Source organism: Merops nubicus, unplaced genomic scaffold (assembly GCF_000691845.1).
Source record: "Merops nubicus isolate BGI_N331 unplaced genomic scaffold, ASM69184v1 scaffold12423, whole genome shotgun sequence".
NCBI lineage: Eukaryota > Metazoa > Chordata > Aves > Coraciiformes > Meropidae > Merops > Merops nubicus.
The window spans coordinates 13,067-84,768 of NW_008597019.1; the positions used below are offsets into that span (position 1 = coordinate 13,067).

At 42.8% G+C, this 71,702-nt stretch overlaps 2 protein-coding genes across 2 annotated transcripts in view; one reads left to right on the forward strand and one right to left on the reverse strand.

Annotated features, from left to right (window-relative positions):
• Positions 1 to 14,590: 14,590 nt before the first annotated feature.
• Positions 14,591 to 60,701, forward strand: LOC103769378 (ninjurin-2-like). The gene is given in 4 exon segments (XM_008936568.1): positions 14,591 to 14,631; positions 14,633 to 14,741; positions 59,457 to 59,688; positions 60,516 to 60,701. Coding segments are annotated over 4 exon segments (546 nt in total). The 3' UTR covers positions 60,680 to 60,701.
• Positions 60,702 to 68,198: 7,497 nt separating this feature from the next.
• The window catches only part of B4GALNT3 (beta-1,4-N-acetyl-galactosaminyl transferase 3), a gene marked incomplete at its 5' end in the record, with an annotated part of 22,362 nt that continues 18,858 nt past the window's right edge, over positions 68,199 to 71,702 (reverse strand). Inside the window, 6 exons of the mRNA XM_008936569.1 lie at positions 68,199 to 68,382; positions 68,748 to 68,874; positions 69,620 to 69,773; positions 70,205 to 70,277; positions 71,019 to 71,172; positions 71,564 to 71,699. Coding sequence (XP_008934817.1) covers positions 68,274 to 68,382; positions 68,748 to 68,874; positions 69,620 to 69,773; positions 70,205 to 70,277; positions 71,019 to 71,172; positions 71,564 to 71,699 — 753 coding nt within the window. The remainder of the gene's footprint in view (positions 68,383 to 68,747; positions 68,875 to 69,619; positions 69,774 to 70,204; positions 70,278 to 71,018; positions 71,173 to 71,563; positions 71,700 to 71,702) is intronic.

Below are 71,702 nucleotides of genomic sequence, written 5' to 3' on the forward strand. Positions count from 1 at the left end.
CAATCAGCAGATGGATTTGCTGTCAGGTGTATCTGTAGGTTATACCAGTTAAGAAATCCATCCCTTCCAGAATTTTCTTTTCTCTTTTATTAAATTCCTTGGTAAATAGGTTTGTAAAGAGCAAAAAAATTGCCTTACTAAATGCAAAAACTTTGCAGAAAGAATACCCCATTATACCCACCCAGCTGCAAATTGCTGTTATCTGTTCAGAACAATTAGCCTATTATACATCCTCTTAAAACCTGACATGAGCCCATCATCTTGGAACCTGAACTATAAAGCCATCCATTACCTTCCTTATACTTTAGATCAGCCCACAAAAATAGTGTTCCAGCATCCTTCCCAACAGGGTTGCTCATTACCAGCTATCAGCTTTTGTGCTAACAGTTCCACACTGAGTACAAAAAAGAAGCCAAAGGGTTTGCCTGCCGTTTTCTATTATTTTAAGAGCTCTGGACTGAACTTACATTAATATTGTTATTGGTGTACTTAAAATAATAGTCAAAAGAATAGATGACTGGAAAAAGGTGAGGTGGTTTGGGGAGGAGGAGGAAATGCCAATGAGGCTGGAAAATAATTTTTTTTTAAGAAAAAACCCAGTGTCTCAGTGAGGCAGGTTTTACAACAAGCACCACTGCTTCTATGGAGTTGCTCCTAAATTGTACTAAAAGAACGGCAGAGAGAGCAGAAATATTATAGAGGTAGAAAACAGTTCAAGTATATAAAAAAAATTCAAAGAAAATGGATCTTTGAAACAATCAGAAGTTTTCAGAACTCTGGTACAGACAGTTCAAAGCTCAAGAGGCTTTCAGGCTTGTGTAACCTCTGAAGTAAATCCACACAGCTCACTGGCCAGAGGACATCACAAAAGCCATTTTCAGAACCAAAGGTCTGACTGCTGTATAGTTTCTTAGAAAATTAGGTTGTCTCTGTGTTGTTGGCCAGTCTCTATTCACCTTTAAAGTACAACATGACAGATACTTGTGGGTCATACCTTTTTTCTCTTTTTGCCTATTCCTTGAAATTATTTCTCCTTAGCTTTTAGTCTGAGAGGGAATTTGTAAGTGAAAATTGTTATTTGTTTTTTTAGTTGTGCTCTATTTTGTTTTCTTACGTTCCTTTCTCTGTGGTTCAGTTTTCTAATTGTTTTTGTTATCGATTGGATCTCTGTTCTGCTGGCATACAGGAACACCTCACATAGACAGATTTAGGCAGGGACAAAAAACACTGAGAATAAAATCTGGTGATGTGAACAGAATTTCTTTTTCTCCCCATTGCTTCCAAAGAAAAGCTGATTGTTGTCACACCCTGCTCCACACGTGAGACAGCACACAGCAGGCTGCCCGTAACCAAGGAAGATGCCACTCCCTCTCCAAGTGCTGCTGGTAGCACCATCCCTCTCTGCATACAAAGTCCCCCTTCATGTCTACTTTAGGGCTACAGAAAGGTAAATTGCAACTTTCTGGTTTTTTAGGTAGGGGCTGGCAGAAGGACACACTGTCCTTCTCCCCCTTCTGCTGCTCATAGTAGGGCATGCTGGCACTCTAAGAAGCTGGCAGAGGCAGCTGGTCCAGCTCTGCCATGAAAAATGCACAGGTGCTGGAAATCTGCCCCAGGGCCTGAGTCCCAGAGGAAAGATGCGAACAGGGAGGAGCAGATGCAATGCTTCAGTTGGGAATGGACATAGAGACCTGGCCAAGAGTCCAACATGAAGGCAGCCCTTCTGCTAGGGTATCTGACAGGCACTTCTGCCTGGGCAGAAGAAGGACAGGGGGGGTTTCTTATTTGATGGTTTGAATTGTTCCCTTCCTTTGATTTAATATGGGGGATAGAAGCTTAAATTACGACGCTTTCAGGCAAGTGCTTGTGGAGTTCATTATTACAAGGTGACAGGAGGCAAGACTGTCCTGTGATGGTGAAGAGCAGGAACTTTCCCCTATCAACATCATTTCTGACAAACTGCTTGTAAAGCTATTCTGCTTTCTTTCCTCCTTTTTCTCCTTCCTGACGGAGGGATGCACGCTGCCAGCAGCCCTCAGTGATGAGGGAAAACATCTGGTTGTGATGTTTCAGATCAGGGAGCAGGTAGTGAAGGCTCAGAGCCTCTGTCTGCAGGTGTCTAGGATAAAATACCCATTTCTAAGGGTGCTGTTTTCATTCAGATGGCTGGTGCTGTCTGACAAGAGAAGGTTCTAAAGCAGTTTTCAAGGAAGAACCGATCCTGAGACAGTAATTCTGCTATGAAGGGAGGGGTGAGGGTGGGGGGTGGGGAAAATCAGGATGAATTTGTTAGCTCTAAATAGTGTTTTTTTCAAAATCCTGTTTCAGGCATCTATAAGCAAGATGGTTATCTTATCACCCTACATCATAATACCCAATCCCCTTTATGTTTGCTATGGATTATATACCGGGAAAGACTATGATTCTCCTTTGCCTGTTTAGGTCATGGTGACCTTGTAACACCTACATGATAGACACTCACAGATGCCTGATATAATCAGGCATCATGGTCAGCATTTGCACAAGACTAGTGATGTTTTTGAGAAACACTTGTTATCCTGTTCCTTGGCTTCCACAGTCCAGGCTTTTCTGTAAAAAATATGACAAAACAAAACAAACCACATTTCAGATAAGTTAGTGGGCATATAAAAAAAAGTAAAATTATTTTCCTTTGGGAGCAATTTTTTCTTTTAGCATAATGATAGATTTCACTAGGAAAAAATATGTTTATTCCAAAATAAACTGTTATCATTCTAAGCCATTTCTGTGGGTTTGTATCTATTATAATCTAATCAGAACTATTTTTAGAACACCAGGGAATAATAATATTAGACAGCACTGATCTCTGAGACAACTTGAGACTTCCAGTTGAGTTTCTGCTAGAGAAGCGTAGCATAAAAAGCCCCATCACAAATTTGCCCCTTTGTGATGGAGGCTGCCAGACAGATCAAGGACTTAGAGGGCCTGCCATTTGAAGTCTCTTCAGTTTGAAGATGTACTGTCAGGGATCAGTATAGAGAAGGCTTTCGTTCTGCTGCTGGAATAAGTGCTTGTAGATGAAAGGAGAACGCCTGGGCTTGTGCCATCAACCTGACACGTTTCAAGGCATGAAATTCTCTTAGAACAAATCATGGGATGGTGGACTCAGAAATAACATATTTATTTTTCCTGTGCTTATTATCTTCAGGAGCATCCCAATCACTTTGTAAAGGAATACCACTACATAATTAAGCTACTGGAATGGAGGATTTATAGCAAAAAGAGCAAATATTTGAAATTGCACAAGCATGGTAGCTGAGCGAAAAGTTTTCTGAGGCTACATTACAGTCAGTGGGGATGTTTCCATTTCCTTCAGTGTGTTTCAGCCAAAGCCTTAAAACTTCTGGAGCATGGGTATTTGATCACCTGTCACTAAGATCCATGTCACAGAACTATCACCCTAGTAGACTTTTTAAAACGTGAACATAGGTATAATGTTCCCTCTTATTACTTGAGCAGCCCCTTCAGATCCCAGATGAAATACGGTGGGTAAGACAGCAGAAAGAGGAAATATTTTCAAAGTCACAGAGATTTTTTTTTATTTTAATGTCTTTGATGCCTTTTACTTATGCAATATAAAATCCTTTTCAAATGCACTTTCTTTTATAACACTGACAAACAGAGTATGAGAAGAGAGAAAGGGTGGCTCACTGTAAGCCTTTAACTTATATTGCTAGATTCTCAATACTCCTGGCTACCTCACTTTAGCTATCATCCAAAGCCTACATATACTCCTGCCAAGGAGTGACTGACTTTATGCTGTATCTCCTGTCCAAAGATCTCCAAGCACCTAATAAAATCCACTACCTGATATTCACCTACTGTATACACAAAGAACATTTTGCTCACCATTGCAATTCAGCCACTTCTGGAATGAAAGACAAAGTTTTAGGCAGAAATCAGGTATTACCTGATGGATCTAAGCATGAACTACTGCATATCATGTTCTTAATAAAACTAAGAGGGAATTTTAGGCAGAAATTAATTAATTAATTTAATTAATTAATTAATTTCCAGTTCTGGGCCCCTCAGTTCAAGGACAGGGAACTGCTGGAGAGAGTCCAGCGTAGGGTTACAAAGATGATTAGGGGAGTGGAGCATCTCCCTTATGAGGAAAGGCTGAGGGAGCTGGGTCTCTTTAGTTTGGAGAAAAGGAGACTGAGGGGTGACCTCATCAATGTTTACAAATATGTAAGGGGTGAGTGTCAGGAAGATGGAATTAAGCTTTTTTCAGTGATAACCTGTGATAGGACAAGGGGTAATGGGTGCAAATTGGAGCATAGGAGGTTCAAGGTGAATATCAGGAAAATTTTTTTACTGTGAGGGTGACGGAGCACTGGAACAGGCTGCCCAGAGAGGTTGTGGAGTCTCCTTCACTGGAGACATTCAAAACCCGCCTGGACACCTTCCTGTGTGATGTACTCTAGGTGGCCCTGCTCTGGCAGGGGGGTTGGACTGGATGATCTTTCGAGGTCCCTTCCAAACCCTATGATTCTATGATAATTACCCATCAAGGATGCTATCTGGATAAGAGAGATTTACAAAGGAAGCGATACACGATTTTAACTGTTAAGTCCCTGTTTTTACTTCTGAGCTGAAAGCTACAACCATATAAAACATTCTGCCTGCTAAATAACATGTCAGAGATTGGCTCAGAGGAAAGTACTGCCAACATTGTTTTCTAATCTTTTTTAGGAGAAGAGGGACTAACCCCTGTCTGGATTTTGAAAACCCCATAAGAAGAATTTGTGCCTGACGAAACGGACATAATAAATGACCATACTGATGTAATCCCACTGGTAGGTGTCTGCCACAAGATCTCAGTTTTGTGCCAGAGCATCTGAGTCAGTTATGGATCCCTGGGAAGCAAGGCTGTTATCAAGGGTAGCACCTTTTCCCCCTCTCTTCTGTCTTGGCAGACCCCTGCTTCATGGCTCAGCTGGTATGGACACACTGACACTTGGAAGTACCAACACTTTTACTCATGCACATGTAGGGAAGGGTTGGATCTTGCTCCTGTTGCTTGATTTCAATGTGATCTAATGGGTGCTGAAGAAAGTGGATACTCTCTGGGGTAGATTCTGGCATCATTTGTACCAGTATTAATTTGGGGTAGATTTCTGACATCAAGCGATCAACTCTATACTGCAGTATAAATGAGAACAAAACATGAACATGAACAAAACAAAAAATTACTAAATTTACTGTTGCTGCGTGCAAGACTGTAAATGCTTTAAGAAGTGTTTCAAGACATTTATAATTCCAGAAGACTGATTTAGGAACAGCTCACCCTTACAAACTGAAGTTAGTTTCTCATGAAATACACATTAGAATGCTGTTGATCCTCTCTGGGAGTTTGGTTTGGTTTGGTTAGTTTTTTCTCCCATTTATTCCTTCTCCTTACCTGCAGCCTGGTCTTCAGTGGCAATAGTGAATGAATGGCTTCAAGATGAGAGAAAACAACTCCCCTTAACTTTCATAATCATTGAAGATGCCTCAGACCTTTGAAACAGATGACTTTGTGACTAGCTCGCTACCTGGCTATAGTAGCCGGGTCTCAGGTTTAAGCACAAAATAATGCAGGTGATCACACACAAAGCTTGGCTTTGCTGTTCAGGCAGGGCTTGGCTGTGCAGGTTGGAGAGCAGCTGCATCGTTTGGTCACATTACTCATTCAAACAAAGCTCAGCACTTTGCTTTGCTGTTTAAGATTGGAGTGGCCAGCATTCTGCAGATTTGAACCTGTTCTTCCTACCACATCAAAGGAATCTGGATACTGAGGCAGATTTAGATCTCCCACCAGTTTTAACTGGTATAAACTATGTGATAACTGGTATGGACTATGTGTAATAACTATGTTACTTAAGATCTCCATGCACCTAATATGAGCACTAAGTGAGTTAGCCTGTAGTGAAAGAGCAACAAAGCCCATAATACTTTGAAAACAGTAAGCAATATAATGACTGATGACTAACATATTATAAAAGTGATTTGAAACCCTGAAGTTGTAGAAAACCTGTGGGTAATGTTGTATATTAAGCATCAGTTGTTATACAAACTAATACTGAGCGTAACGCAATGATCCTGTTAAGGAATTACTGTAAAAAAAAGTACTTATACTAGGAAGGATTTATAACTTCATTTCCCAATAGTAATCAGAAACAGTCTTGTAGAAATAAATGCCATTATACTGGTGTAAAAGTCCAGAATTCATACTACAAGGCAAAAGAAGATCATGTGTTATTTAGTGAATCCCTGCAAACTATTATTTTTGTCATATTCCCTCATCTCACGAGCACATCTGGTGTTTTAGGAACATTGTATTCAACAGTGGTAAAAGGACACTAGGGCCAAGAATAACAAATGAAAAATGAAAACACTGGGGCCTAATGCTGATCTCATATGGGTGTAAATCAGAGGGATTCCAGCAAAGCCTTTGGAACCACACCAGTGAAATACTTGTGTCTGATTCAGAATCAAAACTGTAGAGACCAGCGATTTTCATCAAGTAAGACTCACTGTCAGGCCTGAGATTCTCCCATTCCACTGGGAAATTTTACTGCAAAAAAATGCTTAAAGTAGCTTCTCACAAATATCACAAATGCTCAGAAAGTGACCAAGCTAGAGCAAAAATGCTTTAGTGGCACTTGGGTCTGCTCTACATAATGTAAAATACTTGTCAAACCAGATTAAGCACAAGGGATTTTATTTGCCATTTGCAGCACAAAAAGGGAGTTTGACAGCAAATAAATATATATTTTGCACATTCTTACTGGATTAGTAACTTGGTTACATGGTTGCTCTTAAGGCCTTTAAAGACAGAGAAAATCTTTCCACTGACTACAGGGTGGGCTGTCATCAGTAAGAGGACCTTCTGAAAAATGTACTTTATTGCACTTCATATTTCTGATCTTGACCTAAGGCATCGCCATAGCCACAGTACTTGTAACACTTGGCAAATTAACTAAACAGGCTGTCTTCAAAATGTAAATAGATCTCAGCTGCTTGTTTACAAAATTGTTTTAAGGCAGCAGACACTAAAACCTTTTATTCCCTGTTTGTTGTAGGGAGATCCTAGCAGTGAGGAACACTGTATCATCTATAAATGTCTGTACAGAAACCATTTTTGAGTTTGAAAATTGTCTTTGCCCTTGGAAATCTACAGCAAGAAAGCAAAAGTACTTTCAAGAGAGAGATCCAGTAACTGCATAAAATTTCCTCATGCTACCTCCTGCCATAAAAATCAATTAGCCAGCCTCGTTTCTGTACAATTCTCAGAGCTAAATCACATCAAATTAGAAACATCTTAAAACCACGAATCTTCCTTTTCACAGAGACATGATGCCAAAACATCAGTACTTTTTGTGTGATTGTCAGGTGCTGAATTTTAAATTTTATCCCATTGTACTCGTATTTTTATCTCCTTGTATAACTTTCCTTCTCCCTCCTGTTCCAAATATTGGTGGAATTTCCCTCTCTCCCGCTGTCTCCTTTCAGGGCTGCTGTAAAGCTAACTGTAAATGTGAGGACTTTCTGTGGATTTAAAGGGGCTTTGTAGGAGGTACAGACTTTAGCCATCCTCCACATGCTTTACTTTCAAAACATTTATTTGCAAATTGTATCTTTCACTGTCCTGCAGTCATTGCTGCTTGATTTGTCTGCAGTTCATCGATGCTCAGGGACAAAGCAGCCTACTGAGAGTGATGCTCTGGGTCCTGCTATGCAAAATCTCTCCCTGTTTTTCTCCACTGTCCTTTAGATGAGGATGCCCTTTTAATGTCCACTTTGCCAGATCAGTATGCTGCTTGCTTTGTAAACAGAGGAGTAACCTACTCAGGCTTGCCCCTTGTTTGACTTTGTATTCAATGAACATCAAGCCAAACAGCATCTAAAATGCCTGACCTTAAAAGACTGAAGTTCAGAAAGAAACACTAAGATCTTGAGGCAAAGGGTTTCATATTACTGCCTCCTGTGTCTTTCATTGATTAGAGGTTTTACAACTGATAGTGGGTTTCAGGGTTTATTTGGAAAGTTTGTCAGAAGGGCAGAGATGGGGGAAGGGGAAGGGAGAGAGCAAGCAAAGATGAGGGTTTCTTTTCTATTTAGTGTGTGCCATTAAGGTGGGAATAAACAAAGGTGGCAGAAGGGAATGCCATTAACATACCATTTCCAGATCTGCCCCTCAGCTTATCATTGGGTCGGTTCTCTGCAGTAGTAGGTGGGAAGATGGGGGTGGACACTGGAAGAAAGGTAGGTGCAAGAGAGCAAATCTGAGGGTTGTTCTTTGTAGAGATTTGTTTGCTTTCAGCAAAATGCATTCAGCTCCAGGTGAAGCAACTGGGAGTAATCCAAATATTATTAATTAGTCTGTATGAGTAATCCATGATTGTGTTCAAGCTTCGAGTTCTAGGTCCTTGGGAAAACGTCACGCAGATGAAATGCCACATAGGGAACTTTGCAGCCTTTACTCACAGTGTGCAAAATGTGCCCATGGCAGGATCTGCTGCCAAGGTCAGATTCAGGAAAGACTCAGTTCAAGTAGAGAGGAACACCAGGAAAAGTATCAATACGGAAAAGGATAAGAAGAGAAGATCCTTATTTCACCAAGCTCCCAAGTGCCAGATTCAGATGAGACTTCCAGAAGAAAAGCAAAGGAGCATATAAGACAGAGTCTTAATTAGATGAGCCTTCCAAGCTTTACACTGGAAAATGACTTTCAATGCTGCCAGGCACAGCAAGGGTGAGAAACACTGCGGAGGCTAAAGTCAGATACGGACCAAGGCCATAAACACTGAAGTCAGTAGAAATTTCCACAAGGAAACTTAGATAGTAGCAAGTTTTAGGTTCAGAGACATCGCGGAAGATGTTTTGGTAATCACTGAAGGACTCAGTAAATAAGAATGTGTTATGACTCTCCAAAAGACCACGCAATGTTAACGAGGATCATGTAATGGGGGGTGTGCCTGTGTGTGTCTGTGGGCATGCGCCTGCATGCGTCCTGACCCACTGGTGTTGAAAAAAGCATCAAGTATCTGTCTGTCTTGAACTAATGAGATGAAGAGAGAGCATGAAGCAACCTGTAATTTCTGTAGGCTGTGGCTGAGGTGTTAAAGAGAGGGGGCGTATACTGGAATGTACGTAACCCTTTTCTAACCTCTCACACCTTCCTGTGTAGAAGATAATGATTGACATCGGAGTTATTTGCCCACTTGAGCTCTCAAAGAGCTCAAGGAAGTGGCAGATTGTAGTCCAGGCTGTAGTCCAACAGTGCTCCCTGTTTCTTGATTGATATCTTCTCCTGTCAGGCCTTTGGTTAATTTATGTTCTTAATATACCTTTCCAGTGCTAATGTTTGACTAAAGAAGACAAAATCCAACAGTCTAATACCTAGGAAAAGCATTCAGGCTTCAGAAAGGCTTCTCCAAATGGGGGCATGGTTTCATCACTCCAAATCCTTCTTTTAAGAGACAAAGCAAGCCTGGGCTGCTAGGGTTTCTGGGAATTATCAGTAGCTGGTTAAATGAGCTTCAGATGGTGCTCAGGAGGAGAGCTTAAACTCCATACAGCCTGATCCACCTTTACTCTATTCTCACTCTGACTGTGGCTTACCACAACATTTTTAAAAAGTTGAAGAGTGCTAAAAGAATCTTTCTTGTCTAGCATCTGTTCTGGTCTTCTAGAGGCAAGTAGTGATTTTCCCTCAACAACAGACAGAAAGCTCAGTCAGACCCCACTAAAATTATAGTCTGTGCTCTAGACTCCCATTATCAATCCAAATACACAGGATATTATTTCTCCATTATTTCTCACACTTACACCCCTATGACCATTCTCACCTTGCTAATGCAGACTGCCAACAGTTCAAAAACTCTCCAGTAAATCACGAGGAAAGAGTTCAGAGACCAACAGGAGCACTCAGAGATCTATGAAATATAACCTATGAGGAAACTGAAAAGGAATTTTTGTTTTCTTAAATATAGAGAAGACTGAACAGAGACATGATAACAGTCCTTAAAAATGTAAACGACTGCAGCAAAAAGGAAGGAAATAATCTCTTCTCTCCCACATGTCAAGGATAAGAATAACAGGCTAAAATCACAGCAGAGACGTTTTTTTGATTAGATATTAACAAAACCATTCTAGCTGTTAGGATGGTGTTAGTGAAGCACTGGGATAGGCTGCCTTGGAAATCTCCACATCTGGAATGCTTTCAAAGCAGACTGGAGCAATGTCTGTGCTAACAGGACAGGTACTACTGACCCGCTGTGCTCTCGGAGCAGGAGAAGGAATTCACAACTCCTTAAAATCCCTTCTAGCCTTGCTTTCATATAATTGAATGATTCACTGGATAAGTACACGTTCATTTATCATCTTCTGGGAGAATTTTAAAAGTATTACTTGCATCTTTGAGGGCTTTTTGTCTTCAGACTCTTCCTTAAGATATTACTCTTCCAAACACTAGGGTATGCCATGTGTTTCTCCCCTGTAAAAGGTGAAGCTAGTCCTGCTGACCAGGTGCTATAACACTATCATTAATTGAAAGATAATGGGACTAGTGGTCCTAAAGAAATTACAATAAATGGGCATTTGACTACTGAGTCACTTGAGTTCACTTCTGCAGCTGCATGCATTACAGCATTGCTGAGGTTTGCACTTTAAAGACAACCACCACTGAAATGCAGAAAGTAGGGCCTGGGACAAGAATGGTTAGCAGGGTCAGTCCCTGGTTGTCACAGGCAGTCATGGCAGGTAAACCTTTTGGTAAATTCAGCAAACTACATCTCCAGACAAATTCAGTTGGTTGTCCTTGCTACTCTCACTGGCTGGCTTCTCCAGAACATCAGCACTTAGGCAGCCAAAACCTTCCCCTAATGTCTAACCTAGCATTTTTTCTTGGCCAGTTTATTAATTAGGGTGCTGTGCTAATGCTGCATTTCCATCTCCTTAGAGTTTTCCAGTTTAGTGAACATGTAGTTTGCTACACTAACAAACCCTCTTGGTTTTCATTCCGTGAGGCTAGAAATGTTGAGTTTTTTATATCCTCACAGAGAATCGGATGAATGTACACAGAATAGATCAGTAGCACATTTCTTTCCTGATAGAGTGAAGAGGTGGTCCAAAATTACAGGGTGGAGAAATGATTTCTTGAAACCAAAATCAAAACCAAACTGCTTTTGTAACACACAAGGACTGGTAAGGGTTAAGAAGTGAAGCTGCCCTGTTATTTGTTCTGTTGGAAGTGCAATTGTCTTACAGAAACTTGCAGTCTTGGTTATGGGTCTGTTGAGTACCACAGCAAATCTGAGTGTGGTGGGGAAGAGCAATCCTTGCATCAGTCTCCACACTGCATGGCCTACTTTCTGCTCCCGGCAGTCTCTACTGGCTAGCAATGAAGCTCCAGAAGTGCAGCTCTTCTTCCCACATCCCCACTGCAGAGGCCAGCCCCAGTGGTGGCACCAGCACTGCAATGTTGTGGTTACACATGCAGCAGCAATGCTGCTTGAACCGGCTCGTCTCCACCCTGCTCCACTCCCAGCTGCTTTTTCCATTTCCCGCCAGGCGCCCTCCCTACTGCCAGCATAAGTGTTTGTGCAGTTATGTGCAGAACCAGGTCAGGGATCTCATCCCAGCAAAAAAAATGGCCTGCAAATTAATTTTTTTTCCATCTGGGAGAAGTTCTTGTGTCTGGTTTCTTGGGTGGCTGCACACAGAATTTGTCTGGCATAAGGGAGAGGAGAGGATGGGGCTGGAAATAAGCAGCTTTGCCATGAGGTGTTCCTCCCAGGTGAATGTGGATGACCCACAGAGCCCCTTCTCCACTCTCAGCTGGCATGGGCTGATCTTGCGAGGAAAATCACACACTTGTTCTTTGTCATGGCCCAGATGCTCCCCACTCTCCTTTAGAGGAACACTCCTCTTTCCCCATCCATTTCTAGTATGCATTACCAGAAAGACTCTCCAATCAATCAACATCCATTAGAAAAGCCAGGTTTTTAAGATCTCCCACTTGCCTTGTGTTATAGAAATGATTGGAAGAGAGTTTGTGGATTGTTGAGTCTCATACTGGTGAGTGGCTGCCACTCATGTCACACAATCCCTTGTAGAAGCTGGGCTGCATTTTCTATGCCTTAGTCTTTGGACCATTACAATGGTGCATTCTTACATTATAATTACTATATTTACTAGAAAATTATTTTTTCTAATATAAAATCTATATCACTATAATTTACTAGAAAAAAATAGTTTGAAAAATGCAGTTCTCTGTAACTGCATTTAGTAACAAGAAAATCTTAGCTATAACTATGTTCATTGAGGCACTCCTTTGTTGGGCAGCTGCTACAATCAAAGTTAAAATAAACCCACTCCCCTCTCCTCTCGTGTTTTTTTTTTGGCTCCAAGCTTTGCTGTTAGACAAATAAATAATTTCCATGAGAAATTTTATTATTTGAAGTTTTCTCAGTCTATTATGTTTGCCTTCAGACACTTCAAGGGAGGCTGATATGATGGTTACTTCTAATATGCTTTGCAGAAAGACTGTTTCATGTGATACTAGGAGAAGGCACTGGGAACCTGGTTTGATTGAAGGGTCTGCAAGGACACAAAGGTTGTTTTAAGTTTGACTTATTTCTGTAGATATTCTGAGGACACAGTGAAAGATTATTTCTCTTTGCAATACCTCTCTGGTAAGTGTGTTTAAAAAAAAAAAAAAGCCCTTAGCGTAGCATTTAGATGTATTAAGAAAAAAAAATTTAAAAAGTCAGATTGTTGTGTCCTGTTTGAAATTCGTCCAATTGTGATATTTGTTTATCTACTAAATAAAATGACAGATACTTCATTCCCGTCTAACCACTAGAAGATATTTTGGGCTTGTTTTGATGCTTATGGTACATATAGGAAATCAAAAAACTTTGGCCAGATTGCATGGGTTGTTTGGTGGAAGCCTGTTCACAAAGAACCTGTACAACACGAAATCCTTTTAACTCCCAGGAGTGCCTCAACAAACACAGTGGACACTCACCTAGTGTATATTAACTATTAATAAACAATATTTATTTATAAACTGATTAACCATAGCATCTTTTTATAGACTAAAATAAAAAAGTAAACTAAACCAGGTCATTATTTATATTAATATCTGTGCAATAGTATACTTAAAGGGAGCTTTTAGTTAACGTACAGATTCCCACAAGGAGAGTTTGTCAAAAGCAGGAGCAAATGGCTGCATTTTGGGTTAAATGCTCCTTATATATTAAACAGAAAAAAAAAAAAAAAGCCAACAGATGTTGAGGAGGAGCCTTTTTCCCCCTCACCTCCATTTCCCTGTAGGATTCAAGCAATCACTTCAGTGATAACAAGACACAGGGATCTTAATTTTCACTCAAAAGTAGGCACTGTGAGGGTAGCTTTTGATTGTAGAATCAGCCTCATGGTTCCTGATGGGCTTTCAGCCTTAGGCCAAACCCTGAGGATGAAAGGAGCTGTGTCCTAGCATTGCTTTCCTGCATGACATTGACCTGGTCCCTAGCTCACTGCTTCAGCTCATACATCTATAAGTTAACAACAACAAAAAAAGCCGTTTGAAAGGAATGCAGAGAGGCTGAATTCATCAGTGCTTTGAAATGAACATGCAGTACTAAGCACTGGTATTTTCATTGCAAAATGAGGCCTTTTGCTGGGAAGCATCAATGCAACAGGATCGTACACTGACAGACTTGTCAGCACTTCTAGTCAGGCTGGAGTACTAGAACATACATTTGGCTAAACTGTTTAACAGAGTGTATTACTTACCATAAATTTTCGATGCTGCTGGAACTACAGAAATTGTCCTTCAAAAGCCAGACAAGCCTACCTGACCCTCAGATAGTACAGAGTAGCAGAGTTTCTCTAAAATCTAGATAATTACAGTGATTTTTATGCCTGAGGAGTCCACCTAATAATAACAACGTATTTTTCTGCACCATGACTTGATTCTGGCTGCGTACACTTCCATTCCAGTGTCATTTGTAGTTGCTTTTAACTTAAGCAGAAAGCAAGATTTACTTTCAGCTAAGACCAGATGTATCAAATTCAACCAAAAAAAAGCGTTGCCAAGGGGAAAGGAAGGGCATTTTGGCGGGGAAGAAAAAGGAGAAGAAAGGACTATAAGGAGAGAAAAGTGCAGTTTTTAAAGGCGATATAATATCATTGCAGCAGCAGCAGCTAGCAGTCACGTCTTTCTGGACTTAACCTCTTCAACCATCAGTTTTTCATCCATACACTCAGCTATGTGCTGGTGAGGGAGGGAGAGATCAGGTTTGCTGCTGCTGCTGCTGCACAGCCCATGCCAGGAACCTCTTGGTACACTGGCTGCATCACCTCGTCCCAGCCCGAGTGAGCTCATGAGGCTCAGCTGGCCTCGGAGAGGTAGCACAGACACGTAATGAACACAACTGTCACGGAAAGTCTAAGAGGGACTCTTGTTCCACGGACTGCCCGGACAATGAAGAATCGGCGTGCCACCCCCTCTCTCGCCCCCCAGCCGATGCCAAGGCGGGCGGGCGGCCGCAGCCAGATGAATAGCAGGTCTGTTCCAGCAGCTGCGCGTCCCGGTCCAGCGAAGGGAGTCTCCAGGAGCACGGAGTGCCCCGCTCCGCGCGCTGGCTGCAGGGGAAGAAACCTGGGGTGAAAGGATGGCCTCAGAAGGGGAAAGCAGCAATCTTCGAGTGAGTCCATCTTGGGGAGGGAGGGAGAAGTGGGAGGGAAGGTCCCTGGTTTGGGGGGAATATCCACCGCCTCTACCATTTGCTCCTCAGGTTTGGCAGCCAATTTCACTTGAAAACTCAGCACCGCCTTTTCCCTCTGTTCTTTGATGAAAAGCTAGCAGCAAGATCTCTGCCTTGTTCTGCCTGGAGCTGCTATGAGACTTTTTCCAAAAGGGTGAGGGTAAGAAGAGGGGTATTACTAAAAAGAGCCGCTTTTTATGGGAAGGTGGAGCAGCAGAGGCAGAAGTTAGCCTTCAGCTCTCAGAAGGAGGCAGCACATACTTTACAAGCTCCAAAAATCTGAGCTGTTCCCCACCTCATAAAGCCTTTCTCTGTTTGGCAGAAAGTGCTCCCAGTTTGGAGAGGAGGAAAAGAAATAAATACAGCAAATGCTGAGGGAGAGTAGAGGCCAGGCTTTCCTATGTAGGGTTTATAGAGAAACAAAAGTTCCTGGTGAAGCTCTTTCGGTTCTCTGTGTTCCTCTTCTAGTGTTTGTGTTTTTTAAGAAGGGTGTTTCTTGTGCTTAGCGTGTGTTCTAAGAAAGGTCAACTACCCAAGGGTTTGGAAAAAGAAACTATTAGAGATGAAATGGAATCAAAAGCCTAGATCACAAACACATGTCAAACTTCAGAAGTCTGAGTCCACATCTATGCTTCAGACAATTCTGGAGAAAGGAAAAATTGCCCAGGGCATAGCTTCCAGTCCTGACTAGGCTGGCAGCAGGATCCAAATTTTACAACTGATTTTTCTGCCTGTAATGGTCCTAACCATCCTTAGAATTGAAAGTGGGGAAGTCTATCTGGGGTCTCATTTTTCATTTCTTAGGCTCATATCAAAGGAAATAAAATGGAAAAAAACTGTCCCTTGGAAATAATCATGACAATTATCTTTAACTAGAAAGAATGACCCAGACTCCCTTATCCTGCAGAATGTATCTCCAAGATACAAGCTGCACAGCAGTTTCTGAAAACCTGAGAACAGTTGTGCTCAGATAAGAGACTTGATGACTGAGGAAGATACACAAGTAGCTGTGACAGCTGGTGAAAATGTACTCTTTATAACTGAGGGAGAGAGAGGTTAAGCTTTTTTAGAACTAGATAATAAGGGGAAAATATAGAAATTAGTAAGTTGGGAACTGGGGGTGAAGGACAAAGAGGACAAGAAAATTAAGCTAAATAAAAAGTCAAATTAAGCCCTATATTAAATCACTCCACCCAGCTGAAAGTTTCAGGTCTACCATGGATTTGAAGCCAAGGTTTCATAGATTAAAAGAATCAGCTTCACCAATTAAAATGCTCATAAACTTCTGAAAAATCTGGGGTTTAGTTTTCTCTATTTCAACACAACTTGAGGTTAAGTAAGGACCCAAAAGTGATCCTCAACATCTTCAACCTTTACAATAGCCCAATAAAGAAGACCAGAAGGTCAAAGATTCCTTGAGTTACAAAACTGAAAAGAGCATACCTGTCTGTTTCTAGAGCAGGAAGGTGTGGTGTGTTTCTGTCCACCTCTACAGAGGCTGCCACAAGAAACATCATGCTACTGAGAATTTTTTTGTGACACCTTACAGGGGTTTCATGAAGCCACCAGACAGTACAAAATACGGGTGAATGTGCACAGATACCTGCATGCTTACAACCAGGAAATATATGGTGCTAGCTGGGAAGAGAAAGAGCATTATATATGACCACATAAGTGTGACAGATGCACTCAACCCCCTAAGCAAACTAGCAGCAGTTTGGTTCAGAATCCAAAGGAGGTAAAAGCCTGAACCTTAAAGGGACCAAAACCAGTTCTAGTTTCAAACCATTCTTTAAAAACCTACAAAAGAGCAGAGTGACACAGTGAGCATCGATGCATACAAGCTTGGAACATTGATCATACAGTTAACAGAAGAATAGTGGGTGGCTTTTCCAAGACTCATTTATCAAGGAACAAAGTAAGTTGTGGGTACAAGGAGTCTCATGCTTACCTTTCTCATCACATGTAATTTAACTATGAGCCAATCACTTTGTTCCATAAATAAGACAGCCTAAGTGAGCTGGATACATGGCAGTGTTCTCCCCTTGAGCTTGGGATGCCTTTAAAGGTTGCTCCTCAAAGCAGAGAGACCTTTTACCATCAGCAGACCTTGGGTAAGAGACCTGTATCACACATAACCTTGTAGTATGGTAACCAATTTGTGCCTTGGTAACTTTGATTTTTGCCTTCATAACTTTGATTTGTGACTTAGTAACTGATATGTGCTTTGGTAACTGATTTATGCCTTGGTAACTTTGCTCTTGTCTTTGTCACTTTGATTTGTACCTTGGTAGTTTTGAATCACTGTTCAAATGATTGTGCTGTACAGTAATAGAGTGAACCTTGCTATCAAACTTTGTTACGTTGCACTTTGACATCATATCAAAACCACTTTCACTAATAGCTTTGATGATGATTCCTTAAGTGATCTAAAAGTTCATAACAAATTAGCATAGTTGCCAGAATCCAAATAAGAACCATGACACGTAGCTGAGACAAGAAGACGGTCCTGGCAATGATGTGAGGTAAGAGGAGGAGTGATCAGTGGTAAGGGAAAAAGAAAAAAAGTTCTTCCATTGAAAGTAGATTTAAAAGCCTCTCTTGAGTCACTGCTCTGAGCAGAGCAGGTATCTTCTTGGAAGTTTCCAGCTGTGGGTTTATGAATATTTTGTGGGGGCAAGCACTGCATGCTCTGGGGTGGTAATGCATGACTCACTCCTCAGAGAGCTCCTGGATGGAGTAGCAGGAACAGTCGTGAAAGTTAACTAGGATACAGTGCAGAAATCAGGTTTTTATTTTTTTTTTAGGGCAAGGGTCCTATGTCTGTTGCACAGTACCTGCTGGCATTTCTTGCACAACATTTACAGGGCCAGGCCAAGCAGGTAGCAATAGAATGAAAACAATGTGAGCCTCTGACCTAACATAGGAGAGAGCTAGAAGAGGCAATAAAGACTTAAGAAGCCCCTAAGGAGAACTAACCTGTCCATAGTTTTTTTGCTTCTCTTAAAGCATGAGAACAGGAGCTCATTCAGCAAAATTGAAAGTCCCCCCAACAGGAGACACTCCCTCACCCAGCCTGTCATCAGCCTGTGGAATTTGCCATCTCCTGAAGCAGGTTAGAAGGTCAAATATTAGAGCTAGCATTGAGAAGAGGTCGAGATGTCCAGTAACAATATTTACAGTTATGCAAGCTAAAAAAGGTACTTTAAAATCCCATAAGCCAACAGCAGGATAAAAATAAATACACTTTTCAGTTCCCTATAGGCAATGGCACAATTGCTGACCAGACTGCAACTGGTATCTTGCATTAGAGAAGTTAGACACCAACTGTCCATAAGTGAGAACTAGGACTGCTTTTTAACAGCAAAAAGTGTCTCACATGAATCCACTTTCTCCCTCACAAAAATCCTGTTATTTCAGAGGAGTATGTTTTCCAGTTCTGACTTCTAGGAAGATCAACAAAACCTCAGACTGTGCACTGAGAGAAGCTAAAAGGAAATGGTACTAAATGGAAAAAAAAAGCCACAAGACTGTAGAGCAGCCTCACCAGATCCAAGCCAGCCAGACAAGTGCTAGGACAAAAGATGAAATTTGAATTAAAATATTTTAATTAAAAAGATTAAATTATTTATTTAAAGATAAAACTTTAACATGAATTAACTTGAATGATGCATTTTTCTTCCCAGACATCTCTATTTGTGGCTTCCAAGTGAAACTTTCACCTTCCCCTGTTAAGGATTTGCCACTGATGAGAAACCAGGCAGGCAGACCTGATGAGATATAACAGTGTACATACTGTGATTGCTGGGATCAGAAAAATGTGTTTGGGACAGAAACAAAGAAAACCACCCAACAAGATCCCATCACCAATTTCTTTCTACTTCAGGAAACTGTTTGCAAGTTAGAATAGAAGTATAGCTTTGATAGTCACACTCCAGATGATTTTTCAGCACTTCCTTATCCTATTATTCCCCCTGACTCTTGCCTCCAACCTCTCCACAGAGATTTGGGGCAGGGGGGAGAGGAGGAGGCAGCCATACAAAACTATTCTTTTCAGCAGCAAAGGATCCATTAAAGTTGCTTAGCTGTGTACCTCAGCTGCTGAGTTCATGATCTGGCATCTTAACACATCCCTGTTTCATCCGTGGTTTAAGCTGAAGTACCAGACTTTGAACGGGAGTGACGGAGACAACATCCGTTCCACCACTCCCACCACAGTGGCAGGAACCAGGGGAAGGTCTGTGGACAGTGGAAATCAGTAACACTCACACATTATTGCCACAGAAAGGTCTGTCAGAGCCACAAGTGAATATTGCAGAACAGAGTAAACATTTGGGCTGATTCTAAACATCTCTAGAGTTTAAGTTTGTATTTTTATATTTTCTTATTCATGAATGGGTGTCATGTTCTGTATAAATGGGTGTTTAAGGGATGTGCACCAGATGAATGTCATATTTTAAAGGAGGCTATATATTTTATGTTGTGTCTTTTTATAGTTTCTTACTCTTTTGATTAAAAAAAAGAAAAAAAAAAAGACAAGTAAAATCCTCTGGGATGAGAAGCAGAAATAATACCTCACCAGGTAGGGAATCATTCATACAACAAAAGTTAAAAAAGTATACAGATAAAATAGTGATTCTGGAAAACAGACCCTACACTGAAATTTTTTGGCAAAAGTGGCTTGCCAAGGGCTTTGAATGCAAAATACATCTGCAGAAATACAGACAGTTTTACAAGTAACTTGCAAGGAAAGAAGACTAAATAATTGGATAGTCTACTTCCAGTGCTCAGGTTTTGACCAGATCTAAAGCAGGAATATTTTAGACGGGCAGATAAATAGAGTTAACTATAGGTGTGACAGTGTGGACTTCTCCAAAATGCCCACAGAACAAATGGAAAGTCCCACTTGCCACTGTAAATCACCTCTCCCACATCCCACTTTCAGCCTAGGCCTGATGAGGGGTGCAGGGAGTGTCTTCGCAACTGGGTTAGGCTTTTAGTTTTGTGGGGATTTTTCGTGGCTTTAACATGTGCCTCAAGGCTATGGTGTGCTTATATATTCTTGGCTTGGGCACGTATTTGCCTGCTTCTGCAGCAACAGCCAGCTTGCCAGCTTGTGCTTTCTAGTGCCAGCAGACCTTCACTCTCCTTCAGTGATTTCTGAGAATGGTGGCAGTGTAATATCACCAACCAGGCAATGTTCCTGCCCCAGCAGGTTTCAGTAGCCTTATCTGGGTTCTGTAATTTTGGCCTGGATAAGAACAGTCTGCACTGCGAGAGAGAAAGAGCCTTTGGAAAAAAAACCTCCAAGTGTGTCAGAATGAGTTGTTCCTGGGACAACCCTGATGGTGCGCACAACTCAGACATTGAGAGTCTGAGGAAGTTGTCTCATCATGTTATTAACTAAACTACAATTAGTAACCCAGTTACTGCAGCCCCTCAAACAGGATCCCAATCCCCACTCCTCACTCCCAGGCGTGCACTCCACTGCCTGTGCCATTCATCTGACCTTGGTAAAGCTGGTTCAGAGAACTAAATTGGAGAAAACAAAACACTTTTTGGCAGGGTTAGTGTTCTGGTTTGCCATCCTGCATTGGTTCCTTGGAGGATCAGGCAACTGCCAATGACTGGGACTGCATGGCCATGATAGCATGTAGAGGCAGCAGGATCTCTCATTTCAGTGGCAGCTGCCCATCAGTGAGCTGAAGATCCAAGTCCGGCTGTAGCCAGTGGCAGAAGCAGAGAAGGTCCAAACAGTAGCAATGATTGCTCTCACTAGAGGACATCACTCAGACTGCAAGATTTCAGATTGCTACTTGAGAGTAAAGTCTTTACAGGGCTAGCTAGAGGCTTAGCCAGAGATACACTGTGCCCTGGCTGGTCAAAAGAACGATATGAAGTTGGATATCACACTTAGGAGCAAGAATGATCCTCTGCTCTTCTCCTCCAGCTGCAGGGACCTGCAAGTCTGCGTAGCCTTACCTCTGCTGGTCCCAGAAACTGGTAACACTGACACTAGAAGACAGACAGCATGATTACAAAATGCTGAGAAGGAGGAGACTTTTTCTTACAACTAGTATTAACTGGTCCTTTGTGTTGTAGTCAGATGTGGCAATTCTCTTCTGCCCTACCGATTCATCTAACCTGCTCTATCTGGGCACAGCCCACCTTCCCACTTAGGGTGAATGTTCACTAATGCCTTTCCCAAACTTGGGGGAAGCAGGGGCTTCAGAGAGAAAAGCCCAGGAGGCATAGGATCTCCCTGTGGAGGTGGGGAGGGGGTTAAATGGCACAGGACCTGGGGTGACAGGATTGTGCCTGAGCAGCACTGGGGGCTAAGGAGATGGCCGTGGCTTTGTATGGTGGGGGTTTCATGTCCCAGTGAGAACAGCAGCAAGTCAGTGTGACTGCACCCTGTCTGGAGGATGAGGTCAGCCAGCAGCTGCACCAAACCAGCCAAGGACAACCCTCATGCCTGCCACTTGTGTGTCACATCGTCAGCCTGGCTTGGGTTGCTTGCAGCCCCTTGCATCAGCCACCAGCAGGACCCTTTTCCCCTAACTCCACCGTCTCCTCTTCAGCCACAACCTTTAGGGGCACCATCTCTCACCAGTTTCACACATTGAGGTACAGATACATCTCATCCACTCTTGCACCTTGCAAATTGGAGTACAGAGGGAGTGGGTTTTATTTAGTGAGCAAACCCAGTTACACATGGTTCTCCCAGCTGGCCAGTGGCAAAACCTCTGGCTGAGCCATCTTTGCGGGTGAGAGTGCTCTGCAATGTGAAGTACCTGCTAAACCACAGCTAAATCAATTTTTGAGTCTTTTGTCAAAACGTTGCCTCCCCTGGCTTCCTAGCCCATTCCTGAGAGCTGAACCATGAACTTGCTTCTCTGTTCACCCTCAGCCAACAAACAGGTACAGAACCTCTGCACATTTAGTTACTAAAAATGGAAGCCTTCAGCCCAAGTTACCATTTCTCAGCCTTCTTGAAAAATGTGTATTCATTTGTACGTTTCTCTTCTGAGAGCCAAAAATGGGCAATGCTGTGTGCATACAATAGCCACACACAGAAGTGTGGACTTCTCCAAGTCCAAAAGGGTGCATGGGCATTTTCACTGCCATTTCCCCATCCCTGGCTTGTGAGTCAAATGTTTATAAAACTCTTTCTGAGAAAAGGCAATACAAGAATAATGTAATCTAGACTGCCCCAGGTATGTAAACACATAACAGAAACATTTGAATTGGACACCAGAATGATGGAAGAGCCCATGTGCAGATGCTGCAAGATTCACATCACCAGTTATCATACACTTTGACACACTCCTTTGAACCAGGCAAGTTATAATTCCTTGTCAAATTACATGAATCAGATGTGCGACTCTATAATTACAGCTGTGAAAACCATTATACTCAGGTTCTTAGAACTTTCTTTCCAAAATAACCCTTGGGGAAAAAAATTTTCATGAAGCTGCTTAGGTCAAGGTTCAGCGAGTGCTGGAAATTCTGGGGGAATCCTGTTAGCAGGTTTAGAGAAATGAGAATAAAAAAATGAGATTATGCACTGTTTTGTGGACTGTTTGGGTTCTTTTTTTTCTTTAGGCTTTTAATTTTTGCATATTTACGCATGTGTGCAGGAGTTTTCTCTTCACACCTACACAACTCCCAATGATATTTTAGGGGATTAAAAAAAAAGCCCCAAATTTACTTCAGACTTTAGTTTTGTGAGAAAAAATAAATGCCCCTACAAGTCTAACAGGAGCCAAAGGCCAACCAACCATTCTTCTGTAGCCTCTGTTTTACTGAAGGAATGTTTCCGCAGAAAACAACCACACAGCAGTAGTTTGTACCCTCAAAGGACTTGTGTGAGAATGAAGTTCTGCTGTCCCTAGTTCTCCAAGCATTTTGTAAATATCAGTCAATTTAATTTCACAGTCCCCCTATGGAGCAAGATGTGTTTTCCTGTCTCTTTTACAGATACTAGGTCAAGGCAGATACAGTGGAAAGACCGCTGGTGTACCTAAGGACACACAGGTAGAAAGTGACAGAAGCAGGAAGGAAAAACTGGGCATGTGTTTCGATGGGTGCATTGCCATGCAGCAGCTGTATGTTTTGTGGTTTCATCTGTACTTCTCACTGGCTAAACTCTTAATCTCCATTATTTTTTGTAAGAAATTCTTAAAGATTGTTTTATTTAGTCATCAGAAACCACTCTGTTATTTTGCACGATGTAAAGAAGAACATTATTGAAGCTGTCAATAAGAGAACAAACACAATTCTTTCTGGGCTGAACGTAACTTCAACATCAATTGGAAACAAATTTCAACATGCTTTTGAAAGTTCAGGCACACAGTTGTGTTTGCACCTCTTTCTTGGTGGAGCTAGAGTCATGCTCAACCATGCTGGAGGAGGAAGAAAACCCCAAAGCCAAAGTGAAACAGGCTAAATTATACTACACAGAAGTTCTGACTCAGGATGACCATACAGGTTCTTGATGCAACTGTTCTACTTCAGGTTTGCACATCTTTATAGCTTATTCAAGATGAAATGTTCCTGCTTGTCCCTGTGTGATTTCAGACTGTGGCCACACATCTTTTGCTGAATGGAGCTGAATTTCTGAAGGGGGGAGGTTCATCCTTGTCACCACCATCAATTATTATTGCTGCCTCAGTGCAGCTGCTCAAAGTAATTACTCTGTCAAGACTGTCTAGGCTAGGAAACCACCATGACCGAGTGTCTAAGCTAACCCAGATCATTGTGAAAGAGCTTGTTTAGGGAATATGCAGTTGTGTCCTCTAAGGAAGAACCAAGTCCCCTGTCTTCACAAGTCTGGACAGAGAGAAATAGCAGGTCCTTTACATAGGCCCTCATTCATCTTATTGCAATGGGATACTTGGTTACATCCTTGGATATTTCTTGGCTGGTCATGTTAGCTGAAGATCTGGGATGATCAGAAGACAATGAGATATACAGCTTGGGTTCTTCTTAGACATACATAAAGAATAAGAAAAACAGATACAAGTGCCCATGCTCATAGCTTCACTGGTGATCCACACTGATCAGAGAGACATCCAGCAACGGATTAATACACTACAAGAAAATACAATACGCTGCTGTTTTCTTTTAACAGAAACAGATTTGAACTCCATCTTCATCTTCATGTGCTAGAATCTTGGGAACTGATTCTGAACCAATTCCTTAGCCAGCCCCCATATTTGGCATGTGGCTGTGAAAAAGTTGCCAAAAGAAGTTGTGTCAAAGGGCTTTTACTTTGCTCTTAATGGTTCCACGTACAGTCTGAAGGAATCTGAAGCGCTCACGAAATGTGGTTTCCCCTCTGGTGTTTGCTGTTCAGCTGGCTCAGCAGCTCAACCGTTTAAAACCATTGTGAGTGGATTTAGTACTTGTGAAATAATGCCGGCCTATTCAGATCCAGAGAGGGTTGGGCAAAGTCCACCAGCACAATAAAAGCCCCTCTTTGCTCCTTCTCAGATGAGGAGCCAGGGTGCAATGGATTTTGAGGGAGAAAAACTGCTCATACCCAGGTGCAGCTACACACATCTTGGGGGAAAGAGACACAGGCCTACCAAAGTAAAAAAGCTAACACATGCTCAGAGGAGGCAGTATCCTCAGCATCCAAGAAAAGGGGAAAAAAAAGAGGAAAAAACCAACCCAAACAAACACAAAACACCAACTATTTAAGCATAGGAAGCAAATAATGGAGGGGGGGGAAAAAAAGAAAGAGGAGTGCAGCCCCAGAAGAGAGCTCCAGCAGGGTGTGGTCCATAAATTGACAGATGGTGAATGCTAGTAAGCCAAATGGCGGAAATGGATACAGAGAACTGAAAGTCCTGGAGGTCTCTGTCTCCCCAGAAACCAGAGAAGATGGAGCTTCCCACTTCATCCTAGCCTGAGCTACTAAGTATAGTGAGAGGTGTGTTTCATCTCTCAGATGATCTAATGCTCAATTATTCTGCTGAGACCATGAAAAAAAAAAGAGATAACTAAAGCCATCTCTGATGTGGACAGCGTTTCAGGCATGCTGTAGATCTGTATCTTTATGTAGATATTTGAACTCAGAACCAGGCTCAGACAAGCAACTCGAGCAGATGCTTGGTGGCTACTAATTAGGTTAGCTCTTGGTTAGGAATGTTGAGCTGAGTAGCCCTCTGATTCATTTCCAAGTCTCTCTGTGCTATCTTCCACAAGCCTCCAAGCATCACCATGAGTTACTGAACTAGGTCAGTCTTAAGGTGTTCCCTTTTTTTGGCCATCGCAAAATGGCAGTTCTGTTTCCCCAGGTTGGGGAATGGGCTCAGAGTTCAGATGCAGGCCAGGGTGGTGGTGAGCTCAGGTGTTTACAGCCTGGGTGGGGCAGGGTCGTTTTAAAGCACTTCCTCTAGTCTCACACAGAGTACAAACAGGGACATTATCTCTCCCATGGGAGTAACTGACTCAGATGCATGGCCAACTGCAGGGAAAGGTGTCACCATAGCTGCCAACAGCAAAGAATAGCTAAAAAATAAAAAAATGCATCACACTGTGACTGCAAATGATAACAATACATTCCTCTTTAGTCTGATCCAACAGCAATTTTTTTCTTCCTTTGTTCCCCTCCCTGTTTTTTCCTATCTGATGAGAACTCGTTTCTCAGATAGGAGCCCAAGTGTGTCTGGTACTGGTGTGCCTAACATAATTTTTATGTTCCTCCCCATTTTTTATTTTACATATTGTCAAATGACTTATGAAAAGTAAAATTCAGCCAGCTAAACCTCAAAGGAGTTATGCAGGAGCAAGCAGCACTGAGCCTTACCATAAGCCCTGTACAATTAACCATGTATGTCCATGGACCTGAGAAATCTGTTTATGAAGTATGCTGTGGGTATATACTGTTGCAGATCTGGCTGGAGCAGTCTGAAAAGCTACTGTTCCCTGTGGCTGTCCTTCAATCAGAAGACACTGTCTCTAGCACTGTTCTTGACCTCCCTGAGAAATAAGCAACGATACCTAGATAAGTAACTCCTCCAGCTCTATCAGCCATTTCCATACATGTGATGTATTTGTACCCTGCACATGACAAAAGTATTCCTTAATTTGTTGTCTTTTGCTCACTGGGTGTAATTGTAAGGTTCATTCAGAAGAAGTGAGAGCAATACGTGTAGGAAGTTTGTCTTAGGACCAGGAAAATGCACAAGTTAAGAGAAAGCTGTGATTTACTGATCACGATCTTTGTATCAAAAGATCTGTCTTTTGAAGGCATATCCTGATGCATTGTGAAGGGCAGTTATGATTCTGTGACTCCTCTTGGTTGTACAAGAGATAATATCCTGTGGGCCTAAAACAGTGGGAATAGGGAATATTGTATCTGTTACCAAGGAGCATCCAGTCTGCCTTTTGCCCAAGGCAATACCTGTATCACGTACACAGTCCATGCTAACGTGTTGATACTTGTGAGCAGGGGGAAATTCACATTCTGTAATCAAATGCTGTAGGAGCTGAGGTATTAGGAGGATGTATGAAATTAAGGTAGGGAGGTCAGGAAAGGAGAGGAAAGACTTCGCAGCTGCGTTCAAATGTAATAGGTGTAGCTGAGTGAAGGCCTTCAAGATGGAAGATTGAAGTGGTGTCCTTTGAGGAAGTATTTCTTCAGAAGATAGATTAGAAGGTAAACATCTTCAAAGGGCCCAATAAAACCAAGACTATTTGATGTCTGGGTCAAGAACTGTTGAGAACAATTGTAATTATTTCACTAAATATTTATCTTTCTGTCAGGAGGGATAAATATAGATTGAGAGTCACTAGTCATCATAATCATATTAACAGGGGGAAAGATGTTTCTTTTGCCCATCTTTGCTAGTCATGTCAGCAGCAGCATCAGAGTATCAAGATGCACAAACAGAATATGAGAAACACTGAAAAAGAAAAACAAGGGCAGACTGGCATTTGGTTTTGGTGTTTTTTTTTTTTTTTTTCCAGAAAAAGAAGGACTGTAGTGAGTGCACAGAAAGGCACTACAAAAACCAATCACAGGGCTACTGCATAACATATTGACAATAAGTTGAGCTGCTCCAACAGTAGTGAGCTCTGTTGGAGGAAGCAGAAATCAGAAAAGGAAGAGTGTGATCAAAAGTGAATAAGCTACAGGGATAAACTCCTCCATCACTTTTTGCTAGGTATGTATAAATGTTTCAATACACAACTAAATCTGAGAGGGAATATGAGGTACTTCTCTGAGCCCATGGCACTTAATGACCATCACAACCACCACAGTGCTCCAAATACAGGCACCTGGTGCCTAGTCTGCCCCACATGGTCCAGAGTTTATTTTCCTCCTTCTCCCTAACTCTTCCATCCCTCCTCAAACATTCAGGAGTTCATTTGGACACAGCTTTTGGCTACCCCCTTATAAGAATCCAGCTCCAGTACAAAACATATACTGAGTGAACCCCACTTAAAATCCAGTGCATTAGTTCTGCATCAGTAGCTCCCACTTCTTTTGTCCCTCAGCCATCCTGAGGTAAGAAACTACAGAATAAACACCAGACACGGTGACAAAGGAATCATAAGAAACTTCGGTTCCTGCGGATTTTTGTTTTCCCTACTTCAGAAACTTGCATGTGTGGTAGCTGAATGTGAATGCTTTTCAGAAGAAGACTATATTTGCAGAATTTCGGCATTCAATTGTCAGAGAAATGGTTATTCTGCTTTAATCTCCTCCCATTCCTATTTTGGCCCAGAGGCATTTGCTCCCCCAACAGTCTCCTAGGAAGGCCTCATTTGCTACATCCCTTCCCAAAGGTCTCTCAAAGCAATGTCTACCCAGGAGATCTCTGAAAAACACAATTGTCACCAAGGGGATTTGGGCTTCCATTTAGTTTCTGCCATGCTTTACTATAGCTTCTCATTATAAAGTTAGCTCTTAAAGGTTCTTTGTCTCTGCAGGGTTGAAAGTTGCTGACTGAATGTCTGGGTCTAATTTTCCACCAGTCTTCCGTTAACTGGCCATTCTCAGCTATGCAAAGTGTTTGCATAATGCTACAAGATCTCATTCACATCAATCTTATTTAACATTTTGAACCTGTTTTGCCAAGGGGTTAATGAGAAAACAAAACATAACCTGAATAATAAGTCATTAGAAAAAAGTACTAGCCTAATCTTTTGATGTAGAGCCTGAACAGCAACTCTTTTCACAGAAGGAAGAGGACTGATGTTTTTTTCTAATCTGAGAATGTAATTCCCAGGGACAGTGTATGAGAAAAGAGCAGTTATCTACAGAACACCCAGGAACGGCTGGTGAAAGATTCCCAGGGTGTTACTTTTGGCAGGACATCAGGTTCCAATAAAATCCACTGAAAACACTAGACTAACAATAATATTTTACACAGATGAAGTGTCTTCTATCTAAGGGTCACAAAAGGCTTCTGCAAATAGTGAACGAGCTCCCTGGGGAGGGGTAAGTGAAATTGATGATCCTTAGATGTTGCCACTGATTCAGAAGTTAGGTTATTGTGTGCAGAGCATTAGAGGGTACAGAAAGAAAAGAGTTAACCTGTATAGGCAAGCTTGGAGAATTCTTCATAGTGAACTTGCATAAGCATAGTAACCTATTTTTCAATGATTTCAGTAAATCAACAGCTGACATTCCACATACACTATTTGAGCACCTGTACACAGATTGCGTAACCAAAGATCATACTGTGCAAACACAGAAGGTACTAGGTGAGTTCGTGCACAGCTACTCGACTCTGATGGGAAATTCTATATACTATGCTTGCAGTTCCTGCTTCGCATGGTTTTATATGCCTTCTGAGACCACTTTGGGACTTTAAAAAATATATATATAATCATATATAAGTATATGAAAAGCTAGAGATAAGAAATAAGAGATCAGTAAGGCCACTTGTAAACTGCCAGAAGTTTTGGACCCAGACCTGCACGTTATGCTATTACTCTGTCTCTGCAGGGGAATCATTCCACAGTGTGGCTATCTTTTACAAAATCCAACATGCATCACTCTGGGCCACGTATGAATCTCAGCCTACAATTTATATCCCGTACTGTGAAGATCATGTCCAAAGAAGGGCAATGAAACTGGTGAAAGGCCTAGAGAACTAGTCTAAAGAGGAGCGGCTGAGGGAACTGGCATTTAGTCTGAAGAAAAGGAGGCTGAGGGGAGACCTCATCACCCTCTACAACTACCTAAATGTAGGTTGTAGTAAGGTGGGGGATGGCCTCTTTTCCCAAGTAACAAGAGGTAGGATGAGAGGAAATGGCCTCAAGTTGCACCAGGGGACGTTTAGGTTGAATATTAGGGAAAACTTCTTCACCAAAAGGGTTCTCAAGCGTTGGAGCAGGCTGTCCAGGGAGGTGGTGGAGCCACCATCTCTAGACGTATATAAAAGATGTGCAGATTAGGTGCTTACAGACATGGTTTATTGGCAGACTTGGTAGAGTTAGGTTAATGATTTGACTCGATGATCTTAAAGGTCTTTTCCAACTGAAACAACTCTATGATTCTGTGTTGCTGGTGGTGTTATAAGTGGTAAAACTTACAATGGAAATACCGTTTCTACTGCATCATTAAAAGCTACTATAGCTTAATTGGATTGCTTACAAGCTTTTGGTACAAATATACTATCAAATGTTACTGCACTGAGTAAGTGGCCTTAAAAGGACAACAATTACTGAGATAAATGGTTCCTTTCCTCAGGATCTCTCAGTGTGTATTTCCCATGAGGATTACATCTTGCTCTTTGTAGCCATTTCCAGAGTCAACATCACCCTTAGGTCCCAGCCCTGCACTTTAATCAGACAGAAAAAGCAGTTGAGAAGTCATTGTCTGTGCTACCAACACACAGACACATGAAATTCCTATTCACTGTTTACATGAAGGAAATTATGTGAAACAAGTCATGTTTCCTCTGTGTCATAAGGGTAGCAATAGCAACAAAGGCTTTGCCATGACATCCCCAGTGGATGGCAGTGACTAACAACCAGAAAGATTAGATATCAGGATGATCTAATAGCCTGTTGCTCCCCAAAGAGCGAGGTCCTGCTCCTTTTCAGCCTATGACCCTTTGCTCCCTTCTTATCTCCTGTTCCCAGAGACACATCCCACCTTGCCCTTGTGCTGGCATTTGCCAAACCCTTCTCACAAACAGCTCAGCTCACTAAAGCTGGAGAAAATGTTTTGTTTGTTTTGTTTTAAATTTAGCTTGGCTTAATGAGCTGAATTGGCTCAGGACAGGATCTTATGAGAGTGCAAGAGAGCACAAGGCTCATAGCAGGAGCATTTGCTTTGGTCTCTTAGATCACCATAGCTACAAGGTGTAACCCTCAGAGTTATGCAGAAGACACTCTCTTCCTGGTAGTTTCACTTTTCCATACAGATGACCAGATTGACTTTTTGAGATAATTTGGTCAAGTCAGGGAGGGGATTAGGAGAATAATTGGTGTAATTCAGAAGTTGTATTCAGCTACAAATGCAGAAGAAAGAGTAATTCTGGTCTCTCAGAGCTAAACTATGCAATACCACAAAAGAATGAAGAGGGGCAATTAGAACTGGTGACACACAGCTGGAATAGCTTTTATGGGTTGAACATACCGTGATGGCAGAGCATCACAGCCACTGGGAGCTGCATAATGCTTTACTCACTAGCAGATACCCACATATCTTCCCTGTGGCTTGAAACTGCATCTATCACTACAGTAAAACACAGAGAAGCGCACCAAGTATCATGAGTCACTGCAGAGTTCAAGTCCATTTTCTCTGCCTAGTTTTGCTTCTGGACCTAGAAGGTATCTTGTCAGAATACTTCAAAAAGCTTCAAGCCGTCCCCATTGTAGTGTATTTGCTTCCCCACAAATGCATGTGCATTGGTTCCCTTAAGCACTCAGCTTCTGCACAGAGATGACAGAGGTGTAACTGCTATCATTAATCACGGGTTTAAAGTTCACAAATTGGTCTTAGCAGATGTATTTGGAAGCTAAGTTCTGAGAAAGTGACTGCTCTCATCTTTCCAGATTTTGGTTTTGAACAACCCCATAGTTATGGTCAGAGATTAGAGACATTTTTGTAACGTTAAAAGAATGGTTTGAAATTTCTCTTCCAGCCAACTGCCCTCAAAACTTAGCAGATGACTCACTGGCACTCACCTCCATTTATTACTGAGCTAAAGCTTTTATCTCCTCGGCTTCATGTAAAGTTCCACTCTGTATCTTTTCAGCAGCAGAGCCTGTTCTAATATGAAAGAACAAACAATGTGAGAAGCGCAACTCAGAATTCAAGGTTTCAAAAGCGCTCGTGTTAGATTTGGGCTGAGCTCACATGCACGTATGCACAGAGGCATCTGCAGGCATAAATCACAGCTTGCTTACATCTGGCGCATGCAAAGAGCACGCTGCTCTGCACGCTGTTTAAACGGCCTTCAACTACTGGACTGCATTCGGGTCTGCAGACAATTTTTAGAGTTCCTTTGTAGTCAGGAGACACAAAACCTCACTCCGTATTTTGCTGACATTCTTAGGTACCAAAGATGCTCGCTGTTGCCTGCCATTTCCTGATGGAGCTTCTGCAGCCTTGCCTCTGTGGGATTATCAGAATAGGTGCTTTTCATTCCTGGGAATTAGAAAAGCTGTATTCATGTCCCAGATGTTATTCATTTGCCCTGCATAAGTCTGAAGCAGCGCTTATATGTGATCACAGTTCCTAAACTAACTGCATAGTTTGACCAAGTTACAATTTCAAATAAAGCAACTATCTAAAGCAGCAAGTAATTATATTGTCTTACCCAGATTCAATAGTTTTTTTTTGCAGTCTCACAGAAGCTGTTCACCATTTTGCTTGCATATTCAGCCCCAGCTATAGAAGCTCTGGCCAGAGAAGTCCAAGCTAAAAATATCAAACTAGTGCCACACATCTATTGCTCTTAGCACCTTGTACCAGATTAAATGCACATCAAGTAAATTTTCCAAAGTGGTTTCTGAAACCTCATTAGCCAGTATGACATGGATCATAGCTCTTTAGACTGTACTTTTTTCCCCCCTACAAATGGGTTAGATGCCTTCTGGGTTCTAAATGATAGCTTTTGAGAAGGGAATATTTCTTTTAACCTGGAAATTTACAATCTGCTCAGAAATGCTTTCGAGTTATGCAAGTCCAGATCTGTACTTCTTTCATAATTGTCTACCATGGTAACAAATAGGGCAGTGCCATGTCTGGTCTGTCAAGCTCTGCACATGTGCCAAAGATAACCAGTTATACTGGCATAATTAATTTTGATGCATTAATAACACAATAGCTTTTGTCTTTACTAGCCAGCATATTTGCCAGTAAGATTCAGTAAACATAATTTAGTGAAGTTCTTTCCTTTGTTAACACGGTGAACAATCTCCGAGTTTAAAGAGCAGGGGAGGAATCTTCATTTAGGAATTAATCATCACTTTATAACTCCTGCAAAATTCACACTCCAGGCTCTGATCTAGTTATACACAATAACTGTGGCTTACTAATTAAGAACAACATGGGTATTAGCCTTTCTTCTTTTAGGTTCTTAGACTGCTGATTTAAAAGCTCTCAGTGTGAGAAGCATTTCTAAATATCTGAAGTGTGAAACAGAAAGGACATCTGCATCTCCAGCCAAACCCACAGAGGCTGGAAAGGCAGGCATGATTTACATTCAATACTTCAACCTATAACCTGGAGGACAGCTGGAACTCCTCAACAACCTTCACTTTGTGAAAGAGGGAATACTCTCCTGTGGGTACAAAGCAGATTCACCTTTTGACTCTATTTGTTGTCACTGAGGGACCTTTGGTTTGAAATTATCCATTCCCTCCTATGACTTGTACATGAGATAAAGCAATAAGTACTCCAGAGACATACAAAATTGACACTTACAGAGTCTTTCTGAATCCATTTGAAACATTCCTTGGTCTTTCACTGGAGTACCTAACAGGTACCCTGGTTTTCAGCTCATGCAGGTTTTCCTGAAGATCCTGGGACACTGTCTTTTTATTGTGAACTGAGATGAAAAGAAAATGTGTGGCTCCATGAACGTACTTCTCCACCTTACTTAAGAAAGAGAATAAATTATTTCATTTTTGAATTCCAAAGTAGTTTTCAATGAGTTCTACTTATTTATCAGTCTGTACTCTTATGGTAGAAAGAAGATTATTTACAAGGTTGAGTCCCCCACATCTTGTGGATGTTAGTCTAGTCCCTTACAAGTGGAGTCTGATAGAATTTCTGAAAGGCTGGGGTCATGGGACGATAGCTTAGCTTGATTAATACAACATTTCTTCTGATCACATATTATTGAGAAAGATGGTATTAACTATGACTGCAGTCCTCTGTAGAAATTTTTTTATTTTCCTGATTCATCTGAGTCTGAACTGGATTTGGTAGTGGTTTTGAATTATGAAATTTGATGCCAACTTTCATGCAGTTGCACCTTGACTTTTTTTTTTTCCCTACGCTTTCACTTTGTTCACTCCTTTACACTACCAAGACTTGGGAACACTTTTGAAGCTGCAGGATTTCCTCCTTTAAAAAAAAAAAAAAAAAAAAAGGCAGCATGGTGAGTGATAACCATGATAACCCTGGAGGTAGTGGCAGAATGCAGCATGTGCACAGGAACACAGCACCAGTAGGGGTAGGCCTGGAGGCAGACACATTAGGCAAATTAGGCACATGCAACCATGTCCCCATGGTGAGAGGTTCCACAAGGAACCATGTGACCCTTTTCCTATTGACTTTGATGAAGGGATTCTGAAGGTAGATAGTTAAATCATTTCAGCTGGGACATCTTCAACACGCGGTAAACATCCACACTGGAACAACCTACTCTTTTGTTTCCTCAGTGTCAAGACCCAGTAGCACATTGACTGAAAACTCGTTCTAAAGATGATTGTAGTATGTAGGGGTGATGGTGGAAAAATGGGGGAGTGGCAGCATCTACTTTATTACTCAGGGGCTTTCAAACACACCTGCAAGGCACGCACATTACACAGGCCCATGTCACAGTAGCAGAAATGGTTTCAGGGGGGTCTTTGAAATGGAAAAAAGTTAATAGAATGAAAACTGTTTGTACTGGACACTACTAGATTTCATTATGGTCTTTATTTCTTTGGGACTCCGGATTCCCAAAGGAAAAGAATGGCCAGGAAGGTCCTTTCTGTGCATTTTCCAGGTAGTTGCAATAATTTCTTTCATATGGAGATGTCATTTCCACAATGCAGTGATTTCTCAGTCAGTTCAAGGATATAGTCTAGAGAGTACAGACTCGCAAGCTGTCCAGAAACACTAGGTAGTCCAAATGGGGCTGCTTGTTCATTTAACTAACTGTCAAATGTATAGCTGATGTAAGTGCTTTCTTTTCCTCTCCATTTCTTGATGTACTCTAAGGGATTAAATTCAGTTTTAAAAGCACTTCTGATCTGTTCACTATACTAGCCATCTCTTACCCTGGCTGTAGCTGGAAAAGCTCAGACCACTGCAGTGATTTTGCTAACATTCCAGTGACTTGGCTATTCACAGGGACAGGGTATTTTTGACAGCAAGCCCTTAATTCTTCATTCTGTAGATCCATCTGGTCCACAGAGGCTGACATCATTTGACCACAAAATCTAAGATACTAACCACTTGAGCTTTTTCCTGAGTATCATTTGATAGCTGAGCACCGATTAAATTTCCTTTTGGAATTGGTTTCCACTAAATATGCTGTTATTCACCAGTGGCACACATTCAATGTCTCTATGCAATTGGCCAGTAATTTATTTCTATGGTTATATTTGCCAAGATGTAAAACTAGAAAAAAATTTAAACCATTTCCAACGTGTTTCCAACTATTGAACTATGCTTTTGTACCACATTGTTGAGCCATGATCTAAATTAATGAATATTCTCCTGGGCAGCTGCTATTCAACCAATTTGATTATGATCTGGAAATCATTGAACATTATCAAGTGGGGCTTTACATATGCACAGTCTGCATTCATTACAAAGCAAGTCATAACAGGCAGTTATTTCTTCCTCTCTCCAGGTTTAAAAATCTAGTCTGGAATGATCTAATAGTCTTCTTTGGAATGAAGAATACTTTTGGAACAAAAAATGTCCATCCTTCCCAATATATACTGGTGTTGCTACTGCCAGTTTGACAACTGTGACATATGCATATTTCACAGGAAAGTTTTGATTTTTTTTTTTTCCCCAGGCAGCTTAGTGTTCTGAAAGAGCTGATGATGAAATATTGAACAAGCATTGTTAACATTTTCTTGGAGCAATATAACAGCTCAGCTATAAGTTTTAGTCAGGAGAAAATCTTGATACGGAATAATTTTCCACTGAACAAAAAAACTCAGTTCTGATAAATCTTTTCGAAACTGTGTGGAGAGAACGAAAATTTGTCAAATTTTTCCACATAAGTTTTTCAAAATGAAACATCTGATCTTTTCATTTTGAAATAGTTATTTATTTTGGATTGTTTGCCATGGCATTTTATGTTACAAAACATTTTAAATATTGTTGGATTTGTTAAAACATTTTCTCTCAACACAGTATAGGGGTTTTCCCCTTCAGCTTTTCTTTCCCAGACAATTTTGAAACACTTTGCACCATCCGTCCAGATCAGAATGAAATAAACTGAATGTAACCAAGTAATCAGCGTGTATTACACACTCCCCTCTGGATCTGAGCCACACAAGATCTGGATCGGTTACAGCTTTCTGCTGAAAAGCTTGACTCTTCACCTCAGCCTGCTTTGGATGTTCTCTAGTTAAGATTTCAGTGTCAAAGCATTGGCTATCACAACAGTATCTATATTCACTGGATTCTGTAATCCTAGTGCTGCAAAACCCACCAAGTGTGTGGTCTTAGTAAACACAGAGCAAATTCCAAACTCTGTAGTGAGATATCTTGAACAAAAGCTTTGTACTTAGAAGACATCAATTATTAAAATGGCAAAGTTCAGATTTTGTGAGAGTGCTGCATGGAGAAGGGAGATTTTCTGCAGAAAACGTTTCCCTTTTTGATCTTGGAAAACAGGGGAAGAACTAAAAGCATTCAGTTACCTACTACGTAATTATTGATTATATAACTATTAGTTGAGATAGAAGTTTTCTCCAGGTGAATACAACAATCTTAACTACACTACAAGAAATTCAGTGATGGTTGTTAGAGCATGTAGTTGAGGTTGTTACAGGTAAACCATGGAAAGAGTTGTATATATTACCAGCCAAAACTAGCTTACTGCTCATGTTGCTCCAGCATATACCAAGCATCAACCCCTTTCTAATCTGTTCTGAAAAGGTTAACCTGTTCATGCATTGCTTCAGATTTTGTCAAAGAGTGAAGCAGAGCATTGTTTTGTTCAGAATTTTACTCAGACACTGGCCATATCTCTGGCTGCCGTGTTTTTATATTACTTTCAGATATGCAGGTAGATGTTTGTAAGCTGCAGTTTGGCAGGGCAGGTTTAGCTGCAGTCCAGCAGCCCAGTAGACTTTGTATGCTAAAGTCTACCCTCCAAAGGAATATGTCACATGTTACTGGTATGCCATGGGCTGTTATGTTATTCAAATCTTCACAAGTCATCACTATCTTCAGTTCATGAAGAAGTTATTGTGCTCATGGAGCCACACACATATGACATCACTCTGGTGCTCTTGGTTATTCACACGCTTTGCAGAAAGTCATGCAATGCTGATGCCAAGAGCTGGAGGTAACAACACCTTCAGGTGCTGTTCCATAGTTGTGTTCTGTTAAAGTAACTGTTATGGGGAAAGACAACAGGAAGATCCTCAGGTGGTTCTACACCCAACCAGTCAGTCATGCAACTGCAATAGTATGAGTACAGTTCCACAGCCCTTTCAAGGGACATAAATCTATTTAAGTCTTGCATAATCCTACTGACCAACCACTTACAACTTTGGGATTTCATTAACGCTAGGTAACAATTCAATAAAAGAAGCTTTTGATGTCAGAACATAACCATATCCAAATGACACACTGCCTTCATTGTCTATTTAACTCTGCAATTTATTGTCTTTTCAAGCCATGCAGGGTTATTTATAGAGATAAAAATAATAAAGGTGCAGCTCTACGGGAGAGATTTTAGAATGAGTGCTATTCTGTCAGGAAGCTAAGCAACAGCAGAGAAGTCATCTGAGGGAAATACAGCTTCCTTATTTAAAAAAAAAAAAAAAAAATTAAAAAAATTCCATTACTAAATGTACTTTGTCATCATCATATGGCAAGGTCCTTATGAGCATCCTTGGTTTTGGAATCACTTAAACCTACACTTTTTAGCATCAATATCACGATCCTACACAGGTATTTGAACAAAGATGTTACACAGCTTGCTTGATTAGACTGAAGAATTGATTAAGTCTAACTTTACCCCCAGATTGATAGAATAACTGCTATATCAGCATGAAAACTGACTCAGGTTTACCAGTGTACAGCAATACATTTTAAGAGTTTAGGAAAGGTATCAGATACACGAGTCCTTGGGGATCACTGAATTATTCAGTGTCACCTTCTGTGTAAGGCTGATGCTGTATCACTTTGCTTCTATTGTACTGAATCCAACAACTGGTATTTGACTAAAGCATATAAAAGTGTCATACCTGGATTTGAAGGTTTCAAGAGATGGAGAATTTACCCCCTCTCTTGGAGAGTTATCTTGCTGTTTTTATTTCTAATTTAAACTTATCTTGATTAATCTTCCTGTTATACTTTAAAAAGAAAAAAAGCTTTCTTCAGCAACAATACAAAGTTGGTTTAGTACCAGCTAGTTTCTGTACTACTATTTAAGTTTGAATCAAGTCTTCTTTTAAGCAAGACAGCTGGATCTCTTTCATTTTCCCATTGGAAGGCATTTTTTATTCTTTTCATAATTTGTATGGCTCTTTTTCTATGTACTCTGCACATTTTATGGGTTTCTCAGCTGTGAGACAGTTTCTCACATTATTCTGATATTAAAGTAATGAATCTTGTTAACATAGTCCTGCTCCTGTCATCACTGTCGACCTGCTATGTCCCACAGCAAGCTTGTGTTCAGTTCTGTTTCCATTAGGACCCTTAAATCCATTTCTGAGTCACTGACTTCCAGTTGTATAGTACTTAATGCTCAGAAGCTGTACTTCAGTCCTATCGTACCTAGCAATTAATAAAAAGACTAGATATTAAACCAGTTACAGTTACCTTTATCTATTATTTCATGCCAGATCAATGCAAACTACCTGGCATAAGACCACATTCTTTAGAATCAAGTTACTCATATAAGTTCAACTGATGCTGGTTTCACTTTGTGACACACAAAGTTAAATGATCTCCTCTTGCCTTCCCTAACCCCCCTGATAAAAATGAATATATTTTTGTTAAAAAATATTAGTCTTACATGCTCCCTTAGCCATATTTGTAGCCTTGTGGCCCACATGCCTTCCATCACAGGCTACCTCTCATATATTCTATTCTTCAAGGTGCAAGCATCCTTTATAACACATCTTTTAAGCCAGCTTTGGGCTCAAGAAATGATACAGATAAAATACTGAACCGTCTCAGCAACAGTCAACACATTGATCCTAGTTTGGATGGTTCCAGCTCTAGCACTTAATGTGTGTGCTAAATCCAGCTATAGCACCAACTAATTCCAGCCACCAAAGCACATCACTGTGGCTGATAAAGGGCTGTAAAGGGCAATGAATTTGGCAGGGTATCATATAACACAACAAGCATTTTCAAATCATGTTTTCTGAAATAGAAAAATAATATAAAAAAAATCCAAACCTCACATTATACTAAGCCAAATCTGGTATATTCCTTCTCTTCCTCTACTAGCCGAGTCCCATATCAAGCTTTCTCAATATCTGTCCTCTGCTATCAAACAAGCTGAGCCACAATTAGCCAGGTCATCTTGCTTTGCCTTTAAGTTAACTCTCCTCTAGACTCAAAAGTGTGATACTTGGTGCTATCTAGGCATGCTAGGCTTTCTTTTTTAGTTCTTTATGGTTGCTGTTTATCATCTTCCATAGTTGCTTAGGAGGGTTGGAAGGTACTTCTGCATTCCCATGATGCCTGACTACATCATCCTTCCTCTTTCTACATACAAGAGAGCTATTGGGTATTTCTACCTTTCCTGAATCACTAAGATTTTCATCATCTTCTTCTAGCAAGTAAGCTATACTGTTGTTAAGAATTATTTTATTACTGTAACATTTTTTAAAATGCCTTACTGTCCTTAGGCTATGAGGTAGAGATTTCTTTTGCTCCCTCTCAAGTCTTTCCCCTCCTTATGTTTCCACAGTCTCTAATTTACATAATTACTGCCTCCTTCCTCTTTCTTCTTCTCTTCTCCATTTATTTGATATGTATTTTAATAGCTGCCTTTACTTTTTCACTTAATAAGGAGATACTGCTAACTGAAGATGTCCTTACAGTTATGAAATCATGCTTTTTAATCATCCAGTAAACCTTCCTAGAACGAGTTCCAGTTTTCATTCACATTTTCCTGTCTAAATCTCACTAATTCTGTGCAAGTTTCTCTTCCCAACCTCTTTCATTCATCGCCTTCCTGATTCCTTTGCAAAATGAGCCATTGTGAACACTAAATAAGTGACTAGACAGAGATACAGTAAACAGAAGAGAAAGTAAATCTTGTGTCTTTGCTCAGGCCTGTTAGAAGCAAGATAGAAAGCTCTTGGTTTAAAATACTAATATGAAAAAAAACATTATTCTCAATGTCACTTCAGAGTATGCTGGACTAGGGTTCAGTTCCTGTTCTAATTTACTCTAATTACTTAGTCATTAGCAGTTACATTAGAGTTACTAGGCTTGCCCTGGCAGTATCTTTTCTAAGAATTAATCAACTCAGCTTGAAAATCATTGGAAATCTGTTATAGGCACTATTAGAAAAGAAATGAGAGGGTATTGGGAAAATTAGATTAAAAAGACTAGAAGTTCAAAGAAGCACTGAAATACTGAGTACTTACTTCTGTTAAATCTTTTAGAAGCTTGTGCTTTATTAACAGGAATGATGATTAAATGTGCTGTTAGGGAGCTGTGTTGGACTGGGGAGTCCTGGGGGGAATACACTAAGGCATAGCATTAGCTTGCCAGATTTTTTTGGAATACTTTGGTGAAGGGTACAATATGTCTAGTACACCCAAAAAACTAACAACAGATGAATGAAGTTGCTTAGTTGATGCTTTTCCTTCCTGTTACGTGCTGCTACCTGAGAATGACAGGGAAGCAAAGAGCAAGTGTTCTGATGATACAGAAGTTTACTAGAAGTGAAAAGGCTAATGATTATGAGATTAGAGCCTTGATGACATTCAAGCAATGATTTAGCAAAGATCTGGTACGAATATAAAGCTAATGCTTGGTAGACTTTCTTTGGTTGAGGATAAGTATGATAACACACAACAAGAAAAGCATCTAATCATGTATAAACAGAAATAGCTTTTCTGTTTTTTTTCTTAAATGAGATCTACCACAATATCTAGAGGGAATGAGGAAAAAAATGTTTTTGGGAAAACAGTCTTCCTAATAAATGTTATATAAACTTTGCTACAACATTATAGCTACTTACTTGACTTTAATGCTGCTGTTTGTGAGGAAAATAAAATAGTTACAGCATAAAACAGGTGAATATGGCTGACATTAGGAAATTAAATATATATATATATAACAGGGGGAAACCAGGGCCTTGGGATATGCAGGAGTTAGGGGTCTGTCAGAAGGAATATGACGATTGTTAACCTGTTAAAAGATTAACTCATCCCAGGTATGTCTACAGTTACACTGTTACTTCAGGAAATATAACTGAGGCAAGAGCTGAGTTTTGTGTTTGACGTGTAGTATTACAGGAGAAGTAATTCCAGTACAGAAATAAAAAAAAGGTGGATTTTCCTACCACCACCACCACACCAGCTTCCTTGTATTACCTCATTTTATAAGTTTGGAAACTTGGATAAGAACAGATTCAGAAGTCTCTGACTTTACTGGCTTTTGTAGCTGGCAAAAATTAATGTAAAAGTTTAGTCTCAACCTTCCAGACTAAAATAAAACTGATAGTGTCCTATCTCCACTGAAGTTCAGGTTAGCTATCTTGAAAACATGATGGTGAAATAACTCTGCAACTATTTCTCCGTTACAGCAAAATGAATAAAGTTTGAAATAAAAAAAAAAAAAAAAATTAACTGGGGCAGAGACTAGAACTAGCTACTAAATATTTTACTATAGAAAAGGAACTGGAACATACCTGGTTTAGTGCAGCAGATTTGGTTTTCTGTGCTATTGGCAATCCTTTTTTTTTTTAAATTAGTTTTTTTTTTTTTTTTTTTAAAAAAGAATCACCAGTAAGTGGTGTATGTGGTGGCTGTACACTGCATCTTGAAAGCAACATGCTTTTTAACAGCATTATTTCACATCCTATGTACATTGTTTTTCAACACACAGCAGATCATTTGTCAAATCGGAGTGGCTATATTTAGTGTTTTGTTTACATTTCTCTGTAATTGAACGTTAAATTAGACCCATCATGTTGTCATTATTCTCTAAGACACTGTTGCTTGGGTTTTGAGGTGGTTTTGTTTTGTTTTCTATTGTTCCTTTACCTATTCTTTCAAATAATGGGGAAATTTACATTGAAGATAAGTATTTGAATTTTTTTTTTTTCTCTTGGAACGGCTTTCTTCTACTTCAGAAATATAGTTCTTATATACCAAAAAAAAAAGCCAGAACAGGTACTGTAGATCACTATACAATAGTTGTTCTCTACCTAGACTAATAGAGATTTATCCTTACTTAGCCTTTGTCATCCATCTTTAAAACACAACTTTGAAGCCTCTAAGAAAAACCACATGCCTATGGTAGTGTTCAGACATTACAATAGGCTGGTCAGAGGGATTTAACATGTTAATGATGTGACCCTAAGCAAACTCAGGTACCTTCACAGTTGCCCTAGCTTTGGGCAAAGGGTTGGACCAGATGACCTCTGAAGGTCCTTTCCAACTTAAGTTATTCTCCCTTACATATGAAAACAAGCAAATGTATCTTGAAGTATTCTTTTTTTCCTCTTAAGAATAAAAAAAAAAAAGAGAGAGACATTTTAAATGGTGTCCTATTTAACATATGCGTCCTGATATGAATATTTCTGCCAGGACCACTTGGTTCTGCAATGCTGCCAGTGAAAGATGACGATTGGCTTTAGTACCAGGAGCAGCAGCCACCACACCTTGAGTCCTATTGGCAGATGTGAAGCAGTTCACTCTGGTGCTAGGATCCAGCGCTCTGGATCCACTGGTGGTGACGTCTGGAGTGACTGTGAAGCTTGGCAAGGTCATGACTAAGAGCAGAAGTGCAATGAGAGCTCATGTGGAAGGCAGTGCTGATGGGTACTGATGCTGAAAGCGTCAAATATGCATGCTGTTGCTTTGAGTGGAGGATTTTTCTTCCATAAGACTAGCCACAGAGGCATCTTCCCCTTGACAGAAATGCTGTTCTTCAGTACTTGAAATAATTATGAGATGAATATGAATTGAAAGTGCACTTCCTCTTGACCTACTTCCCAGGCAGGGACGCGCAGCTTGATGCCCTCCTGTTTGGAAAGGTAAAAATTATCTCTCCACATTCCCTAGGCTCTGCATAAGCCTCTATTGTTTGGTACCAACCACATGGCTAATTATCATACCTACTATGCAGTCTCTTTAAATGATTTCCTTCCATCTCTTGTCAACACCCAGGCTGACTAACCAAACTGGTTTCTTTGGAGAGAAGTGTACCTGTTTACCCCATCAACAAATACACCTTTTTGTGTTTGTACTGTGAAGGTAAACATTCAGAATGATAGCTTAAGATAGCTTTGGGGAAAGTGGCTGATCATTCTGAGGTGCTCCAGGACTGTGTCCCTCTGAATCCTGCCTTCTTAAGTGAACAGACCTTTCTTTATTCCAAAGGTTGCAGGATACACATTTTTACTTCACCACAACATCAATTACATGTTCCATTAATGCCAGTGAAGTCTGGCTGGGGCCATGAGCTTTTATGTACAAGTTCTATAGCAGCTCAGGGCTTAGATCAGGACAGTAACGCCACTTCTGTGATAGCCTCCTTGAACGAAGAGTGTAAGCTCCAAAACCAGTGCTTTTTATACATGGACCTTCCTGCCCCTTCAGAGAGGTCTGTGGCTCTCATTCTGGTATCTGTAAGGAAGTATAGAGGAAGCCCCAGCACAGCTCTTGCTGGCAATTTCAAAGCCACCAACTATGTTAGCACTCTGAGAACTGCTGGGAGGCTTTTTTGGGTTTGGTCTTTGAAGTCTTTGGATCGACAGGTGATGATTTTTGTAGGTCATTTCCTCCTCCTGTGGAACCATTGTATGGTTCTTCCATCAAAAGTAACCATTTGAAAAGGAAGAAGCTACTGGAATTTTCTGCCCTGGAAATGCTTCCCACAAAAAAAGACAAAGCAAACAAAAATCTGTTTGCTGATACACCGGGTTTGTGATTTTCTAGGTAACTGTCATAGCTGATGTTTTGCTGTAGCAGGGTATTACTGTATCCAGGCTGTGAGAGCAAGCACCAAAAGTATAAAGGAGAAAAGGCAGCTCAGCAATACGGCAGACAGCAGGCTGTGGAGATTCCTAAATTAGCACCGAGCCAAGTCTGTAAGTCTGTGCAGCCCCACATAGCGTCATGCAGCTTTACCACGTTGGACTGGAAGCAGAAGAGAGCAGGGTGTTGCTAAATGATTGCTCAGTTAATTCGTAACCTGAATAAACCACCCAGAGATAAGTGAGAGTTGGTGGTGCGTAAATTGCCACAACAAATTCTCAATTCCAGCATCACAGGCAGAATTGTATTGGTCACAGTGGAGAAAATTTATGCTAGGGAAGAACCTAATCACAGGTTGTTTTTTCCCCATGTATACAACACTGAAGGTGATACCTTTTGCTGCAGACTTCACCAAGGATGAATTGTGAATCAGTGCACATGAATCACCTGCCAAACCCTCGAGTGCGTCAGTGATAAGAGAACACAGACTCAAAAGTGCAGGTGCCCTATCAGCAGCTTGAGTGGAGCTGACAGCACAGCTAGAGACAATGACCATTCCTGAATTCCTTCCTGGCCACGGTTTGAATTTTTAATCTCACTTTCCACGTTAAGATAGGACATATCTGAGTGATGCAACCTCTATGACAGATCTGGATGTCCATCTGAATTCTCTTGGCTTGTCAGCAATGATAATTTCATTCCGTTTGAGCATCCATAGTTAGACACCACAAGACTTAGATATCACTAACTAAACTTCCCAGGTGTGTCCAGTCACCAAGTTACAGTTCTAGATTTGTATAATGTCATGGTTTGTTTGGTTTGGGTCTGTTTTTGTTTGTTTGTTTGTTTGTTTTCTCCTTCCTATGTACTGACATAACACTCCTCTCCCAAGTGACAGTTCTGTTGTCAGCAAGAATACTTAACAGGGAAACTCTTTGATGAGATCAATTCACAGCAAACAGTTTCAAAGGCATTGTTTTGGTTTTCAAAGCAAACACAGCTTTAGTTGAACTGGGCTCTGACTTTCATAATTTATTTCTGCAGCCTAATTAAATGCATCTTTCTTAATTAATTACACCAGAGAAGATTGCCTCAAATGCACATAAACCTAGTCTGGACTTGCAGAAACGCTGAGAGTGTGCCAAGTCTACCAAAGCCAATAGGAGCTATTAATCACTGCTCTGGGACAGGAACCCCCACCCCAGCACTGCCCACCAAACGCCTGCTCCTGTTTTCCCCAGCAGGCCCGTGGAAGGTTCCCTCCCACAGTTGTCCACAGAAACACAGCTGGCCGCCCAGTCAGCTACGGGTCAAACAGGTCCCTGGCTGAAGCCAGGTGCAGCCAAAAGGCCATTCCACAGCCATTTGGTTAAATGTTGCTTTGGCTCCCCTTATGCAAAGCACTTCCTGCGACACTTGATGAACTGCATAATGAAGCTCACTGTTTATTTCCACTCATCCTTTCAAGTGACTAGAAAGACACCAGACAGCATAATTTTCAGGGAGCAGTATTTTGCAGCACTGTTGCCTGGAACGGCTGCCTAAGCCAAGTATCGTGTCTGAGAAGTTCCCACTGGTTATGCTAGAAGTTCCACACCTGTTAAGCTCATTAAAAGGAACTGCACTTAGCTTAATGGTTTGGAGAGACCACTATTAATTTTGAAGTGGAAGATTTATAAATCAGTTATTGCTTCCGTGAGTCTGAGATGGAATGCTGGATTGGATGGGTAACAACAACAACATCTGATGTGCCCTACCACTGTGATCAGAGACAATCCACACAGGACACCCTGGCTTCACTAGCCAGACAGGAATCAGCAGTCTTATGATCTTCTCGCACACACAGGGCTGCTGTTTGCAGAGCCTTCTCACAAGCACAACTTCAGCTGCATGAGCTTTCTTAGCACCCAAGAATGCTTACTATCTCATTTCTGTGCAATAATCTAGAAAGCCTTCAACACTGTTGGAAGCATCAAACTCCATTCTCTGGGACACTTAGTCTATTTTTGAGACATTGTTACCTAAGTTTTGTGGTCTATGTCTTGGGGTAGAAAATGGTGGTGTATGTTCCTTCTCTGGGCAGACCTGAGACAAGCAGACCCTTGCCCTTTAAGGCTATACAGCAACACTCCCTTCAGAGCATGATTCCTCTAAATCATTGTTTTAAAATCTGAAAAAGGAGAACGAATCCTATGCTTGCTTGCATTTTGTGCACTATCAATAAGAGAGGTTGCATGGGATTTAGGTCAAGGCCAGTTTTACTTCTAAAAAGTGATCTAATCTGACCTTTAGTATTGCTGTTACATAAAACTAAACAGCTACAGCAACAGCTGTATGAGGAACTGCACCCAAAACATTATACTTCTTAAAGCCCTACTGCAGTGTCCCTCCTGTGGTGCAGGGAAGAGAAATTTAAGACTGCAGAAGGCTATCACTGACATGCAGAGTATGTAGTGTTAAAGCAGGAGAGACAGTTTTAACTAAAGATAAATTTTAATGGAAGAATGCATGTTAGGTGGGTGGTATTCAGTATTCAAAAGAATACGATCTAGGGCTACAGTAACCATTAAATATCAGATTTAATAAGAGTCCATTTTACATACATAAATGACTTCTGAAGTAGCTCTTCTTACAGACCTCCCCTTCTAACCTTTGTTTTAAACACTACTTGCCATATCTTCCAGCCACAACTTAGACCATGGTCTTGTGTATTATTTTAATACAACACAAACGCACAAAATTACCTCTAAAATAGATGATTAATAGAGGGAAAAGGAGGGAGAGAGTGCTCTACAGTTTCTGCATGTTTCTTCTACTGTGTGGATTCCTGAAGCACTCTGTGCTAAATAAGTTATATCAAGCATCTTTGAAGACCAAACAACTATGCTTTCTGAACTCCTTGACCTTAGATTTCAATCCTTGCTGTGCAGCTGGTCAGAGAAGTTTCCAAATTATACAGTGCACTTTTGCAATACCTCCTACCCTAGGACTCTATGTAGAAAGCACAAAACTCCTTTTAGTCATAGTTATATCTAAATCTATAATCCACTGCAAAAATCTGCTAGTATATTAGCAGAGGCATAGGATAACCAACTGTACTGCAAAAAGAATTCTTGCTACCGTCCTGAGGATGGAGTGACCCTTTGCATTTACAGCTGAGCACCACCTGCTGGTTAGCTCGTCTAATTTGGCTCTTCCTCCTGCCACCTTCCAGTAAATCCTGAGAGCAGATACTAGATTTTAGGAATGTAGATGGGTGCTGCATGGGACCTGAGATTTCAAAGGTGAGCTTCTGGACTCAGCAAAATGTGAAGCTGGAGGCAGCTGTGAGCTGCTTCTCCTGAACCATGTGATTGCACCTTCATCTCTCCAGCATCCCCTAGCAATGAAATGTAAGTTGCTGACTTTCTCACCTAGTTCCTCTGTTGTGCCAGTGACCTTGTGATCTCAGTTTAACATTAACTACTTAGTCCAGTTTGCCAAGAGGAACAGGCCTGTTACCTACCATTATGAAAAAAATTCTGATGCTGGCATTTCAATTCTGCCAATTTGATCTTAAAGTATCTTAATGGAAATGCTTTCAGAGCATCACTGTTGGAGTTAATTTAATTTAACACTCTGAACTTAAGAGGAGATTGCCAAAGATGAGTGTTTTAATTGTTTAACTTTCACTGAACTCAGTGGAAATATCATAGGGGAGTCCCAGCGCCATTTTAACAAACAGGAGGCATTACTGGCCACCGGCTGTTTCTTTTCTGATCTCTGCCCAACAGCAATTCACAATTTATGTGTAATTTTACTGATACCCCAGTGGCCATTTCTACCGTACACTGTCACTGCCCGGAATTTAGTATGCCTAACTGTAACAGCACCGTCAAGCTGCACTGAAGGATGGAAAGAAAAAGGAAAAACACCCTCATCCTATGAGTCCTTCTGTCAACACAGCAAGCTACAAAGCCAAACAACAGGATGACCCCACCCTTGAAATTCCTCCAGGAAGACAAGGGAAAGCCAAACTTAATATTTCTAATTACCAAGGAAAACCTTTCACTCTATAACCACCTTAAACCTCCTCCCTCGGCTTTACTGTACATCTTCAGGCAGGGCCTCAGCCCAGATGTCAATTAAATTATTAACAGGAACAATAGAGTCAAAGTTTCCCAACTCAGATGCCTCAATTTGTTAAATCCGTATAAAGCAACATGACACTAGATATGCTGGTTTCAGATTTTCCTTCTGTACCCAGGATTGTGTAAGGATGTTGTGTTGGATCTTTCCTTCGTTCTGAATGTAGGAAGGGTTCCCTTAGTGGCCCAGTAAGCTGTGTTCCTGGGTCCCAGTGCTCTCTAGTGACAACACCTTGCCTGGGAATGGCAGGTCCCCTAACAAGAGCTGAGCCCCTGCCAGTGGCTTAATTACAGAGCTTGGACCTTCTGTATGACAATGTTTGAGATCTTATCTGGTCTTTGTGGTTTGGAAAAATCTGCACCAGGAGAAAAAATAAAAATTGCTCTTTTGCCATCTTTTTCCCATCCCCTACTCCTTTATTATCTCCCACTGTCAGGGTCAGCCTTCTGAAGGAGCCACCTCATGACATAAGAATATCCCACAGATCCCAGTGCTGCTGCCTTTTTGCAAGTGCACCCACCATGCGGGCTGGTACATGCACTTGCGTGGGGGAGACAATTCTTGCACAGGGCTAGTTTCTTCCAGAATAAAGTTCCACAGACGCTAATTGCAGCAGATGGCATCACTGCTTAGCTTGGTTGCTTTCCATTTACTGTATAGAGACTGTATTTTGCACACTTTGCTAAGAAGAGCATGGTTGGGACACACTTCCCCATCTGGAGATGGTGTGGGGGCACAGCTGCCCATTGCCCTGTGCCAGTGCTTGTTTCCTTGGCCATTAGAAGGCTCTAGCAGAGGGGGAAAAATGCCCAGAGCATACACCACAGGGCTATGCAAGGGAAAGATGTCAAGTAATTTAGCAAGCAGAAGGGTCTCCCAGAAACTTTAAGGAGATCAGCAGGTTTATACACACTAGGGAGTCTGTGGAAGTTGCTGGAAGGGAAACCATGACTGAAGGAATGGACTTATCATGCAAAGACAGTTTTAAAAGTTAGTGTATCACCCAACAATTTCTCTAATTAACCTTTTTTAGCTTAATAGACTGTACTCATAACTCTGGTTTTACAGGACTAGAGGCTTTTAAAATATCTTTTGATGTGAGGCGATTCTAACTCAAGGTTCTGACTGCTTCAGGTTTCTGTCACATATGGCCAAAAAAAACAGGTTCTGGCACAAAATTCACCCTGACCCCATCTGGATTTTCCTGTCTGTTCAGATTCATGTGACTTCAGCTAACAACAGCAAGACTGAATGGAGCCTGAGCACTTCCTTTGCAATATTCTCCCCAAAACAATACCTGCATCCCCCAAAACAAGACACTGGATGTGACAATGAAAGAGGAAAATTGGAGAGGAAGAGCCAAAGTGTGGGTTTATGTGATTCCAACAGTGGGCAAGGACTTAGCAAGCTGCAGTCTGAAGGGAAGGAGGCGATGCTGCATCTGTCAGAAAGCTAGATCAAATCACGGGTTACTTCTGTTGCAGGCTGCCTGTGTGCCCCTAAGCAAGTTTATCTGTGCCTATTGTAACAGGACACGTAAATGTGATGAGGTGCCTGGCTGTCACTCGAATCGGACAATAATAGCATCCCCTCCTTGTGGGACACAGCTCAGTTGCAGACAAAGAAGGCATCTCCTTTGTGACTTGAACTAGTGATGATTTTCTCCAGAAGGTGGATGGAGCAAAGAGTGACTGCTCTCAACACCCTGCCTGCTTACAGACTCCAGAGTGGCACAAGCCTGACCTTAGCTGCTTAGAAAGGAATACCTCTAGGCCTCACTAAGGCATTTCTCTGGGTGTTTTCCACTGCTTTAAAACTCAGAACTTGTAAATGCTTCCCAGTAGAGTGGCAGACCATTTCAGAGATACCACTTACATATGCAAGACAGCTCTTGAATATACGTATGAGCTCACTTTTCTTAGTTGCATTTTGGGGATGCTTAAGAAGCAGGCATCTCCAACAGTCCACAGGATACAGGTTGAAAACAGCTGCCTTCCCTAATGGGAACTTGTTTCAAGTACATTCTTGATTCAGTCTTGCTTTATACTGACCATTTTTTAAGCAATGCAAGCCTAAACTGCTCAGTGCTTTGCCACTTAGAGGAAAAAATTAAATTTAAGCCAGTGAATCTATGCTCAATGAAGAAGCTTGCATATACACTTTGAATGGTCAATGTAGCAAGTGTAGGAGATGGAAAAGCCCTACACTGAGTATTTTAGAAATTAGCTATGCTCACAGAATCATAGAATCATAGGGGTTGGAAGGGACCTCAAAAGATCATCTAGTCCAAGCCCCCTGCCAGAGCAGGGTTTGTCCTGAAAAAATTAAGTGCTTCAAGTTATTGGTAGCTGTCTATAACCACTGTCAGGCAGATGAAGCTTTGTAGTGAAAGCAAAAGACTCAAGGGCAGGACACCAGTCTCATTGTTGTGGTTTGTTGTCCAAACCAGGACACTCATTCTGTACTCTGCCATCTTTCACTGACCTGTGGTGATGCCTTTTGATTCCTCAGTTAGTTCACTCATTAAAACATGGGTAATAGCTACACACACAAATGTTCTACACAAGCTAACATTCAACCCTATTAAAAATTCACTTTAAAAAAGTAGGAGATTCCTCAAAGTTATCTCTAGTAGAGTTAGGATAAGAGGCTGACTGAGACCAGAGCTCCATTGTACTAGTTACTGTACACACACACACACACACAGACAGACATATTTTCTGCGGCTGGAAAGCTCTTAACATATGAGAATTAAAATAGTTTTATCCCCATTTTTATAAAGAATCAGAGTCAGAAGTTAAGCAACAGCTTAGAGCCTTAAAGCCAAGCTCAGACTTCTCCAAATCCTAGAAGTGCCTTTACCCACACAGTCCCATTCTTATCCATTTCAGCCACAGCAGCAGTGAAACCCTGTAAAATGTAGCTAAATGACTTGCTATAATCAATCCAAGGACAGGAGCAATAGCCTCAGTCAGACAATAACCAAACTACAAGCAGAAATGCTAATGTATCCACCCCACATAAAGCAATACTAAATTAACAGCAAACAAGCATGACAGTTCTCCAGCCAGCCTTGGAGAGAGGCCACGGATGTTCTCAGTGGTACTCAGAGGTGCTCCCATGCACACCGCTGAGCTCACAGCCATGCTCCTTTCAAGCACTGCACTTCATGTCCTCTCCAGGCTACCCGTTGCCCCAGCCCTGGTGAGGCAGTACCAGCCTTCCTTGGCACAGCAGGCTCCCAAGCAGGAGGCAGCCCAGCAAGCCAGAGCTTAATGGAAGGGCGTTAACGCTAATTGAATCTGAACAGCCATAGCCATGCATCACTTGGCATTTTCTCATGTTAAAATGCAGCAGCCATTTGTTAGAGCGGTCCTAATGTGTTTAAAATCTTTCTGGGGACAGCAGATGTTGTTCCTAAGCCTGACATTCCCAAGCAGCCTAGCACAGAACTGAGGTGCTGCTCTGCAGACTTCCCTACCCTTGAAGTCCATTGCTGACTACAAGCAACTGCCCCTGTAACCCCCAAGTTACTACTACCTCACCAGTTTCTGTATTCCATACCTTGTTTGGCCAGCCTTGGAAAAAAAAACCAAAACAAATACAAAAACAACAACACCTCCCCCCATACAAACAATAGGGATTAAGAGCTTACAAAAGTTAGGATCAACACCATTTTTTTATCTCTCCTGATGGCATGAGGCCAGATGCTCTGCTGCAAACTGACACAACTCAGAGTGTGCCAGTTCTGAACAAAATCAGCAGATTCAGCCTTTTTAGATCCAGAGACTGGAGCAATTTCCTGGCAGAGAAGGAAGCTAAGCCTGGCTGTTTTTGAAGAGAACACTATGCACCTAGGTGAGGCTAAATCAGCAGGGTCTGTTTGGAGGTACTTGTGAGCACTGCAATAGGAGATAGACACTGACCTACAGAACAAAGACATTGTGAGTGTGCATTATGAAAATGGAAGAAAAAGACATTGTGGATGAAAGACCTTATAAATAATAGAAGGATGAAACCCCCTGAGTTTCACTCTTTATGATTTGATTTCATCAGCTCTGCCCCTGTTGAAAACTTCAGTCATGTTCGCCCCTCTTCCACCCAGACTTTCACAGCTTCCTTTCTGTGGGAAGCCCTGAGCACTCAGAGGGTGACCAGGGGCACACACACATCAAAATCTGCAGATGAACCTGAGTTCCAGTGCCCTAGAGTGAGTCTCACCTGGGGAAAAACTGCAAGATGTAAAGCCCCCTGCGAATAAGAGAATCACTTACCTAATTTCATCAGCTTCAGTGCTGATCACCTGCATGATGAATTCAGTCTTTGTGTGTATTATATACACAACACAGGCACACATCACACTTCTGCAGTGGACCTTGGCTATCTCTCTCCCTAAATATCACCTACATGAGCATTTTCATTATTTTACAGATGGAGAAACTAAGATCCAGTGACAACACATAAGATGCCCTAAGCAACACAACAAATGACAAATGAACCTTAGTCTTTCTCACATGAAATCAACATCATCCTAGGGCTGGGATAGTTCTGTATGCAGAGTTACAGGTCACTGGGTGGACAGAGCACAAGGGACTGTTACTATATGCTTGACCCATTCTAGGATTTTTTTATCTTTTTTTTTTTTTTTCCCCCCCTACACATCTGCTACAAACCACTGTCAGAGGGGAGTTAGACATTTGGTCTGATCCAGTACAGCTGTTACTATGTTCTCTCAAGTTTTAGAAATCAACCTGACCTCTCAGCACTGGATGCAAACACCCTTAGATTTGGAAGAAGTTCAAATTTAGGACCTTGCTTTAGGAATGTTTTGTATTAAAATGATTTATATGAACACATTTGTTCTTTGAATCTGGCAGCAGCCTGTGATCAGGCCCAGCTTTCTTAATATTTTGGGCCATAAGCCATCCAGCTTGGGGATTTATTCATCTTAACGTGTTTAGCTTTGTAAGCACAATGCAGTAGTTACTGTTGTGCCTCCCGGCTGCTCTTCCATTTTTTATAACTCTTTTTCTCTGCTAACCTACTTTTAATGTTGTCTTGTAAAGCTGTTTCTAGTCTTCCCTCCTCCCCCCCAAAAAAACCACTAAAACAAACAAACAAAAAACCCACCCCCCAAAAAACCCTCAAAAGTTCTGGGTGCTAAACACTAGTGACTTGAATAGACTCCAAATTGTATATCCTGGCTTTGGAGATAATGGTTCCCACTAATCCTTCTGAGTGCACTCCCAATTCCATACATTCAAAGAGCTATCCTGTCCCATCCCCCCTCACATATACACCCAATTGCTTCTGTTAATCAGGAACCATGCATCAGCACATTGTAATTGCTGGTGCCAAGCAGTTCTTGAGTCCCCAAACCCACTAACTGCATCTGAGCTATGGATGAAGGCTCCTCCACCAGTGTCAAAGCCCTCATGACTTTGACCTCATGCCAGCTACCTGGAAAAGAAAAATTATCTTCTCTTCCAGCTCAGCCCTGCAGCCTGCCAGTCTATTCCTGGATCACTTCAATTCAGTATCATAAATACACTTAACGAGGGAGTTTAATATAGATTTGGTAAGACAGTTATTTGAGCAATACATAATTTATGTTGCCCTGTAGCGCAGGAAGCCGTGAGTGGCATCTGAGAGTGAATGGATTCAAGAAACTCTCCATACAGCAGCACAGAGTGCTAAAGAGACAGAAGAGGGGGAAGAAGACAGCAACCCAAGGAAGGAGGTGCACAAAGAAGAAGAGCTTGATAGCAGCAAAAAGGGTGAAAGAAGGACAAGGTGAAAAGCACAGGGTGAGAAAAGAACGGCAAAGGAGATAATAGAAGAAGAGGATGAAAGGATAGAAGAGAAGCTGAACAGAAGATGCAGACAGGGGCAGAGTGGGTCTGCAGGTTGAATAAGAGGCAAGAAGCAGTGTGGGAAGGGAGAAGTGGAGAGCAGAGCATGCATGCTTGATGCGACAAGCAGGTCCCTGAAGCAGAGCCAACCGCCGTGTCAGCCGGAGGGCAAGGGCAAGGAGAGGCGTCGACGCGCTTCTGGGGCTCTGCCACCTCGTGTCTCAACCCCACTCCTCTCCTCCCCCCTCCAGCCACAGCGAGCGGACTGCCCAGCCTCCTGAGCCACTTTCAACCCTTCAGCAATACATGGCACAGGGTTTTGTTGTTAGCCTCTTGCATGGCCTCATTTTGGGAAGTTGTAGTGAGAATATGAGGCCAGCCTTTCAGCTGGGTAAATTGGAGAGGCACTGCTGGCAATCTCACCCAACTGCATGTTCATCCCTTTAGTGATAGTAGTGTCCTACTTTGGCATCCCTTAGCTCAAGGACAAGGGCCCTAAGTGCTGCACCGTGGTGACATCTCCATCCGAGAGAGCTCGCCAAGTTTACTTGTAAATGCGAGGTGAGACATAAGAGGTAGATAAAGTGAACGAAGAGTGGGAGTTTGGTGAGACTAGAGAGCATGAACAGCGCTTAGCAGTCACACAGAATCTGTGCCTACCATTTTCCTAGTCTTCTGAAAATGTGCTGTCTCTCAGCTCCTGGAATTTACTTTTCACCTGGGGAGCTCTCATCCAAAAGAGTAGTGGGAGTCCTCTGTTACACTGACCCGTCACAGAAGTGCAGGAACACCTCAGGGAAAGATCTCCATCATGACCAATCCTGTACACGAGGAAAGACTGAGTTACCAGGAAAACATTCCTGATTTATTTTCTGGGTTTTATCCAATATGAATTGAAGGCAACACAATCATTTGGCTCTGAACAGGACCCCTAGTGAGCAGAGCAGATGGCTATATTAAAAGGAAAAAACCCTAAGCACAACTGGACTAGCCAACAGGCTCCACAGAGGCTGAAGTGGGGGGCTGGCCCTGAACACTCAGTTATCCTTCTGCCTGCAGCACCCATGACAAGGTTCACTATCGCTTTTGTTTGTGGAACACAGCCAGGATGTTTGCTGTTGTGCCACAGGGGAGAGAGACAGCCTTTGCCACTTACACAGCTGGTGACACGGTCGGTATTGACCGAAGCCTTCCCTGCGCGTCCCTCCCCTTGCACACGTGTGGCTGTGCACAGACCTGCTGCTTCACCTGCTGGCTGACAAGAGTGGTTCTGCAAGGGCAGCCTGAGCCACCGGGGAGGGGGGCAGGCCAGAGAGCAGGTCATCGCGGCTGCTCCCAGGGCCCGTGCTGACGCCGGCTCTGCCCAGGCACGGCACCTAGGCCACAAACGTTAAAACGGGCTCCCTTCACCCCAGGGGAAGTGGCCAGGAGCTGCAGGGAGTGAGCTGCCCTGGAAAAGCAGAGTACCTAATAACTGTGCACTTAAAAGCAGAAGTATTGATTGAGAGCAGAGCCTTTAATCCCTGCACTTTCTGCCTGTAGAAAGGGAGCTGTGCTTCTCTCACACCTTGCAAGATGATGACTCTCTGTGTGCTTTAGCCTCCATAATCTGATGTTTACAAAGTACTTCTAAAGCTGCCAACTGGCAAATACTGTGGAAAAATACCCTGGATTTTCCCTGGTCCCTGATGCTGCGTGTGTGCATGCCTGTGTGTGGCTGGCTGTTTAACAGCTGGGATCCCTGTGATGGGTGTCTCCGCACCTACCCCTCCGAGTGCACGGCGTGCATTCATGTATCTATTTTCTTTGGCATCCTCCAGCATTTCCCTTGGAATTGATGGCCAATGATACAGTTTCTCTTCAGACATCTCCCTCTGCCAGAGCACTCCCATGAAGAGGATTAGCATTCTCATACTTGTGAGACTCCTGCTGTCCCACTGTCTCTTTCAGGCTCTTTTCCCCTGGGGATAGGGTCACCAGACCCACAGATTTGCAATTAGATCTGCTCTGCAATTCTTTTTTTTCTGTCCTGAAAAACAGGACAACTGTAGGTTTCGTAGAAATGGTTCAAGTAGCTTTAACAAAGCTCTGCGCTCCACTCAGGCCAAAATCTGAAAGCTTTGGAAAGAAATATTTAGATAATCACCCTCCAAAAGTTTCCAGAATATAGTAGCTATTTCTTGTAAAAATAAATGCACAATAAAACTCAAAGGATTTCCCTTGGAAACTAGTTTCAGTGGAAATTTTTCAGGTAGCTTCAGTGAGCTGTGGAGCTCACCATGCCCTCTGCTGCCAGAGCCAGGTTTCACATGCTTTGGGACCTGCCAGCTACCTACAGCAAAATCGGAGATCAAGTTGAAAAAGAAAATAAAAACAAACAAACAAACAGAAACCAAACAACACACCAAAAACCACCAACTAAAACAAAACAAAAAAAACCCCACAACCCCAACAACAACAAACACCCCATGCTTGTGATGATATTCATCCTTCTTTAAGAATTCCTACCAAAATTAAAAATAACAAAAGAAGTGAGATTTAAATATCTGGGGTGAGTGGAGTGGGTGGGTGAGGGATGGGAGCATGTGTGCTTTGAGTAAGAACAAAGCCTAGGACTTGTAAAACGTAGATGGGTGCCTCAGAGAGCTCCTGTAATGAACTTCACTGCTGTGCCACTTTGACATGGAGAGAAGCAGAAAGGGGATTTGCCTGTGGTCAGACTGAAGTCAGTAGTCTTTGCAGGCAAAGAAGCTGACTCTTGTAGAAAGCCAAAACGTCCAGAAATGGGGCATGGGAACCATGCTCCAGCACCAGTTAAGCCAGTGCTGTTGTGTAGCCAGGCTGTACTTGATTTCAAGTCCTAATTTATCTATCTTTAAAAAGTGGGCAGTATTGAGACATTCCCATCTTGGGCTGTAAGTGCAGTTTTCCAGTGGATATGCTGGCTCTTCAGCAACTCTTGAAAGATAGACTTGGTGTCTGACTGTCAGATCCAGGGTTCTTCTTTTTGATGCAATACAGAGAAGAAAAGGCAGCAATCCCCCCTCTCAAGAAGGGAAACACTTTCAAAGGGACTGGAAAGACACCAGCTCTAGCCTGATGACATAAATCGCTCTGATGAACCTTCAGGTACATCCTGTGACTTAGGGCTCTGTTTGCCAAAAGAGAATCATTTAATCTCCCCAGTGATGCCACGTAACCCCCACAGCTGACTGGGCAGTCCTGCTGCATGGAAACCCGAGCTGCTTGTGAGTCAGGTTCCTGAGCCACGGCAGTTTACAAAACTAAACTTTAAGACAAAGCAAAAAGTGTCACTTTGAAGAGCTGTGCATCCATTGTGGCAGCTCAAAAAAAGAGAGTGGCAGCTCATACCCCACGGATGCAGTGACTAGGTGGTGGCAGCTCTGGCACCAGGCATCCCATGCAAAGCCATCCTCCTGCGTTAATCAAAACAGTGTGTCTCTGGAGACTCCTGCTTTATTTAAGCCTCTTGTTATTTGAAACTCCAGGCTTTCATATATAGCTGCTGGTCTAGCCAATATTCTACAAGGGCTAAATCTGTAGAGGAGCTTGATTTCTCTAACTTGAGCTGGCACCATAAGGACTCCTACCTCCTAAGGACCTCTGCAAACTGGTTGATTCGTTTGCTACCAACATGAAAGCTTGGTGTCCAGCTTTCATCATCCAGTAACCTTTTGGCCACCTCTGTGTATCTACTAAGCCTGGGCTGACAGAACTTTGAAACGGGGACCAGTTTTTCTTATCTCAGTGCAAGGTTTTCCCAGATCCAGCGACTCCATATCGGTGAGTGGTGGCTGTCCCTTCTGGTAGTATGTCCCAAATAGGAGAACATCCCACTGCACTAAAACACATGGCTGTGTGTTTTCATTGCCCAATTATCTGGGACACATAGCTCAGTACATTGCAACTCTGCCCTGTTTCATGCTCCAGGTAAAGGAGGTTGGGGGCCGCTCAAAAAAGATGTTGTGTTGGAAGATGTGTCTTCACTCAACAAGAGCTCCTGATTGTCTCCACATAAGCAACTGGGAACAGATGTCTCAGCCTCTTTGTACTAGTCACTCATTTAACAAAAGCTCTGTCTTCCTTGTACAGTGTCCTTGTTCTCACACTCAACCATCATTACGTGAAGATAAACTGTCAATGCCCAGCCTTGTGACACTGCAGGGAGGAGGGGCTGACTCTTCAGGAATAAGGAAGAAAACACACAAAAGGATTCAAAATCTCAAACCTGGCACCACTCAGTATGGGTGCCACTCTGTTGCAACAGCATCACATGCTTATGAGCCAGATGAGTGGGGGCAGTACCTAAATCTAGGTTTGTAAGACATGCTCCCACAGTCAGACCTCTTGCTGGCCTCCTTTGCCTGAGACACCTCTATTGTGCCTCAGACACCAGACAGTAATGTTTAAGAAGTCCTGAACCCCTACGTACTGCCTCAGAGTCACTACTAGCTTTCTTCTTCTACTAACTTTTCACTTCTAACTTCCACAGCAAGAAACACAGGCTTTGCAAAGGAGCCTCTTAACCACAGTAACTTTATTATTAGAAACTGCAAGAATTACATGCTTTAAGCTATCAAAAATCCAAAACAAAACCAACCCCAACAACAAAAACCAAACCAATCAAACAAAAAGCACTTTCCTACCCCAAGCTGGTCCCTTCTTAGGAATCACATTTCACCAGTAGTTCAAACTGAACACAGTCCTTCCTGACCACTTTTTTTACAACACATCTTTCTGACATGAGGGTGTTCGCTCATATAGAACACAACCCTGCCCCAAAAATCAGCCCAAATTTCAGTGTCAGTCACACAACCACATGCAGTGCTCTCCCAGGATCGCTGGCTCACACTCCCACCCCAGCACAGAGAAAGCCACTTTTACCCAGGGAGACCAGAAACAGCAGCATGAAGCACTAGCCATAACTCTTTTCTAGTGTCAAGCCCAGAGCATGGTGGAAAGATTACATTTTGTACTTTACCTAGTACGAAAGCCCAAAATAGGACTTACCATGTGATGTAGACAGTCCTACTTCCAGTATACACCTGGAGAAATCTCTTCCACCACTCTGAGGTCACCTCAGGCCCACAGCTAGCCCTTATCTCCAGATTTAAAGGGTTATCCCTCCGACAGTGCTGTGAGGGAGGATAAGGTTCCTGCTCTTTGCTATTGTCAAAGTGTTGTTTTTCTTTCTCTTTTTTCTTTTTTTTAAGGAAAAGGATCATAGCTTGCTGCAGGTATATCCAAATATTTTGTAAATGTTGCCTTTGCTGGTGGTTTATCACCAGCTGATGACACTGTGGGTGAACTGAAAACTACAGTCCTCTTTTCTGTCTTTTGGTTTTTTTCATCATTTGGGTCAAGACAGCCAACAGAGGAACTCACTTAACAAGAAAGATAGAGAAAAGGTGAATGGCTAAAAGCAGCCAAATAACCTACAGCTTGCAATTAGGTTCAGGGCAACCAGGTGGTTTACTCCTTGTAAATAGCTGTTTCTTGCCAGCAATAAAAAATGTGCCTGAATGATTAGTTAAAGCTCGGTGTGATGGACCCTAGTCCTTATCTTGGTGCATTTCAGTGCCCGATGGAGAAATAATGCCCCAGGTTTCAGAAACAAAAATGTGGATTGTCTCATCTGCTCTAGCATCTTATCTAAGACACTGGCCAGGAAAAAGTGTTTGGAGGAGATACAAAGCCCAGCTGCTGACAGTCCTTTGAACACCCGACCAAAAGAGAAGATCTCTAATCCCCTGTAAGTTTGAGGCTTGTCTGTGCCCTAAAGGAATAGAATTCAATATTCCTTGCAAAATCCCTAGCTCTGGGTAATCTACGTTACTGTAACTCCGGACAAGCTTGTTTTCCACAAAAATGCCCTGTATTTTTCTAACCTTGCTGAGTTCTTGATCACCACAAGTATCTTGTGCTTATTAATATCACAAGGCTACAGTGAAGGGATATTGGGTGCTCTCAATATGTTTAAAACATGCACCTTTGACTCTTTCAGAAGCCCCATGGGGAGGCAGCAGCCTGTTCAACATGGGCGTGTCTGTCGACTTACAAATCGTACCAGTTCATGTGGTTTCTCCTGTCTCCCCAGGCCGTGAATCCTCACCTCCAGATCAACGGGCCGATGAACATCAACCACTACGCGACAAAGAAGAGTGTGGCGGAGAGCATGCTGGACGTGGCACTCTTCATGGCAAACGTCACACAGCTCAAGGCGGTGCTGGAGCAGGGGCCTTCCTTCCAGTACTACGCCACCCTCATCGTGCTCATCAGCATCTCCCTCTTCTTCCAGGTGATGATTGGGATTCTCCTCATCATCACCGGTAAGGTGGCCACCAAGGCGCACGCACGCTTATAGGGTGCCGTGGGGAGGGTGTGCCAGGGCACCCCATGGCTTGGCTGGCACATGGGAGCAAAGGCTATGGGAAATCCTGTGATGTGTTCCTTCCCCTGTCCCACATGGCACAGCCTTTCCCAGTGGCGGCCACGGTGGCTGGCACTAGCTGTGAGGAGAAGGAAGGCAAGGGAGACCACAGCTGTGGGCAGGGAGCCACAAGGCTGCCACTCACATGGCTTATTGGCCAGACAGCCCCAGTAACTGGGGCATGCCTGTATCTGCACTGATCAACGCCCATCAGTTAGGGCTGACCCCATTCCTGTACCCAGATACTTCTTGGTCTGGGAGCAAGGAGGGGGTTGATGGCTGTGTCAGCACATACATGACATTTGAGTGTCAAGGAGGAACTGGCTTCCCAACCTGAGGACAATGTCGCTGACCTTGTCCCTGCTACCACCCAGCCTTCCCTTGCCATATACTGTGGCCATGCAGTGGCAGGGTCATGTGGCACACGCCTGGCTAGCATGCAGCAGTAATTTGGCTATTTCGGGTTGTTCCATTGGAGGGCCATGGCAACTCCATGGCAAACAAAGACATGACATAAGAACAGATAGTTTTCCTCTGCTCCATCCTCCTATGTTGTCCTAGGACAAGCTGTAACCCCTGTAAAGTTCCTGGGACTTTTACCCTAGTTCTATAGCCACAGTGCCCAGGGGCACCATGGACATTTGCTAGGCAGGGAAGGCTTCCAGGGGCTGGGGAACTTAGAGTCAATCTACAGATCTCCCTTTCTTTTTTCATTGCATCACACAGCTCGTTTGAACCTGAATGATGTCGCAAAGCAACCCCGCCTGAATATACTCAACAATGCTGCAACAGCTCTCATCTTCATCACAGTCATCCTCAACATTTTCATCACAGCCTTTGGGGTGCAGAAGACTGGCCTTTACCCTACCAGGAATTTTCGACCTTATTAAGTCATGAGGCAATGGAGTCAGGTAAGCAAGGGGGAGTTCCCATCACTGCCAGCCCCTGGAAGGGCTGTGTTTCAGAAAACATCACTGTCATTACCGACACCCGATCCCCGGGATAGCTGCCACCCAACCTCTGCCGTTGGGTACCATCACAGACACTGGCTTCAATGTGAAGGATGCTGCAAATGGCGTTTATTGCGTCGCTGCAATTGCTTATATATGACAAGCCACACCCACAAGGCCCCTCGTGGGCAGTCTGAGCTTTCCGTTACATCGCGAGATCTTCCGCACGCCAATCCCTGCCTAGGGCGGGCTCTGCTCACCACAACACATCACTGCAAGGTGGAGAAGGAGAAGACAAAGCTTCATAAATTAATAAAGCCTTTCCACAGACACGTTGTTGTCCCATGAGCATCTGGGGCAATTGAGTAAGTTCCATCAGGGAAGGAGGATTTCTCCTTTCTTGGTCTTTAAAGCAAGAACAGCAAACATCCCAACTGTCGGGATTTATCAGCACCAAGAAGTTTTTAGAAGGCTGCAAATCTCATGCTAGATAGGGATAGCAGTTATGGATGGGAGCTAAATCTGGGAAAGAAAACTAGGTGCATTCTGGGAGGTACCCAAAGATGGCAGCATTATCTGAACAGAAGAAAAGGAAGGTGCTGATGAGGCCAGAGGTGAAGGAGCTCTTCACAACAGCCAGCGTGGTTTAGCAAGGGCTTTTTTAAGAACCTAGCTCTCATTTTCAAGATGCACTCTTGAGAATAAGAGTCCAGCCAAATGCTCGAGTTCCCATGTCAAGTTAATGAAGGAATGACATTTTTTTAGGTCAAGAGTGATTTAGGTCAAGAAGTAAAGCTGACATCTCATGCTTACATGACCTGCAACATGAGAACATAGTTTAATGCAATATACTGGGGCAACAGCCAGCAAGAAAGCTTGAGAGATGCATGGTATGATGGGGGAAGGATACAAAGGCCAAGAGGCTGTATAAAACCACTGCTGGCTTGGCATCCAGAAGGGTGCAAGCACCAAAGAGCAGCACCCAACACCCATAGCGTGGCTGTGGTGTCCAGTGACTCAATATGCCATGGCTGTTCCTCTCTGCTCATGCAGCATGCAGGAGCCTGCTGTGACCTTACTGGTGTTTTTTGTCTTCCCTACAGGACCTGAGCAGTGCAGCTGGCAGGGAAAGCTCTCCTCCTCCTCTACATTTTCACTGACCTCAGCAGTAGCCCATCAATGAATCTGGAGAAAACTTGGGTTAAACTTTCAAAACTGTTTGTGTGTCATGGTATACCAGCCCATTACCATAATGCTTTTGCAGTTCTGAAGGGGAGAAGACATTGCCTTGCAAAGCTAGAGCAAACTTGGCCTGAGAAAGCTGCAGGAACGGTAGCAGGTACACAATTTCAAAACAGTCCTGTAAATCTTGCCTCTTATTTTACTTGCCTGCTTCACATATTCAATATTGGCTCATTTTGTAGAGAAGACCAAGTTATTTACTTTATAGACTAAATAAGCAAGAAAAGTCTAGCTTTTTTTATTATCTCAAGTGTAAGTTGCTATACTTAAAGCAATGTTATCTGATAGTTTACCTCCCAGATGTTAGAATGGATTTCTCAAATTAAAAAAAAAGTTCTCATGGGAAGATAGAAAAGTGTGTGTGTGTCAAACCTAAGTAAAACTACAACTAGTTCAAGTGTTTTCCTAGTTGTTTAAAATTAAACATAACACAGTTAAGAAAACAATCATATATTTCTAGCATTGGAAATTGAACAATGACAGAAAAAAGATATTATGGCCTGGTGTCATCACCAGGGACCTATCAGGAATGAAGTCAGAAAAGCCTGACAATATTTAGTAGAAAATGAAGAAACATTATACATAAGGAGACACTCTAGGCTTCATGCCACCATGCAAAATGACAGGTGCATAGTGTATTACTTTATTGAAAAATCATGATCGTAATATAAGGCCTTATCACTAACAGATGTTTTTAAATATACCATTTTTATATTGACAATGCTGGGAATTATTTTGTACTAGAACTATTTGTTTCTTTAAAAAAAAAATCATTAATGATTTTTCAGATTTTTTTCTTTTTTTAACAGTAAAAATTCTTGATCCTAAATCTTGTAACTCTGCAGTTACGGTAAAAAATGATATTTTAATACCCTGGTGTAAGCTTGTTTAATTAAGGACATGCTTTTGATTATTAAATGAATTTTTCATTGCACGGCAGAATCAGAATTCAACCTGGATTTTTCATTTTGCATATTCTTGCCACCACTGAGAAAGAAATGTCATGAAAATGACCACATATTGGTCTTCAGGAGCTACTGGGATTGTCCGACACTTTAAAAAAACAGATATGGGCAGATTTTGTTTGTACTCAATATTTGACTTTACGGAGCTAAATTTCTGTTTAAATCACAGGTGGTGCTTTTTTCTGGAGGCAGTGTGAATGATCTTGTCCACAAAGGCTGGTGGGTCAGGCTATGGGCCAGCATCAGTTAGTATCAGCAAACGACAGTGGCTTTTTTGCAGCTGAAGGAAAATTGCATAGAAATGGTAGGGTGGAAGAAGCAGTTATGTATTTACCAGAATTTAACTCAGCAACACTGAGCAGACTGAGATCTGGTTGGTGAAGCAGGTCAAGACTCATCCTCCACTTAGTTTGAGGGATGGCAGGTCTGGAGTGACACTGAATTTGCTGCTTATCTATCTCAGTCCTTGGTCTCTGCTGAGACTAACATCAAACAGGGAAAAATGTTTCTGGGAAGCCTTTATGATCCTGCTCTCCTCTAGAAAAAGGCTTCACTGCAGAGGCAGCAAAACTAGTTCTAGCCAACACAAATCCACCAGCTAAGGGCTTTCAGCCACTAATGGCCAGCTGAGTTCATGAAAAGGTAAAAAATTATGCATCCCATATGTATATCCCAAATCCCATGACTCATTGCTTTACAGGGCAGGAGGCATTGGTGACTGAATGTAGAGAGGAAAAAAAATCTTCAGCTAGGAAAGAAGCAAATGAGGGGAATTTCATTGCCAGATCTTCATTTCAATCATCTCAAACATTTCAAGAGAGCTGCCAGGTCAGGTATGGCAGCGTGTGAGGCCTGCCCAAGCAGAGAGGGCTTCCTGTCACCAAGCCCAGGTGACAGGAGTCAGACAGAAGACTGGCAGCGTGCTGAAATGCTTTTCCTTCATCATCTTTAATAATAATTTCTCATTATAATGGAATCAGACTCAACAACCTTGGCTGCTTTTTTCCCTCTCCATGTCTGACTCCCATTCCTGTCAAGCTTTTTATGCTCAAAGGAGTTACAGTTGAAGCAAAAAGGAGCCAAATTGGAGTCTAAATAAGCAGTTGCTGTGAAAGAGCTGACCTCCCATTAGCGTAGGCTGTGCCAACTGCTGAGCCCTGGTCTAGGCTGTCACCTGCGGTCTTCTCCAGGAGTTGTCCCCTGCTTGTGAGAGGGACAACTTTGTTCTCTGCATTCTTTCTCTGTGATGACATCACATTTGTGCTTTGTTGGGACATGTATTTGTCCAACATTTCTAACTTGTTTCATGTGATAAACCCAGGAAAACAGGAGAAAAACTGTTTTGTTGCCATCACACTTTCTACAGCCTTGGAGGGGACTGAAACAGGTCTCGCTCCTGGATAACCTTGCTCACTGCACCTCCCACTCACCTCTTACTGCAGAGCCTGTGCTGGCTTGGGCAGAGAGTGACCTGTCTCTCCAGTGCTGCCTATGCCTTCCCTTATATGAAACCAGAGGCGCAACACCTGGTTTCTAATAGCTTCTGCATGGTGATGTGGGTGTGAGTGACACACAGATAAAACTAAACTCTTGGAGGAAGAAAATTTATTTATAAAATGTGGGGGAGAAACCATATATCCCCCAGCTCTAACAGAGAGGTGGCCCAGAAATCATCTCAAAGGCACAGAGCCACTTTAAGGCAGATAATTCAAAGGCATAATTCAGACTTTTACACAAGGCATTGGTATGTAAAAAACAACCAACTTCAGACATTTGTAGGCAACCAGAAGAGGTGAGATGTTCATACTGGGCAAACATTAAAGACAATGACAAAACAAGTCACATAATTTTCACACAAAACATATCTCTCAGAATAAAAGCCAATCCTTCTTTGTTCCCTTTGCTGACTGGCAAAAGAAGCCTCAGCACCAAAATTCACAGTCCTAAAGACAGAGTCAGCATCTGTGGGCAGAGCACCCCGGTCATGCATCTTGTGCTTGGGAGTCCAAGGTCCCCAGCCTAGCCTTATCCTGCCCCAGGGAAGGTCTCTTCTGCAGTGTGGCCCATCATCTGCCCAGCTGTCCACAGCCAGTGAGCTACTGGACCAGTTCTCTCCTGCCTGCCTGATGCACAGGAAAACCCATGCAACCGATTTCCTCCTGCCATTGAGGCAGGACACAGCCAGGATGCACACCAAGGCCAGAAACTCGGGGCAAACTTCACTACAAATTCAGACACAGCCAGGATGCACATCAAGGCCAGAAAATTGGGGCAAACTTCACTACAAACTCACAACACAGCTTCCTAAGAAGATCCTGGTGACAGAAACAAGATCAGCTGTTGGGGGAAGTCAGCTTCCCCACTGTGGTTCCCTCTTGCTCCCCAAGAGCTGTGCCAGACCCAGAGACAAGCCCTCCTTGCAGTGGTAGTGCATCCCATGCAATACTAGTGAGGGGGTGAACCAGCTGCTGACCAGGGTCCATGGTGGCCTGGCCACCACTTTGGATTGCCATGTCCCTTCACTGCACGGCTGCAGGACTGCCTGCTCCTGCCAGGTACCCTGCTCTCCCTGCTCTCCCCGTCTTCACGACTGTGCCTAGGGAGAAAAACTGCAGGTTGTTTTGGAAGAGGGGCAGCGGCCTCAGAGTTGCTGCTGGCTAGCAAGCCAGGGAGCGAGTAGCCCCTTGTCTCCCTACAACCTGCAGTGCTCTCTGAGCATGTGGGCTGGAAGATAGCTTATGTCCCCATGGGCTTTCCCCAAGCTCCTCCACGAAGGCTGCCAACTAGTGCCAATTAGTATTAATCATATTTACTACAGCAATGCTTAAATACCAACTAAGAATCCTCACTGTGTTAGAAAGGGAAGAACATTTGTGATTGGTACAAATAACCCTTCCTCTCTGTGCATGACATAAGGGCCACCACCAAATCCATCAGCTTTCTCTCTGCAAAATGGGCATCATGCCATTGTCTGCCTGATGGGGCCAAACAGCTGTGTCCTGCTAAAGCCTCACTCCCCCACCAGCCTCTCCCCATTCCACAGGGATTGCGTGACAGAGCCAGCCCAGGCAGGCTGTGGAGGTGCAGTCCTGGAGCCTGGAGAGCAGCTCACCTGCACACTGGTGAGGCTGTGCCTCCATTTGAGTGAAGCACAGGCTCCAACACGCACCGAGAGCACAACTGACACTGCACATTCCAGGCAGAACGGGACTCGCTGCAACATTGCATCACAGGGCTCTGGCCTCCCAAACTCCTGTAATACATTAAAAAAATGAATAGTTGTTAACTGTTGTCAGCCCTTCCCTCTTGCCCAAACAGCAGCATTTCATTTCTTAGTCTCTGTATGGGGAAAATACTTTTCCTCAATGAAAAGACTACACTCACTTGGGCAGAAGACTGAGGCTGCCCCTTCTAAGACACCCAGAGTCTGTATTCTGAGAAAGGCTCTGTGGACCCAGAGACAGCCATCTCTCGTGTACCTCTCACCATAGCTGCATGCTGCACAGTGAAACTGTCTGAAATCGGTTGACTTTCTCTGACTCATCAGTCACAAAACCCAGACTGAGGCAAGCAGGTGATTTGACAAGATTTCTATCTCACGTGCCAGAACTTGCATGTTTAGTTTTCTACTGCAATAGTGAAAACTATTTCTGCAGTGACTGCAGTGACGGACTTGTCAAGCATCACATAATTATTAATAAATGAATGTCCATTCAGAATTGGCATCTACTTCATCAGTGTAAAAGCCAAACAACTCTAGTACCATGTCAGCATTGCTTGTATCCTGCACACCTCCATTACTCACTTTTCAACAGCTTCCAAGAGAGCTGGATGCCCTGAGCAGCATCCTATGTCATGCTCTCCCCTGAAGCTTGAGACCAGTAGCATAGCAGCCTTTTCAGCATGGTGTAAAGCACTGAGTGTGCTGGGATTTCTGGGTTTCTATAACTTGTAACTATTTTACAAGACTAAAGAAGAACTTTTTACAAGGGTAGAAATTCTTGCCTTACATAAACAGGAGTTTTAGGGGGTGAGAATTCCATGAGGCATGAGGCTGGCTGTGGACAGGGGCTCTTTCCGCAATTGTGATCTAGTGATCAACACTAGTATGGGTCTGCCCAGCCTTTTATTCACTCAACCCTCCTCTGTCCTTGCTGTTCTTTGCACCTAGTGCACATCCTAAGGCCTAAGGCCACCTCCTCTGTACTGGACCAGAGCTCCCAGGGTTGTTCCAGAGCTGAAGCACCAACAGCTGTACTGGTTCTTCAACCAAGAATCTTTACATAAAAGTCAAGCTATGACAAGACATAACTGTGAGGCCATAACTTATTAAATTAACCTTTAGATGCTGCATAATGTACAGGATTTAAAGAGCAGAATACCCTGTCTCCTCTTTTCCTGACAAAATCACAATATTTCAACTAATAAAATATTGCCACTTCTTCCTTGCTAGGGTTTCCCTGATATCGTTAGGACAAACACACGTCTGTCAGGTAAGGCTGCAAAGTTCCTCCTGAGATGCCCTCCTAGCTTCTCTGTATAACTCCTCCACTATCCTCAGGCAGTGGATCAATAATTTAAGTGGAGTTGCAAAATCAACCCCTGTCACCTTGCCCAGCTGCAGGCAAATATGGCTCTCATAAGGGAAGTGTACTTGCATCTCCATCCATGGCCCATAATATGCTGAGCACGATCACAGTTTCTCATAAAGACTAAAGTGAAAAGCACAGAGAAACACCTAAGCACCAGCAGCCTAAAGTGCCTATCAGCCCCTCCACATCCAGATTTCCTTGAGTCAGCACATGGGCATGTGGACACAATACGGTTCAGAGAACTTACTTTGGTCCCCTGTCCAAAAGCATGGATTCTGGAGAGATGGGAAAGGAGGGGAAATGGGGAGGGCTGTTTTTTTGTCTTTTCCTTTTTCATTCAAGTATTAAAAGTGAAGCTGCATTACTCTAAATAAACCATTCTGGGCTGAGCCATGATTTGTGTTTGTTTGGTTTGCACCATGCAAGACTCAACAGGGGATATGGCACCTCTCCCACCTTATCATCCACCAGAATGCATGGCAAAAAACGCAAGTACTTCTCAACATCTCCCTTGCATGCCTTCCCAGCAAGACATGGATCCCATGTCTTGGGTACAACAGCTTGCAGGAGAAGCTCCTGCTCCTCTAGCTTGCCCATCCCTTCCTTGGCTGTGCCATCCCATTGGAAGGCTCTGGAAGCAGAGGCAGAGTCTGTGTGCTCGGCTGTGCGCCCTGATAAAGTGCACGTCAAGACGAGATGGTGGACGGTGCTGCTGAGCAGCTCTGGAGTTGAAGGTTACAGTGTCTTCAGCTGGCGCCGGTTCCACATGCCCCGCTTCGAGTGAAACCAGTGGAAAAAGTTTCTCAGGGAGAGACGCTCCACTTCCAGCCCAGCCTGCAAGATCCTGGCAGAAAGGAGAAGGGTTGACTTAGGGAAAACTTGATCACAAAGATACAGGATGGCTCAGCCCCAGGAAATCTCTTTTAAATTGTGCTGTTGCCAAGAGACTGCAATCAAACTGAAGAGTCTAGAATAGCTCAAGGGAATCTCGTATTCATAAGCAGGTATCTAATGACACTTGCTGAGTGTTTATACACCCCCAAGAGCAGGACTGGTCACAACTGGCCAGCTCATGCCATGTTAGGACTAAGCTTATGGTGGCATTAGTCACCTGACTCTCCCCAGATCTCCACTCCTGTGGTAATTGGTCCTCCAGGACCTAATAGGTCTCCTCTCCTGAGTGCATAGATGATGACAATAGAGGCCTACCTGTCCAGGAGCTCCCAGTCCTCTCCTCCCCAGCGGTCCCGAAACTCTTTTGTGTTCATGCCTCCAATCTTGTCCAGGTCAGACTTGTAGATGCCCAGGAGACCAAACCCATTCACCTCCCAGTAGCCTGAGAAGAGCACAAAATAGGTACAGGTATGTTGGTGCTGTGAACCATTGGTGACTCCATCATGGCTACTGGAGTAAGAATCAAGCTACTTTTAGCACAGTGTCGACACCGTAGAGTCAACTCTGCCACAAGGCAGGACCAACCATATTTGAAGCTCTGGGAAGTGAGAAAGGCTTGCAGATGGCAGCATGGGCTGTCCTCGGAACTTGTTAGCAAAGCCTCTCACATCTCCTGTCTGGCAGCACAGTACCTATTGTACCTGGACTGTCCCAGCTTCAAAGGATCGTCCCTGTGCCTGGATGGCTCAGGATGACCACCTCTGTTCTAAAGGTCTTACACTCAGATGATCTGTGCCACTTTCCTCCCCATGACTTGGGTTGGTTTCCCTCACCCCTAGGCTACCAGCTCTCCTCAGGTCAGGTTGTGCTCCCTAAGAAAAGAGAGAAACAGACAGAAAGGAGTAAAGGAAGGGGTTCCCAAAGTCCCCAAATCTGTAGGAAGCCCTGTGAGACAACCAGGATAAATGTCTTATAAAGGGCTCTGATGGCTCTTTGATCTCAAACTCCAGCTACCTGACACTGTTAAACCCCATCCTACGTCCAATGCACTCTCACCACGTGGTCCAGGAAGTACCTTAAGCTCCACACCTCAACAGCACCACAGGAACAAACCTAGCAATGGCAGGCACTTTCCTTCTTTCCCCATTCCCCAAGGACTGAGCCAAAGAGGCTTCACTCCCTCTTACCATCAGGCCACTGTGGGGACATGCCGCAGTGCAGCCGCATGACCATGGGTGCGAAGGCCATCTTGCCTTCCACGCAGTGCTTCCGGATTGAATCGATGACTCCAGCTGGGAAGTGGATGTGGAGGTCACACAGGAAAATGATGCTGTGCGGGTCCTGGAACCGACCGCATCCATTAGGGAAAAAAACAGGTTGACTTTAAGTAAGTTGTTCTTGAGGGGCAGGAAGACAGAGACATGGGAGTGAATTAAAGAGACATTTGTTACTCCATCAGAAACCAAGTTCCTAGGGGCTGGCAGAGTTGAGTGTCTGTTCAATGATGGGTGTAAAATGCTATGATGTTGACCTGGCACAGCCGGTATCACAAAGCTGCTACTGTCCTGCCTGATAGTCCCAGTGGGTGGACCAAGAACCAAATGGACCACGGGCTCCTCAGAATAAAGGGTGAGACCCTTACTCTGGAGGGTCAGAACACTTAACTACAGTTTGTTAGTCTATTCCCTTCCCCTAAAAACCAGCACGCTTAGTATGGAAGGCAGAGGTAGAGCCAGACACACACTAGAAACTTCCCCATTCCCCAGGCTTACCGTCACAAGGTCTATCCCTGCCTGCAGCCCAGCAGACCGCTCGAAATTCCCTGTCAGCTTCAAGTACCGATAGCTGGGGGGCAGACAGGAGAGAGAAGTTCACTTTGGGCATGCTGGTGAGCACAGAAAGCACTGCTAGTAGTGGCACACGTTGGGCATCATGCTGTGGAAAAGCCCTTGCCTTCATGCACCCTTTCAAGGAGGAGGACAGCCTTTGCTGTGTGAATGCACAAGCTCAGCACTGCCCCAGGTCCCAGCATGCCCTGAGAGTCTCCCCTCCTTGTGCATCAAGGATAGGGCAGTCCCTCACAAAAGTCTTTTCAGCTCTAGCCCAGTTCTGTCCTAGGACTAGACCCGTTACTGGAAGCCCCTGGAAAAAAAAGGAAGCGACCAGCCAAGGCTGGTTCAGATCAGAGTAGAGTAAGGCAGCTATTCCAGCAAGTGGAGTCCCCAGAGGTCTCCATGCTCTCTGTCTCATTTCTCACAGCTTTCTAATCTTCTTTGTCCTCCCCATCACTGCAAGACTTGATTTCTCTCCTCTCTTGCAAACTCGAACAAAAGCCAGGAGGGAAGAGACCCATCTGGATGGATGACTGCAATAGGTATTGCCTTAGTTTTATAACACTATCATATACAGTACACCTGTACGCACATTGTAACAACAATATATTCATATGGATGTACAAGCTGTGGATGGCTGAAGCTGAGGCTGGTCAATACAGAGATGAGCAGATGGGCTGTGTTTACAGGCATATGCGTGCAAGCAGTTTTTTGTGACCCAGCAGTACTATCACCCACTCTCACTTGGACTCACCTGTGCAAGGCAGACCTTTTCAGAGCCTTCTCTACATCCATGTCATCACTGCTGTAGTCTGTGATGATGATGTTGAAGTATGGATCCTTAGTGACTCGGAACAGCTCTTCCATGTCGGAGATGAATTGCAGCACCCAGCGTGCCTGGTTTTTCACTGGTTGTATTGCAAGAGAGAGAGAATTGAAGCAAAACTTATTTTAGAGACAGTGTGGCTTCTCAACATGCAAGGTTTCTTGCCTCCCCTCAAACCCTGCTAACCTCGCAGGGATGCTGAAATAGGCCCAGGCATAAAACCTGGACCAAAGAGCCCAGGAATCAGTGTGGGTTCTTTCCCAGTGTGTGACAGGAGTTTTCTTGGAGCTCACAATCCATGTGAATTTGGGCCCTGTCATACTTCTGAGGAGGTTTGACTTCAAGAGGACAGCAACTGCAGGTGACTCAAATAAGATGGCTGAAGCTGGCCCAGACCTACTTTTCAGGGCTGCCCTGATGAGAACCACCCGCCGTGCCATCCCTTGATGTCCCAGTGAGCAGGGCCTGCTTACCTGGCACCACAAAGTGAACAACAGCTCGGTGGTTCCAGGAAAAGCCCTGGGGCCAGCACAGCTCTGGCTCATCTGCCACAGCCATCAGGTGCCGCCGCCGACCCCACGCCAGGTTCCTCATCTTCCTCTCCTCCTCCTC